Here is a 72,089-nt window from a genome sequence, read left to right as displayed (position 1 = left end):
TACCAATGTAACAGTGTCATCAGTAAGCCATAGCAACAAAACATACTGGTAAGTGCAGAGTATAGGTTTTCTTGTAAGAGGGAAGCAGTCTTTTTCAATCCTCTTAAAGGATTCCTAGGCAACACTCTGATGCATTTTAGTAGTTTCATAGCAACAGGCCTGTATCATCAGAGTGACTACCTTAGTTCTCCTTTTCCCATATTCTTGTAGATGCAGTGGTGACATACCCTGTGATCATTACAGTATATGGTCCCTGTGATGCAGTTTGATAGCTGGTAGAGGTGAAAGCTGGTACTATAAATGTTGCTTTGGCTGGAGCCACTGAATGTTTGCACTTTTACATGCGTGGGCGTCCTGTGGCTCTGGTTTGCTTGCTTCCTGCAGTATGACTCATTTTGTCTGCTCATTAAGTATACAGTTAACCTAGAATAGTGTCCATCTGGACATTGCGGTTTACCACCGGCTAATTTCATGAAAGCAAACAGAAAGGAAGAGACCATGACTGAACTGCAGCTGGCAAATGTGTTTAATCAGAAAGAAAAGTCGGCTCTGGGTAGGACATCTCAGAGGAATACATACACCACACACAACCTGAAACTCTGCTCAGTTATATTCTCTGCATGTACATTAGTGAACCTAAATCCTGTAGTTTATCATTTTTAAGCCTTTCAGGACCAAGCCATTTTTCACCTTTCTGCCCAGGCCATTTTTAGAAAATCTGACATGTGTCACTTAAAACGCTTTTACTTATCCAGGCCGTTCTGAGAATGTTTTCTCGTCACATATTGTACTTCATGACAGTGGTAAAATTGAGTCAAAATATTTCATTTTTATTTATAAAAAAATAGCACATTTATAAAAAAAATTGAAATATTAGCAAATTTACAAATTTCAATTTCTCTACTCTTATAATAGATAGTAATAACGCCAAAAATTGTTATTACTTTACATTCCCCATATGTCTACTTTATGTTTGGATCATTTTGTGAACGCCATTTAATTTTTTGGGGACGTTAGAAGGCTTAGAAGTTTAGAAGCAAATCTTGAAATTTTTCAGAAAATTTCCAAAACCCACTTTTTAAAGAGGACCTTTCATCAGAATTAAACTTCTAAAGTAACTATACAGGCATGTAGAGCGGCGCCCAGGGACCCCCCTGCACTTACTGGTATACCTGGGCGCCGCTCCGTTCTCCGGTAATTGCCTCCGGTATCTTTACAGTTAGGCTCCACCCAGGGGAACCTGCCGGCGCCTCCTTCTCCCATGCTGCAGCGCTGGCCAATCACAGCGCTCAGCTCTCTCTCAGGCTATGAGCTGAGCGCTGTGATTGGCCAGCGCTGCAGCATTGGAGAATAAGCCAACGGCAGGTTCCCCTGGGTGGAGCCTAACTGTAAAGATACCGGAGGCAATTACCGAAGAACGGAGCGGTGCCCAGGTATTACCAGTAAGTGCAGGGGGGTCCCTGGGCGCCGCTCTACACGCCTGTATAGTTACTTTAGAAGTTTAATTCTGATGAAAGGTCCTCTTTAAGTTCAGGTCTGAAGTCACTTTGTGAGGCTTACATAATAGAAACCACCCAAAAATCACCTCATTTTTAAAAATTACATCCCTCAAGGTAGTCAAAACTGATTTTTTAAACTTTGTTAACCCTTTAGGTGTTCCACAAGAATTAATGGAAAATGGAGATGACATTTCAGAATTTCACGTTTTTGGCAGATTTTCAATTTTAATAAAAAAATTTAACAATGCAAGGGTTAACAGCCAAACAAAACTCAATATTTATTGCTCTGATTCTGTAGTTTACAGAAACACCCCATATGTGGTCGTAAACTGCTGTACGGGCACACGGCAGGGCGCAGAAGGAAAGGAAAGCCATATGGTTTTTGGAAGGCAGATTTCGTTGGTATCATTTTAAGCTGCCGTGTCCCATTTGAGACCCCCTGATGCACCGCTAGAGTAGAAACTCCAAAAAGCGACCCCATTTTAGAGACTACGCCCCTCAAGGTATTCAAAACTGATTTTACTAGCTTTGTTAACCCTTTAGGTGTTTCACAGGAATTAATGGAAAATTGAGATTACATTTCTGAATTTCACTTTTTTGGCAGATTTTCCATTTTAATCAATTTTTTCCACTAACAAAGCAAGGGTTAACAGCCAAACAAAACTCAATATTTATTGCCATGATTCTATAGTTTAGAGAAACACCGAACACCATATGGTTTTTAGAAGGCAGATTTCACTGGAATAATTTTAAGCTGCCATGTCACATTTGAAGACCCCCTGATGCACCCCTAGAGTAGAAACTCCAAAAAAAAGACCACATTCTGGAAACTATGGAATAAGGTGGCAGTTTTGTTGGTACTATTTTAGGGTACATATGATTTTTGGTTGCTCTATATTACACTTTTTGTGTATATAAAATAGCTGTTTTGCACAGTTTTTATTTTTTGTTATTTACAATGTTCATCTGACAGGTTAGATCATGTGGTATTTTTATAGAGCAGGTTGTTACAGAAGCGACAATACAAAATATGACTACTTCTTTTAGTTGTTTCTTTCAGTTTTACATAATAAAGTCAAAATTCATAAGTACTTAAGGAGGTCAGATCAAGCTGCATCTGCCTTCTTGATTATCCAGAAAACAATTATCACTCAGGAGGAATAATCTTAAAACATAACATTTAATGTCTATTTTTCTAAAATCCTTGATACAATGTGCGAAAAAATATTTAAATATAGTGAGATGAACACGGTGCTGGGCCGTCAATGGCTATGGCCCATGGTCATCTCAGTATATTGATAAAGTAAATTTAAAGTGCACGGCGGCACTTAAAGGGTGAACCAGTGTGTCCTACCGGTACCCAGGATTGGTTGTCAGTTGCTTCAACACACGATGATCCAGTAGACGTTCTTCCTGTATGGATGGTCGGATGAACCAAAAGGGGGATAATAACGGGCTGACAGTTTACCACATGTGTGTAGGGTCCCTGAGGAAATCCTATAACTGTCTAGCCAGTACCCTAGTAACTAGAAATGTGATAGCAACCTGACCACAGGGCACTCGTCCTTGAAAGGACGACCCTGTCCGGAACCTTTCCCTAATTCTATAAACTATATGTCCCTAATTAATGCATGAGCATTGTCCCTACACGCATGTTTCACTGCCAGGACATTAGGCAGTTCATCAGGAGAGATGATATAATAGTGAAAATAGGTCAATCACAGATGAAGTGAGAAAGACCTGATGACCAGAGATGACACAATCAGTCAAAAGTGGTCAGTAGGTGCACAAAGATAATCGGCTCCTCTGTGGGCAACCCCATAGATGGAGGGGTTTAGGAATATGCAGTAAACCGATATGTGTAGCTGCATATGGGACGCCAACTAACCTGGCGTTCATTCCTGGTTTAAATAGCCCAGTTCCCGCTGCTGGTGACGTCAGTGAGACACGTCAGGTGACGCAGCGCTCGCCCGCACGTAAGCGTCGCGCATGCGCACAACTCAGAGTTGAAAACGAGGCTTGGTGCGCAGAACAAGTGCCTGATGCGAAACGCACTTTTGCGCATGCGCGAACTCGCATCAGATGTCGCGAGATCGCGGAAGCAAATACCAAAAACAGGAGAAGTTAGAGGCGACTCAGGTCCTTGATATTTCGTAGTCTGCATATGATGTACCTACAATCGGACAAGTGTAGGTACAGCCAAGCATGTTAAGCCACAATCGGCTCTGATTTTTGATATTTGGGGCTATTCTTCCCATATGAGGTCGGAACTGCTGACGGATAGTGAAAGAACACACCACGATAAATTAGATAAGATAGTCACAAGAGGTAAGATATTATCCCATGTGGGCTCTTGGTCAATATAAGTAAATTATCTATAGCCTAACGTTGCAATATTATGGTGCCGTTGATTTATCAAATGGGTATTCAGACCACACATATGTGTTAGAAAGTATCTGTGTCAGGTGTTTTTAAAGATAGCAGCAATTGGCAGGAATAGATGGATGATCACTTATATGTTCGAGTTATTTGCAGAGAGGTGGTGATAGCGGTGGTATAGATCCTCTAGGGCTGTCAGTCTACAAAAAACAACTGTAATTTAACTGTTCATTGAGACCGTTAGGTGTGACAGTCTTTAAAAGAAATATCCACCTTGTCTCACGCTGTAGCAGAATCCTATCCCAATCCCCACCTCTTTTGGGGGGGCTCACAGTCTCTATACCCATAGCCTTAATGACCTTGGGATTGCCTTGGTGTAATTCACACACGTGTCGTGCCACTGGGGTATCGCGATGTTTTTCGATATCTAGGAGATGCTCTCCAATGCGTCTACGCAACTCGCGCTTTGTTTTCCCAATGTACTCCATGTGGCAAACACAAGTGATTTTGTATATCACCCCAACAGTTCTGCAAGAGATGAAATTTCTAATCTCAAAGTTTCGTTTAAGGTTTGTACTATAAAAAGTTTTTCCTGGGCTTATGTTACTGCAGGCCACGCACCCACTGCATCTAAAACAACCCACAGGCTGTCGTCCAAGCCACATACTTGGCTTCACTGGTGGTGCAAGATGGCTATGCACCAAAAGATCTTTAAGACTTTGTCCCTTCCTAAAGGTCACCTGTGGATGTTCGTGCAGGACTTCCCGGATATCAGGGTCCATGAGTAAAATGGGCCAATGTCGTTTTAGAATCTCTTTTGATTCCTTTGCGGAACCATCAAAAGTTGTGATAAATCTCACCTTCCTGTCACTTTCCTGTTTAATTTTAGGGATAAGTAGTGTCTCTCTTGGAGTATTCTTTGCCCTCCAGAAGGCTCCTCTCAAAACCAAATCGGGGTAACCCCTGGCCCTGAATCTTTGCCGGAGGTCTGCTGCTTGCCGTAGGAATTCTTGTTCCTCAGAACAGTTTCTGCGTAAACGCAGATACTGTCCATAAGGTATTCCCCTCTTTAGTGGCAGAGGGTGGCTACTCTGCCAGTGTAAGACAGAGTTTGTAGCAGTGGTCTTGCGGAAAACAGTTGTGGAGAGCTCACCACCAGGGTTCTTGGAAATGCGGACATCTAGAAAAGGCAGTGAACTCTCGCCAATCTCGTAGGTAAAACGGAGACCGATACTATTATTGTTAAGAGAGTCCACAAACCTTTTGAAATCCAGAGTGCCCGCATTCCAGACAATCAGGATGTCATCGATGTACCGGGCCCATAATGTGATGGGCCCGGTCATCGATTCACCTTCCCCAAAAACCACGGTCGCCTCCCACCAGCCCAGGAGCAGATTGGCATAAGACGGCGCACAGGAACAACCCATGGCCGTGCCCCTGAGCTGGTGGTAAACGCGACCGTCGAAGGTGAAGAAATTATGCGTCAACAGGAATTGAAGTAACCGCAAAACAAAAGCATTGTGCGCCAAATATTGTTGTCCTCGCATACTCAGGTAGTGACTAACGGCCCTAAGGCCCGCCTCATGAGGTATGGAGGAATACAATGCCTCCACATCTATACTCATCAGTAAGGAATGATCTTCAATATAGATCCCCTCCACCCGCTTCAGAAGATCCATCGTGTCGCGGCACCCGCGGCACCCGCGACACGATGGATCTTCTGAAGCGGGTGGAGGGGATCTATATTGAAGATCATTCCTTACTGATGAGTATAGATGTGGAGGCATTGTATTCCTCCATACCTCATGAGGCGGGCCTTAGGGCCGTTAGTCACTACCTGAGTATGCGAGGACAACAATATTTGGCGCACAATGCTTTTGTTTTGCGGTTACTTCAATTCCTGTTGACGCATAATTTCTTCACCTTCGACGGTCGCGTTTACCACCAGCTCAGGGGCACGGCCATGGGTTGTTCCTGTGCGCCGTCTTATGCCAATCTGCTCCTGGGCTGGTGGGAGGCGACCGTGGTTTTTGGGGAAGGTGAATCGATGACCGGGCCCATCACATTATGGGCCCGGTACATCGATGACATCCTGATTGTCTGGAATGCGGGCACTCTGGATTTCAAAAGGTTTGTGGACTCTCTTAACAATAATAGTATCGGTCTCCGTTTTACCTACGAGATTGGCGAGAGTTCACTGCCTTTTCTAGATGTCCGCATTTCCAAGAACCCTGGTGGTGAGCTCTCCACAACTGTTTTCCGCAAGACCACTGCTACAAACTCTGTCTTACACTGGCAGAGTAGCCACCCTCTGCCACTAAAGAGGGGAATACCTTATGGACAGTATCTGCGTTTACGCAGAAACTGTTCTGAGGAACAAGAATTCCTACGGCAAGCAGCAGACCTCCGGCAAAGATTCAGGGCCAGGGGTTACCCCGATTTGGTTTTGAGAGGAGCCTTCTGGAGGGCAAAGAATACTCCAAGAGAGACACTACTTATCCCTAAAATTAAACAGGAAAGTGACAGGAAGGTGAGATTTATCACAACTTTTGATGGTTCCGCAAAGGAATCAAAAGAGATTCTAAAACGACATTGGCCCATTTTACTCATGGACCCTGATATCCGGGAAGTCCTGCACGAACATCCACAGGTGACCTTTAGGAAGGGACAAAGTCTTAAAGATCTTTTGGTGCATAGCCATCTTGCACCACCAGTGAAGCCAAGTATGTGGCTTGGACGACAGCCTGTGGGTTGTTTTAGATGCAGTGGGTGCGTGGCCTGCAGTAACATAAGCCCAGGAAAAACTTTTTATAGTACAAACCTTAAACGAAACTTTGAGATTAGAAATTTCATCTCTTGCAGAACTGTTGGGGTGATATACAAAATCACTTGTGTTTGCCACATGGAGTACATTGGGAAAACAAAGCGCGAGTTGCGTAGACGCATTGGAGAGCATCTCCTAGATATCGAAAAACATCGCGATACCCCAGTGGCACGACACGTGTGTGAATTACACCAAGGCAATCCCAAGGTCATTAAGGCTATGGGTATAGAGACTGTGAGCCCCCCCAAAAGAGGTGGGGATTGGGATAGGATTCTGCTACAGCGTGAGACAAGGTGGATATTTCTTTTAAAGACTGTCACACCTAACGGTCTCAATGAACAGTTAAATTACAGTTGTTTTTTGTAGACTGACAGCCCTAGAGGATCTATACCACCGCTATCACCACCTCTCTGCAAATAACTCGAACATATAAGTGATCATCCATCTATTCCTGCCAATTGCTGCTATCTTTAAAAACACCTGACACAGATACTTTCTAACACATATGTGTGGTCTGAATACCCATTTGATAAATCAACGGCACCATAATATTGCAACGTTAGGCTATAGATAATTTACTTATATTGACCAAGAGCCCACATGGGATAATATCTTACCTCTTGTGACTATCTTATCTAATTTATCGTGGTGTGTTCTTTCACTATCCGTCAGCAGTTCCGACCTCATATGGGAAGAATAGCCCCAAATATCAAAAATCAGAGCCGATTGTGGCTTAACATGCTTGGCTGTACCTACACTTGTCCGATTGTAGGTACATCATATGCAGACTACGAAATATCAAGGACCTGAGTCGCCTCTAACTTCTCCTGTTTTTGGTATTTGCTTCCGCGATCTCGCGACATCTGATGCGAGTTCGCGCATGCGCAAAAGTGCGTTTCGCATCAGGCACTTGTTCTGCGCACCAAGCCTCGTTTTCAACTCTGAGTTGTGCGCATGCGCGACGCTTACGTGCGGGCGAGCGCTGCGTCACCTGACGTGTCTCACTGACGTCACCAGCAGCGGGAACTGGGCTATTTAAACCAGGAATGAACGCCAGGTTAGTTGGCGTCCCATATGCAGCTACACATATCGGTTTACTGCATATTCCTAAACCCCTCCATCTATGGGGTTGCCCACAGAGGAGCCGATTATCTTTGTGCACCTACTGACCACTTTTGACTGATTGTGTCATCTCTGGTCATCAGGTCTTTCTCACTTCATCTGTGATTGACCTATTTTCACTATTATATCATCTCTCCTGATGAACTGCCTAATGTCCTGGCAGTGAAACATGCGTGTAGGGACAATGCTCATGCATTAATTAGGGACATATAGTTTATAGAATTAGGGAAAGGTTCCGGACAGGGTCGTCCTTTCAAGGACGAGTGCCCTGTGGTCAGGTTGCTATCACATTTCTAGTTACTAGGGTACTGGCTAGACAGTTATAGGATTTCCTCAGGGACCCTACACACATGTGGTAAACTGTCAGCCCGTTATTATCCCCCTTTTGGTTCATCCGACCATCCATACAGGAAGAACGTCTACTGGATCATCGTGTGTTGAAGCAACTGACAACCAATCCTGGGTACCGGTAGGACACACTGGTTCACCCTTTAAGTGCCGCCGTGCACTTTAAATTTACTTTATCAATATACTGAGATGACCATGGGCCATAGCCATTGACGGCCCAGCACCGTGTTCATCTCACTATATTTAAATATTTTTTCGCACATTGTATCAAGGATTTTAGAAAAATAGACATTAAATGTTATGTTTTAAGTTTACATAATAAAGCATTTAAAAAAAAAAAAGTTTTTTTCGTGTCTCCATATTCTGAAAGCCATATTTTTTTTATTTTTTGGGCGACTGTCTTATGTAGGGGCTCAATTTTTTCGGTATGAGATGACAGTTTGATTGGTACTATTTATGGTGGTATAACTTTGATCGCTTGCTATTACACTTTTTGTGACGTAAGGTGACATAAAATGGCTTTTTTGACACCGTTTTTATTTTATATTTTTTACGGTGTTCACCTGAGGGGTTAGGTCATGTGGTATTTTTATAGAGTAGGTTGTTGCAGATGCGGCAATACCTAATATGTCTACTTCTTTTATTTATTTACGTTTTACACCGGTGGTGTTGTGGAGTGGGCCTGCTGTGTAACCTGCACTCCCTGAAGTGTATGGTAGCCGTCATGGCACCTAACAGGTAGTATTCAATGCAGGAACGTGGAACCTACACTCCCTGAAGTATATGGTAGCCATCATGGCACCTAACAGGTAGAATTTAGCGTAGGAACCCGTCTAACAGAGATCGCCTTGACGCTCGGCAGACGGGCTCAAATAATTTTGTACAAACGATTTGCCAAGTATCTCGCACTTATAGTGTAGCACTTGTTGTTATTATTATGCAATTTTGTACTCTATATTGCAGTTTATTGTCGCATTGCATGTTTTCTGTCTTTTAATGTTGTTCCCTGCCATAGCAATGCGCTACTGCGGATTGGTATGTGCTGACTGACCCCCTTTTTTGCCTTTTCTTTGCAGTTTGTACTGGAGGTGTGGCTGCCTCCTCAGTCATGCACTCCTGACCATCCTGTCTCCCCTATAGGCTGATTTTAATTAATGTTAGTACATAGTCAGGCCTGCTCCCCCTCACTCACTGAAGCCATGGCACCAGGAGTGAGATAGTTTGTGGACTCTCACTGCAATCCTTCGTAGCCATTTGGTGCCGGTGGTGTTGTGGAGTGGGCCTGCTGTGTAACCTGCACTCCCTGAAGTGTATGGTAGCCGTCATGGCACCTAACAGGTACTATTCAATGCAGGAACGTGGAACCTACACTCCCTGAAGTGTATGGTAGCCGTCATGCCACCTAACAGGTAGAATTTAGCGTAGGAGCCCGTCTAACAGAGATCGCCTTGACGCTCGGCAGACGGGCTCGAATTATTTTGTACAAAACGATTTGCCAAGTATCTCGCACTTATAGTGTAGCACTTGTTATTAATTAGCAATTTTGTACTCTATATTGCAGTTTATTGTCGCATTGCATGTTTTCTGTCTTTTAATGTTGTTCCCTGCCATAGCAATGCGCTACTGCGGATTGGTATGTGCTGACTGACCCCCTTTTTTGGCTTTTCTTTACGTTTTACACAATAATATCATTTTTGAAACCAAAATAAAAATCATGTTTTAGTGTCTCCATATTTTGAGAGCCATAGTTTTTTCAGTTTTGGGGAGATTGTCTTAGGTAGGCTATCATTTTTGCGTGATGAGATGACGGTTTGATTTACACTATTTTGGGGTGCATATAAATTTTTGATCACTTGCTATTACACTTTTTGTGATGTAAGGTGACAGAAAATGGCTTTTTCGACACCGTTTTTATTTTATCTTTTTTACGGTGTTCACCTGAAGGGTTAGGTCATGTAATATTTTTTAGATCAGGCTGTTATGGGCGCGGCGATACCTAATATGTCTACTTTTTTTATTTTTTGTTTATTTAAACAAAAAAAGGTGACGGTTATATTGGTACTATTTCGGGGGCATACATCTTTTTGAGCGCTTGATGTTGCACTCTAAGTGATGTAAGGTGATAAAAAAATGTTTTTTTTAAGCACCTTTTAAAATATGAGATATTTTTATAAAGCCGGTTGATACGGACGCGGTGATACCTAATATATCTACTTTTCTTTTCTTTTTTCCCTATTTATTACAATTTTTTTTACTTTATTTGGGGAAAAGGACGCATTTTTTTTTTTACTTTAAACTTTTAATTTTTTTGTCAAATTTTATATTTCTTTACCTTTTTTTTTCACTTAACTTTTTTGTCCCACTCTGGGACTTCAACTTTTGGGGGTCTGATCCCCTTTACAATGCATGACAATACTTCTGTAATGTAATGCATTAGCTGTAAGTGTATTATACACTGTAATACACTTACAGCTTTCCTGCCTGTGAGATCCAGGGGTCTGGATCTCACAGGCTGTCACGGAAGGCAGCCACGATACTTAAGGAAGCCATTGGGCCGCCTTCCCTGCCATCGGGTCCCCATCACAGCAGCACGGGAACGATGGCTGCTTCCTCCCTGCACGGACATCGCATGTGCTGTGGTCAGTGCTGACCGCGGCTGTGCAGGGGTTAATGCGCCGCTATCGGTGATTTCACCGATGCCAGCGCATACGGCAGTTGTCCGGCTATCAGTGACTGCCTGACCCCTGCCGCTGATCGGGTCGGCGCAGCTCCTGCACCCTCCTGATCAGCGCGCCGTACATGTATGGTGCTGGGCGTGAAGGGGTTAAACATATGACCGTCCCTTTAATACATAGGCCGCACCCCAAACACCCTCAAGTGGTCATGAGCAATCCTCGTAAACTGTACTGAAAGACCTGATGAGATCCTTGACCTGTAAGAAGCTTACTAAAAATTGAAAGATGTTTTGAAGAAGGAAATTGGACAACACATACCCCTAAATATTCCATTCTCCTCCTTGATTTCAGCCCCCAGCAGCAAGATTGTACCACTTGGTCTCCAGCACCCAGAAATCAAAATCTGGAGCTCACAATCCAGGTCTCTTTGCCCAGAAAATTTGTCAGACCCAAGGGCTTTGATGTGACCCTGTAAAAATTTTATCTTCTGGGAGTCCAGGAGGTCTCTTATATTTCATTAGAGTAGATAATACTGCAGTTATCCCATTGAAAAACTACAATCAGCCGCCCTCAGCATGACTTTTTATAGAGCAGGAAGAGCTGAGCAGATTGATATATTTCAACCCCAGCCTCACCATCTTCTGGTCCCCATCTGTTTACCTCCAGATGGATGGGTTCAAATGGACCACTGTAACCCAATGACTGGCCTCACCAGTGATGTGTTCCCAAGCAGCACGTCACTTCTGACCTGTCCCTTTTTCTGCACAGCGCGAATGCGACTATATGCCGCCGCTTAGCGATTCTCAAACAAAAAACGTATGGCAGCACACCATTACACATGCAAACAATAGACCTAGGGATTAGGGATTATTCTGGATTACAGTGGTACTACACCTACTATACATGAAAAATGGAAGCTCTTTGCGCACCTTTTTGATCAAACGTGTGTCGGGCCCATCTACCAGCGTCAAGGTGGCTTCTGCAGATGGGTACCTAACACTACCAGAACTGCCTCTCCTGGGCCTGACCTAAGCCTGCAATGTTCAGAGCAGTGTAGGAACCAGCTATATTATACTCTGCTCAGAAGCCCTGGGCAGATTGGTGGGAAGTGCTCAATCTAAAGTAGGGCGCTATCCTCCAAACAAACGACAAGAAAATTTTGACTAGCACATCCATAGTCACAGGTGCACATCCATAAAGCTAGCATGTAGACAGCAAACAAAAATGTATGGCAGCACACCATTACACATGGAAACAATAGAACTAGGGATTCGGGATTATTCTGGATTGCAGTGGCACTATACCTATTATGCATGAAAAATTTAAGCTCTTTGTGCACATTTTTTATCAAACCTGTTGGGCCCATCTACCAGTGTTAAGGTGGCTTCTGCAGATGGGTACCTAACACTAACAGAACTGCCTCTCCTGGGCCTAACCTAAACCTACAATGTTTAGTCTAAATTTTCTTGATGTATGGGGAGGCATAAAGGACACAGACGCCAGCTGGTTTTCGGCGAAATTTTGGTGAGGCCGTCCATGCCAAAATTCCACTGTGTGCCCTAAGCATAGATAGAATAAGGCTATAATGGAATAAAATTCATGTTATACTGGATGTTTTCGCATAAAGTTTTATATCAATCTGCTCAGCTTTTCCTGCTCTATAACATGCTGCCTGCAGATCAGACACAACACAAATGGTGATACTATGGTCTTAGGTTATGCATCCCTTTAAGACTTCTACTATATTGCAAAGACTCCATTCTCTTCTCATATTATACTTCAGTATGGCCTTGATGATCTCATTATTACGTGGATTTACTAATTCTTGAAATACTTCAGAAATATGAACTTCCGCTTTCAACATTTCCTGCTCCCTTATGTGACAGTAGATGCAGTTCCCCATGTAAAATAATTTATGAAAGCTATGATACATACAATGTCTTGAAGAAGTGATAAAATTGTTATTTCATAGCTTTAGCTGCTTTTGAAAAGCTGGGGCACATCCAGCATGACAACAGTTATAGCTCAAATAGGGGTAATACTAGAAAACTAGGAATTGGGGAAACTAAGTGACAGCCCCTGGGGGCCGCCTAATGGCAGTCATATACTGTAATTTGACCAGCATTGAATAAAGAGCACAGTGGTGGTTTTGTAGTGTACTGCCACAGTGGTTATTTCTAAGTGGGCCCAAAAGCTCTGCCACACAGGGGCATTCATAAGAGGGTTGGGTAAAGGGGTTAAAACTCCCCTCTCACTATATCTCTTTGCAGAATGCTCTACTGGCCTGGCACTGTTGTAAATGAGTGGCACTTAGCTGCCACTGTTAATATGAAGGGACTATTATTTATTGGGTAATCACTTTAACATGCTTATAGTGGGCCCTCTGTTGGATATAATGTGGCTGTTAATAAGTTCTGATGGTGTTGTCATCACTGGCACTGTGGTCATATAGTTGTGTACTGTATAGCAATGTTGTTTATTTTGTAGGAAGGAACAAGGGGCCGTCATTGATGGTCGGTACGTGTCACCAATGTTCCTGGCCTCCGTGAGGTAAGAGCCGTTTTTTTTCAAGTGTCATTATTGCAGATTGCAGTCTGACACTTCAGCTGTTTAATATGGCTGTAAAGCTGATCCAGGATAGCTTTTACTGGGAGTAGTCAAAAGTTCTGGGTGGATGGCTACTCCCCACATTCCAGGCCGGGTCTTGTCAGGCTTATAAAGTAGTCAGCACTATCAGGTGGTGTGGATTTTACCTCCATCTGACAGTGAAGCTGTGGAGTCCTCTGTGCTGAAGGCTGCAAACAGGCATGCAGGCCGCCTGGAAGCCTGCCACTGAACTTTTCTGTGGCCGAGTATTCAGCCGGGTGTGACACCTAGGATTTCAGGTCAACATTGTTTGTTTTGCTGTGTATGAACAAACACCAAGACTGCTTTGTTTTGCTGTGTATGAACAAGCACCAAGACTGTTATGTGTGAATAAAACACTAAAGTTTAAATTTATAACCTGTTTCCTTCCCTCTATTCTGAGTCCGCTAACCTGTCTACCAGAGAAAATCGCCACAATTTGTACAGCATGGCTAAATTATTTATATGTATTGTATGCTGGCATGATTTCTGCAGTATGACAGCATTATTTATGTACATTGTATGGTGGCATTAGTTACAAGCACAGTATGTTAATGCTATTTACTGTATGTACATTATATGGTAGCATTATGTATATGTTATATATTAGTGCAGTATAACAGTGTTATTTATTAGTATTTTTGGTGGTATTAGTTACATAAACTGGATGACAGTATTATATATTAGTGCAGTATAACAGTGTTATTTATTTGTATTATTTGGTGGTATTGGTTACATGTACTGTATGACAGTATTATATATTAGTGCACTATAACAATGTTATTTTTTGTATTGTTTGGGGGTGTTAGTTATATGTACTGTATGGCATTATTATATATTAGTGCAGTATAACAGTTTTATTTTTTCGTATTGTATGGCAGTGTTATTTACATGTATTATATATTAGTACAGTATAACAGTGTTATTTATTTGTATTGTATGGTGGTGTTAGTTATATGTATTGTATGGTAGCATTATCTGTGCACATTGTGTAGTGGACATTTGCAAACAAATCCAGTTTTGTTGGAATCCAAAATAACTTCATTTTAGCACTCTTCCAGGAAAGCCAGAACTGCATACCCTCAGATTCTATATAAAACATGTTTGCCCTCAATAAACCCCTGCTGATGTTTCGTAATAAGTGGAAAGGTCTCCACATGTTCTGCTTGTGCTTCTTTGGCAGGATTAGTAAATCTAAATGGGCACCGCTTAAGTGCATTTGGCGCCAGGACAGTATGAATGAGTCACCAAGAGCCCGCAGCTAGAAATAAAAATCTGTGTAAAGCTGTGTATAGTTAATTAAAATGACAAATAAGAATTCCATGTTTTGTCTGACTAGAAATAGCACAAATATCACGTTGCATAGGTTCACGTATCTGATTTATTCACATGTACACTGGAAGAAAGCTGAATGACGCGCAATACGGGAGCTATTAGGACACGAGTTGTTGTGGTCACTTTTGAACAGCTTTCAGAGATTGTCACCCAGCTCCCTGGGAAGTCTGCTGAGATATGCACTCTTGTATCCTTCACTTCCAGATAGCTATATGACTAAGGGCTCATGCACAGGACATTATGGCTTTTTCAGTGTTTTGTGGTCGGTTTTTTACTGATCCGTTGTTCCGCTTTTTGTTTCCGTTGTGTTTCTGTTTCTTTTTCGTTTTTCCGTATGCTATATACATTATACAGTAATTACATTAAAAAAAATTGGGCTGGGCATAACATTTTCAATAGATGGTTCCACAAAAACGGAATGGATATGGAAGACATACAGATGCATTTCCGTATGTGTTCCATTTTTTTTGTGGACCCATTGACTTCAATGGAGCCAAGAACAAGAATAGGACATGTTTTATCTTTTCACGGTACGGAAATACTGAAACGGAATGCACACGTAGACACTTCAGCTTTTTTTGGCTGAACCGTTGAAATGAATGGTTCAGTATATGTACCGCATACTGAACTAAAAAAACGGCCAGTATACTGAACGCAAAATACTGTCGTGTGCATGAGCCCTAACTTAAAGGTGTTTTCCAAGTCCTCAGGATAGGCCATCAGTACCAGATTGATGGGGGTCCGACTCTCAACACCACCTCCGCAGTCTCCTTGTAGCTTACCAAGCACAGCGCTGTACTTTGTATAGTGGCCATGCTTATTATCACAGCTCAGCCCTATTCACATGACTGGCTCTGAGCAGTGCCTAGGCCACATGCAGAGACAGATTAATAATGATGCACTTGGAGCAAGTGCTCCAGGCCCCACTGTGCACCAATACTGAGTCACCAGTCACCAGGCCAATTCACCTGGTTACTGGGGCCCCTGCACCAAATTCCGGTGCTTTTCTGTGATGTAGGTGGTGTGATTAAGTCATCACGCCACCTGCGACGTTCCAAAGCCGCAGATCCACCAGAGGCGGCCAGGCCCGACGCATCGCTGCGTTGTGGGACCGAGGGCAGGTGAGTATATGTAGTATGTGTGCACTGTATTCAGGGAGTTCCCAGTCACACAAAAGAGGCCCTGTATATCTCATATATATACAGACGTGGACAAAATTGTTGGTACCCTTTGGTCAATGAAAGAAAAAGTCACAATGGTCACAGAAATAACTTTAATCTGACAAAAGTAATAATAAATTAAAATTCTATAAATGTTAACCAATGAAAGTCAGACATTGTTTTTCAACCATGCTTCAACAGAATTATGTAAAAAAATAAACTCATGAAACAGGCATGGACAAAAATGATGGTACCCCTAACTTAATATTTTGTTGCGCAACCTTTTGAGGCAATCACTGCAATCAAACGCTTCCTGTAACTGTCAATGAGACATCTGCACCTCTCAGCAGGTATTTTGGCCCACTCCTCATGAGCAAACTGCTCCAGTTGTGTCCGGTTTGAAGGGTGCCTTTTCCAGACTGCATGTTTCAGCTCCTTCCAAAGATGCTCAATAGGATTGAGGTCAGGGCTCATAGAAGGCCACTTTAGAATAGTCCAATTTTTTCCTCTTAGCCATTCTTGGGTGTTTTTAGCGGTGTGTTTTGGGTCATTGTCCTGTTGCAAGACCCATGACCTGCGACTGAGACCAAGCTTTCTGACACTGGCTAGTACATTTCTCTCTAGAATTCCTTGATAGTCTTGAGATTTCATTGTACCCTGCACAGATTCAAGACACCCTGTGCCAGACGCAGCAAAGCAGCCCCAGAACATAACAGAGCCTCCTCCATGTTTCACAGTAGGGACAGTGTTCTTTTCTTGATATGCTTCATTTTTTCGTCTGTGAACATACAGCTGATGTGCCTTGGCAAAAACTTCGATTTTTGTCTCATCTGTCCACAGGACATTCTCCCAGAAGCTTTGTGGCTTGTCAACATGTAGTTTGGCATATTCCAGTCTTGCTTTTTTATGATTCGTTTTCAACAATGGTGTCCTCCTTGGTCGTCTCCCATGTAGTCCACTTTGGCTCAAACAACGACGGATGGTGCGATCTGACACTGATGTTCCTTGAGCATGAAGTTCACCTTGAATCTCTTTAGAAGTCTTTCTAGGCTCTTTTGTTACCATTCGGATTATCCGTCTCTTAGATTTGTCATCAATTTTCCTCCTGCGGCCACGTCCAGGGAGGTTGGCTACAGTCCCATGGATCTTAAACTTATGAATAATATGTGCAACTGTACTCACAGGAACATCTAGTTGCTTGGAGATGGTCTTATAGCCTTTACCTTTAACATGCTTGTCTATAATTTTCTTTCTGATCTCTTGAGACAGCTCTTTCCTTTGCTTCCTCTGGTCCATGTCGAGTGTGGTACACACCATATCACCAAACAACACAGTGATTACCTGGAGCCATATATATAGGCCCAATGGCTGATTACAAGGTTGTAGACACCTGTGATGCTAATTAGTGGACACACCTTGAATTAACATGTCCTTTTGGTCACATTATGTTCTGTGTTTTCTAGGGGTACCATCATTTTTGTCCATGCCTGTTTCATGAGTTTATTTTTTTACATAATTCTGTTGAAGCATGGTTGAAAAACAATGTCTGACTTTCATTGGTTAACATTTATAGAATTTTAATTTATTATTACTTTTGTCAGATTAAAGTTATTTCTGTGACCATTGTGACTTTTTCTTTCATTGACCAAAGGGTACCAACAATTTTGTCCACGTCTGTATATATATATATGAGAGTCTGTCTGTACATCTGTCTGTCAGTTCTTTATGTGCGACCAAACAACTGGACCGATCTTCACCAAATTTGGCACACAGGTACATCAGGTGTCCGGGAAGGTTTAAGACCGGGTCTCAGGTCTCTAGGATATTCCCAAAAAATAACCTGTATTAGCCAATAGAAGCCTGCAAGTCTTTGTCTTCATATCCCAACTACCATACACACGGTCACATTTCCCTTATCAGCCAATAGAAGCTCGCAGGCCGTTTTACTCCAGGTTTCCATAACAACCCAGCCATTTTTCTTCACTGCTGTAGGTCAGCTTTAGGCTAGGGCTACACAACGATATGTGTCGCGCGACAATAAGTCTCATGACACATAGGCCAATGTATCAATTCAGATGTAGCTGTTGGATATTTATAGTTCCTTTTGCATATTACAATAGAGGCAATGATGTGGCCAAAACATATCCTTATACAATTCTCTGTTACAAAGTAAATCGTTACCGCATTATTTCATCAGCGTTCTTCTTCTCTGAGCAGTATCACTCTCCGGGAATCGGCCTCCAGACACTCCACGCTACATCTGAACTGATACATTGGGCATTACTGAGACTGTTTTATGAATTTGAACATTCTAATAAACAATCATGTGCTCAAACTATTTACCTAATCATGCATGCTAATTATATTGATCCAGGAATGAATGTTCAGTTATACTAATACAAATCTATACGGTTTATCTTTGCAGTCAGGGTTTTTTTTCATTTATTTTAGGGATTTTATGTTATATGTACTCAGCTAGGATCCTTTGGGATGTTTTTATTGAAGAATCATATTTCATGCGATTTGTCTATATATGTGGATGAAATAAAATTCCCCTTTATTTTTGACATTTTCCTTGGTACATTCTTGGATGAAAGAGTGCCTGTTTATTATCATGTATTATTATTTACCGATATCTTTTAATGACACACACAAACATTAAATGAAATAGATTAAATATACCCGTGCAAAGCCGGGTCCTTCTGCTAGTATATATATATATATATATATATATATATAAAGGGGAGCATGGAAAAGGCACTATATATAAAGTGGGGCACAGAAGAGGCACTGTATATAAAAGGGGCACAAGAGAATCACTAATTGGGGCACAGAAAAGGCACTATATAAAAGGGGGAACAAAAGAGACACTATATATATATAGGGGGAACAGACAAGAGGCACTATATATATAAAGGTGGCACAGAAGAGGCACTATACACAAGTTGCACCAAAAAGAGGCACTGTACAAAGGGTGCCCCGAGAAGAGGCACTGTACACAGGGTGCCCCGAGAAGAAGCACTGTACACAGGGGGCACAGAGCTTGTAGAACTATGTATTCGTTTCAGAGTGTGTGACAATATACACTGATGTTCAAAAGGCATTCAGGCTCCATATCTCACCATCTAGTACAGCTTTGAACATGAAGCTACCATCATTTTATAGACAATCATCTTGGCTATCTCATACATAAATTGGACTTGCAAAATTTAGCATATGATTAGTTATGCAGATTCTTGTCATATAACTGCATTGTTACTGTTTTGCTCCTGGTGGTGGAACAATCTCTTTCTTATTGGATACTACAGTGTACAACCTGTTCTCACAGTCCCTAATAGCTAAGAGTGTTATTAAGTTAATTCCCAAGTGAAAGGTCACTAGTTTGAATCCAAGAGCAGCCATGAAGTTGATTTCCCAAGAAAAAAGAAACGGCAACATCCAGCTCATCGATAGCAGTATCTCAGCCAAGAAAATTGCCAAACTGAATCATGTGAGTGCCATGACAGTTGGAAGAATACAAAATGAAGTCTGTCCATCCACTCCAAAGCTCAGGGGTGGATGTCCAGACAAAATATCGAAGTCAGCTTATCACAGGGTCTATCCGTTCTGGAGTGACAAACACAGCAGTGGAGGTGGCTCGTATGCTTCGTAATAGTGAGATCATAGACATCCATGCAAGCACCGCCGACACGCATTACACAAGTCTGGAATGGTTGCCCAAAAAAGCTGAAGCAACCCCAACTTCAATATCGTCAGAAGAAGAGTTGGCTCAAGTTTGCAAAAAATTACAGACAGTGGAGAGTAGAAGATTGGAAATGGGTGATTTGAAGCAATGAGACAAAAGTCAGTAGACTGGGCTCTGATAAGTGTGCAAATGGAAAAGATGGAAACAAGAGAAAAGGGGGCTAACGGATTGAGAAATTGAAGGAAATGTCATGTTCAGTGGAGGAAGCCTGATGATATGTGGTTGTTTCACAGCCAAAGGCGTTGGATACTTGACCAGGATTGATGGTGGTCTCAATGTTGAGCTATATGTGAGTATCTTACAAGACAAGTTACTTCGTACATTCGAGTACTATGGGTATGAAAAGGACAACGTAGTGTTCCAGCAGGACAATGACTCGAAGCATACGTTGAAATTGGTGAAGAAATGGTTCAATGACAATGAAGTAGGGGAGCTGGATTGGTCCCCACAGTCCTCAGAGCTTAACCCAATCGAACACTTGTGGATAGAGTTGAAGAAAAAGCTGTATTCGTACCCAAATAAGTTTACCAGTATGCACCAGCATTGGGAACGTGTAGAAAAGACCCAGGAACAGATTTCGGTCAAGACATGCTTGAATCTGATCGAGAGCATGCCCAGAAGGATTCAGACAGTGTTGAAAGTCAAAGATGATGTACTAACAAAATAATAAAAATACAAATTTAGAATTTTAGGTGAAAAACAGTAACAATGCAGTTAAATGACAAGAATCTGCATAACTAGTCATATGCTAAATAGTTAAAAGTCCAATTTATGTATGAGATAGCCAAGATGATTGTCTATAAAATGATGGTAGTCTCATGTTCGAAGCTGTAGTGGATGGTGAAATATGGAGCCTGAAAGTCAAAAGTTCAAAACATTGTTACACCTTTGCTCGTTAGTATAGTATATACAGAGGGCACAGAGTGTGTGGCTCCACCATTTGGAGCAGTTTGTATGTGACACTTTATTTTTAGGGTTCGCAGTATGTAATATTCAGTGTACGCTGTGGCACTAATAGGAGTTTTTCTTAGCATACAGGGTGCAAATGTGTTGGCAAAGTGAGAAGCTAATCTGGAATGCAAAATCTGCAGAAAAAAGTCATGGCTGGGAAAAGTTATGATGGTGGTCTGAACTGGATGGAGAAGAACTCTGGAGGAGAACGGATAAGGCTAGTTTCACCCTAGCTGTATTTTTTTCTGATAGGCTGTCCTGGCAGAGGAAAATCCTGCCAGAAGACATTGTATTTGTCATAAACAGATAGTACCTGACCCGTCCGTAGCCCATTGACTTGTTGGGGATCCAGACTGTTTCCGCCATTAGTGCCAGGTTTTGGCCGGACAAAAAATGCTGCATTCAGCAGTATTTGTCCAGCAAATCCCGCCATTAATGCCGGATCCCCGCCAAGATGCATCACAGTCAATGGGGCCTGGCGGTGTTCGGGCCTTTTCCAGCTATGTCAAGTAGGATGTCTTCCAACAGGCTGTTCTGGCAGAGGAATGTATCACTAGTGTGAAACTAGCCTAAGGAGGGATGATTCACACTTCTAGAAAGGCAGGAGGCTCCTGTGATGTTCAGAAGTAGTTCAGAAGCAGTTCTTTTATCAGGATCAGGATCTTAGCTAGCTGTGACACACCTTCAATTCGTCTCAGCCATCTTCTAAGTTTTTGTTACCAGGGACGGATCTTGCCTTACAACTGTCAGTGGGACTGGAAGTGAGACCCTTAGTGGCCATGACTTTACAGCCTTTTTTTAGGTGGATGCAGGCATATTTTTTAAAATGAAGTGACTTAGAAATTTGCTAGTTTCACCATTCTGTATTAAATGAAATTGTGTAGAGCGACTCTTTAAACTTTGATCTTATGCTATACTTTGATCTGATACTATCCATTCACATCTTCAATGGAGGCTCCATTCAGTGCCTCCATTATAGATTCTGTCAAAAAGACCGGACAAAAAAGTCCTGCATGCAGGACTTTTTTGTCTGGTAAAAAAGCAGCTTCCCAAACGGAAACTGAAAGGACCTGATTGTAGTCAATGGAGTCTGTTCAGCGTTGTTAGCTTTGGTTTTGTGCTAAATCGGGCACTTCCGTTATTTTCATTGTTCTGTTTCTGTAACGGAGCAGTACACTACGTGCAGAATTATTAGGCAAATGAGTATTTTGACCACATCATCCTCTTTATGCATGTTGTCTTACTCCAAGCTGTATAGGCTCGAAAGCCTACTACCAATTAAGCATATTAGGTGATGTGCATCTCTGTAATGAGAAGGGGTGTGGTCTAATGACATCAACACCCTATATCAGGTGTGCATAATTATTAGGCAACTTCCTTTCCTTTGGCAAAATGGGTCAAAAGAAGGACTTGACAGGCTCAGAAAAGTCAAAAATAGTGAGATATCTTGCAGAGGGATGCAGCACTCTTAAAATTGCAAAGCTTCTGAAGCGTGATCATCGAACAATCAAGCGTTTCATTCAAAATAGTCAACAGGTTCGCAAGAAGCGTGTGGAAAAACCAAGGCGCAAAATAACTGCCCATGAACTGAGAAAAGTCAAGCATGCAGCTGCCAAGATGCCACTTGCCACCAGTTTGGCCATATTTCAGAGCTGCAACATCACTGGAGTGCCCAAAAGTACAAGGTGTGCAATACTCAGAGACATGGCCAAGGTAAGAAAGGCTGAAAGACGACCACCACTGAACAAGACACACAAGCTGAAACGTCAAGACTGGGCCAAGAAATATCTCAAGACTGATTTTTCTAAGGTTTTATGGACTGATGAAATGAGAGTGAGTCTTGATGGGCCAGATGGATGGGCCCGTGGCTGGATTGGTAAAGGGCAGAGAGCTCCAGTCCGACTCAGACGCCAGCAAGGTGGAGGTGGAGTACTGGTTTGGGCTGGTATCATCAAAGATGAGCTTGTGGGGCCTTTTTGGGTTGAGGATGGAGTCAAGCTCAACTCCCAGTCCTACTGCCAGTTTCTGGAAGACACCTTCTTCAAGCAGTGGTACAGGAAGAAGTCTGCAAGGTAAGAAAAACATGATTTTCATGCAGGACAATGCTCCATCACACGCGTCCAAGTACTCCACAGCGTGGCTGGCAAGAAAGGGTATAAAAGAAGAAAATCTAATGACATGGCCTCCTTGTTCACCTGATCTGAACCCCATTGAGAACCTGTGGTCCATCATCAAATGTGAGATTTACAAGGAGGGAAAACAGTACACCTCTCTGAACAGTGTCTGGGAGGCTGTGGTTGCTGCTGCACGCAATGTTGATGGTGAACAGATAAAAACACTGACAGAATCCATGGATGGCAGGCTTTTGAGTGTCCTTGCAAAGAAAGGTGGCTATATTGGTCACTGATTTGTTTTTGTTTTGTTTTTGAATGTCAGAAATGTATATTTGTGAATGTTGAGATGTTATATTGGTTTCACTGGTAAAAATAAATAATTGAAATGGGTATATATTTGTTTTTTGTTAAGTTGCCTAATAATTATGTACAGTAATAGTCACCTGCACACACAGATATCCCCCTAAAATAGCTAAAACTAAAAACAAACTAAAAACTACTTCCAAAAATATTCAGCTTTGATATTAATGAGTTTTTTGGGTTCATTGAGAACATGGCTGTTGTTCAATAATAAAATTAATCCTCAAAAATACAACTTGCCTAATAATTCTGCACTCCCTGTATAATGGAATATGATAGCGCTCTAGTGAATACAGCCTAACAGAAACCTGTATTTAGGGGATGTAAAAATAGCGCTTTGTGCACTGTACATCTTTCCCCTTCTCTCTGCATAGTAAACAGGCTGTCCATGTGTATGATGCACATATAGATCTAATGCGTTTGTGAGTAGGTATGTATGTAGAAGTTATTATATCTGTAGTATAAACTTGTCAGCTATCCTGGAACATCTGGGAGGCTCCCAGAAAACTTGGTAAATTCTCCACATGGGGCATAGAGGACACATCATGAAAACAATGTCCAAGTCTTACTGATTGTCCTCCAGTATGTGGTGGAGGAGGTCATGACATTAGTTGGGGTCCCCCAATGAATGGAGTGCTCCATATTCCTGGAACCCTTAATCTTGCCCTAGCCATGTAACCAATGAATTACTTGTACCTCGAAGCTAAAGTTCGGTTCCAAGTTTTAAACTGGTTTTCCACTTTAAAAATCAACAACCAAAGTTATTAAATGAAGTCATGCGCGACTTTGTGAATAACTGACTTTGAGAGGGATCTCTGTACAGTATTATTCTGAAGTTTTGAACTAAGCGACTTCGGATCTAGCATCTGAAGATCTCTTCACTCATCACTATTTATGACCTTTTAGTAATTTAGAGATATGGTTTATTAGATGACCAGCACAAAGTGAAATTGAAAAGTACTATTCACACAGCTAGAAAAAACGGTTAACCCTTTGTGACAGAACAGCTCAATATTTTTAATAAAGACCAATTGAAAACATTATTTTTAGCCCAAAATGAGTAAAATGCAATCTTAAAAAAAAGTGTCCCAACCAGACTGACAGAAGGTGGGACAAGTAGGCAGGGCCAACACTATAGGGGGGTCAGCTATACCATTTGCAGTTCAGGCCAGCCTGAGGCCTTAGAAGTCTGAATCCCTATATCATCTGTATACTGCATCATAGCCTTCAAGGCTAGTGATCAATGAGGGTGAATGGCAGAGCAGGAAGCCATAGGCTCCTGTACCCGCCACAGTATTCAACTGTATCACCATCCTGATGATAGGGGTGGAGCTGAATTGAGGAGGGCACCTGTGGTACCCAGCTGGGTACATAAGTACCTGATGCTTCAATTGTTAATTAATGCTGGGAGCGTCAAATCCTTATGTACCTGGCGGCTTAGCTTGGGAAGGGCTCAGGTGGCCCCCTGGGCATAGGCCCACTGAGAAATTCCCCAGTAGGGTCTATGGCCCCCTAGCAAAGCAATTGGAGCATTGAATGGGGAGATCTCTGGACCCATGAGAGGTACAGGACTGGTTCTAGCTTTGGTAGACATGAATTGTCATATACTATATGATGTCTGATTTTCAATTTTTACATTAATCATAGGATAATTAAAAAAATTCTCTCTCTTATGGTCTAAAGCCCTCTACAGATCTATGCATTTCCAAGGTAACAGACAACAAACAAACTCTGTGTCTAAGGCCTTATGCACATGAACTTATTTTCTTTCCGTGTCCGTTCAGTTTTTTTTTTTTTCGGACTGTATGCAGAACCATTTATTTTAATGGGTCCGCAAAAAAAAAACAGAAGTAACTCCGTGTGCATTTCGTATGTCCGTATTTCCTTTCTGCAAAAAATAGAACATGTCCTATTATTGTCTGCATTATAGACAAGGACAGTACTGTTCTATTAGGGGCCAGCTGTTCCGTTCCGCAAAATACGGAACGCACAGGGACGTCATCTGTATTTTTGGTGAACCGCAAAATACATACAGTCATGTGCATAAGCCCTAATCCTGCAGTCATACTTTTATTTATTAATTGTCATCTTTATGTAGGTTACCAAGAAGTAGGAGATAGCTGGTAGAGAGTACGACTGGAGGATCAGACTACAAATGTTTTGTTGTCTGTTACCATGGAAACACATAAGTTTGCATAGATACTGTATAAACATTTTTAATCAAATAAGAAAAATTGGATGTGAAGGTATACCTAGCCTGTAAGAGAACAAGTAGACGCCATTTGAATAGAGTTTTTGATATTTTATTGTTAGCCTCTTTTATGTTGAACATGTGCTCAAGTTGCTGCATGAATGCTCAAGTGGCGATCGACTTAAAATGATCCAAAAAGATCTCCAAAAAATATGAAATGTCTCTTCTTCTGTTCTTCTGAAAAACATAAAATTGTACACATCATTCCTTGTCTTTTAAAGGAAATATACATATACTGTCTATAGCTATCCAATAATCCAGGATATTTCATTATCTGTCACTTTTCCAGGATATAACATTGATAATCTACTTGGAGGATGAGGCGTAATCGTTAGCGGGCCAGTAGCTGTCATAACTCCATGTTCATCCATGTGGATGTGTCTGGTACTGCAGCTAACGCTAGCTGATCTCTATTTACGGTACTTGAATGAGGCACAGCAGATACAGCCACATGGATGGCGTTTGGTTCTGCGTCTTCAGCACTCACAGCAAACCGTTCTGCTCATTAGTGGGGATCCCCATTCATTCCTATCTCTAGTTCACTGCAATGTCTTACGTTGGATGGTGTCCTGTGTGGTACCGTGCTATGGTGTACTAACATGCCATACATGGCCTAAATAACAGTACTGCCATCAATATACACTGCCAAAATAATACACAGTACAATATCTGAATAACGGTACCACACAGTACCGCCATGCAATGACCAAATAACTATTTAATACATAAAGCAATCTAGTAATAGTGCTATATAGCGTCATTACTCCCACACAATGTGGGCACTGCATTGCTGTATGTGGGCACACCCAGCAGCTGTGAAGGTGACTGGAGTATAATAGATGATATAACTCCAAATCCGTACAAGACAAGTTACATAGCATACGGTTTAATATTAAGCACTGTGTTGCTCAATGTGGATATCATTCAGAACTATATGGGAAATGTATGGCTCTTCATGGGAATAGCATAGCACTATATAACTTTGTCTGCATAACATGACACAATATGGCCATGCGAGCACTATTTGGCTATTTGGGCACAGTATGGCAGTATGTTAGATCTGCATTGTTCCATGTGTGCGTATCCATCAGCTTTGGGTGTGACTGGACTACAAGGGTGCATTAACATGCGGAGAATCATTTGATAATTGTACATAATTGTGGCACTCGTTTAAAGTGGCTTTCACGTGGCATGATGTAAACAGAATTGGGGACGAATGATCGTTACTAAGATCATTCATTCAACATTAAGTTTGCATATTGTTGGCAGGGCATCCCCTGCTTACATGGGGGGATGTGCCTCCGAATAAGGTCAGTTTTTTATCTAGGTGATTGGCAGCATGTTTACTGTGCACTGGCAGGTGTAAAATGGTTCTAAGAGGTTATGTAAAGGTTCATTTACAGTACATGGGCCAATACACTGAGCCAGGGTGGGACTGGCCATAGACCCTACAACGTATTTTCTCAGAGTGCCGATGCCCATAGGGCCACCCAAGCCCTCCTCAATGCCGCTGGCTAGGTACATGCTACTAGGGGAACTATAGGGGTCATTATTACAGGAAGTCTAGGCAGCATGCTGAAGGTAAGGCTGGCTTGGTGTTATGGCCCACATCTCACCTCCTAAGCCCCCTGCTCTATATCCATATTAGAGACAATTGAAGGAGGAGGACAGAACTAGAGTTGTTGCGATACCAAATTTTTGATTCGGTTTCGATACCATGAAAAAGTATTGCGATACTCGATACCATTCGATACCACGCGAAAAAAATAAACAAAAAAAGCCACGTGCATCCCTCATTTTTAAAAATGGCGAATCGCGCAGTTTTTATTTTATTTTTTTCTGTTCCGGCATTCACCACCTAGATTTTTTTTTATATTTTAATAGTTTGGACTTTTCTGACGTGGCGATGTAATATGTTTATTATTTATATATTTTATATGTGAAATTGGGAAAAGGGGGTGATTTATACTTCATATTTTAGTGTTTTGTTTTTTTTTGTTTTTTTTTTACACTTTTTATTTAATAACTATTTCCCCCCTTAGGGGCTAGAACCTGGGATCTTTCATCCCTTTTCCTATTCAGCCTGATAGATCTCTATCAGGGTGAATAGGACTTCACACTGTCCCTGCTGCTCTGTGCTTTGTGCACACAGCATCAGGGATGTTACCATGGCAACCAGGGCTTCTGTAGCACACTGGCTGCCATGGTAACCGATCGGAGCCCCAGGCTTACACAGCTGGGGCTCCGATCAGAAGCTGCCACTGCACCACCAATGAGGGGGAGGGGAGACGTCCCTGTGGCCACTGCCACCAATGATTTTAATACTGGGGGGTTGAGAGGGGCCGGCGCACTGTGCCACCAGTGATTTTAATGGGATGGGGGGGGGTTGAGGGGGGGGGGGCACACTGCACCACCAATGATAATTACCCCTTTATACAGGAGGCGGGTACTGGCAGATCAGCGGCAGTTAACTGCCGCTGATCGCAGCTCCCTGTCAGGGGCAGGGTGCCGGCAATGCGATTCTGCTGCCGGCACCCGCCTCCTGTATGTGTTAAAGACTGACTACTGTATATGAGTCCAGACTTTCACTATTAGGCTACACACAGCGGCGCCCAGCGATGTCTCAGCACTCACCATTAGTCCTGGGCGCCGCTCCGTTCGCCCGCAGTGCCCCATTACTGTCTCCTCTCCTGCTCCACATGCTGCTGATTACTATCGGAGCGATGGGAGGAGACATCAGCTTCACTAGTGGGCGTTCCTTCTCCCTGCGCTGCGATTGGACAGCGCTACAGCCAGGAAGAAGGAACGCCCACTAGTGAAGCTGATGTCTCCTCCCATCGTTCCAATAGTAATCAGCAGCATGTGGAGCAGGAGAGGAGACAGTAATGGGGCACTGCGGGCGAACGGAGCGGCGCCCAGGACTAATGGTGAGTGCTGAGACATTGCTGGGCGCCGCTCTGTGTGGAAATAATCCTATCATTGGTGGCGCAATGCGCCCGCCCCTCCTCCGCCCCTCTCTTCTCATTGCCGCCCCTCCTCCGCCCCTCTCTTCTCATTGCCGCCCCTCCTCCGCCCCTCTCTTCTCATTGCCGCCCCTCCTCCGCCCCTCTCTTCTCATTGGTGGCAGCGGCAGCAGCACAGGGGGGAGGGAGGACAGCTTCCTTCTCCCCGTGCTGCTGAGAGAACATGAGCGCGCCGATAGCAGCACGCTCATGTTCAGAGATACTAGACTGCGCAGAAGCGCAGCCCAGTATCAAAAAAACAGAAATCCCGGTATCGTATCGATACCGGGACAAAAGTATCGATTGGGTATCGAAATTTCGATACCCGCAACAACCCTAGACAGAACGTGGCAGCTATTGAAGGCCACCACAGAGAGACAAGCTTCTGGGGAGGTTTTTGTGTCCCACAGTGGTACTTGGTTCTGTTGGATGGTATTCTGTGCTGCACTGTGGTATTACTGACCCTGCCTACTTATTTTGGCCCCATCTACTTGTGTTGCCCCACCTTCTGTCAATTTGGACCTACCTACAACACTGGAGCCACTTTTAGTTTTTTTTTTTCCAGGACCACTTTAAGTTCCCAGTCCGCCCCTGCAATGAGCAGTGAAAAGGGAAAAATATTCATAGGAACCCTCATTCCCGATCATTGCCCATTTACATGAAGCAATCATCACTGTTGTATGGGGATGAATGATCGCTACTACGATCGTTCATCCCCTTACAGTTTCATTGTTTCTTGGAAGCACATCTCTGCTTGCATAGGCCAATGTGCTGGCATAAGTGATAAGATCGGCCAGTTGTTGGCTAAGCGTGGACACATTTTCCAGCGCATTTACACAGGCCGATTACCAGGAACGTACAGACGTTTGATTCCAATGCCATCTTCCTGTGTCAATAGGCCCACGTCAAGATCAGTAAACAAAAGTAACACAAAGAATGTACACAGTTACTCAGCAGCATTAAGTACAGAGAACAAAACGGTGCATTGATAACAGAGCGAAGGATTATCACCTTGCTGAAAGACTGTCTCGCCCTGTCTGCATAGACCTTACACCTCTTCCAGAGTATACTGCATATTTCTAGTAGATGTTTCTTACTTTTATAATATTTATGGGTGTAACTCAACTTTCTAAATAATACAATGGTTGGCAGAGATTCAACTGTTTCATCTTCAGGCCAAATACAAGCACCAAATTGTGACAAGTTAGAAGAGATTTTGACGCCCCTATTTTCACATGTCACAAAATAACTGCTTCCTCTGGCCCATTAGATACCATGGCAGCTGATGAGTTGCTCTCATGATATTTCACTTGCTCACTATAGTCATAGCCTGGATAGAACAGTTTTTTCACACTGGAATTAGGGTACGTTTTATGTCATTAGCCATTATCAGGTAATAGGATCTGGTAGTATCGGATGAACGAGGAGGCCATGATATCTGTCATGGCTCCTGTCATGAAAGGCATGACACTAATGTGAGCAGAGCCTAATCCTAAGGAAATGACCTGTCATCACCACATATAACTTTTATTATTTTATAATTTGATAGTACTGAGGCTACTTTCACATTTGCGTTGTTAATTCCGGTATTGAGATCTGGCAGACAGATCCATTTTGATTTTGCATATCAGGATGCATCCATTCTGTTAGGATGCGGTTGTGTGAAATCAAAACGGGAAAAAAAACGTATCCGTCAGTAAATACATTGAAAGTCAGTGGGTGACGGATCCAGTTTTTAAAAGGGATCCGCTGAATTCCGGTATTGAGATCCTCTGCCGGATCTCAATACCAGAATTAACAACGCAAGTGTGAAAGTAGCCTCAGTGCTGTCGTACTGTCACTTGCAGCGGTTTTGCGTTCGGTCACAAAACAGAATGCTGACGAAACGGTAGGCACCCTGAACGGATCTCTTAACATCCAGAATGAATCCAGAGGACTAAACGGAAACGTTTATTTATTTTTTTAGGTATTGAGATCCCTTTTCCGGATCACACGCAAGTGTGAAAGTAGCCTGAATCTGTCAATAAAGTACCATATTTTTTCAGATTTGTCCACCAAATTTACTCGTATTGATTTTTATAATTCTTTTTTAAAATCCATAAAAAAAGTTTTAATAATTAAAAAAAAAATGTCAATGGGAAAAACACCTGATCTGTGGTAGATCCTTAAAGGGATTCTCTTGGTATAATAATATTTTTTTTTTCGCAATTGCCCCTAGATTGTCTCTGGTCCTCCATGCCGCCTCCCTGCGCGGTGTTTACATCCAGTTGTGCATGGGCATGTTCACATGCTCGCCGTCGCCAATGACTGGCTTCAGCTGTGACGTGGCCACAAGCAGCATGTCACTGTTAAAGCCAGTCATTGGCTGGAATGGTGCATGTGACCATGTCTATGCTGCAGCAGAACACAGCGCAGAGACCGAAACATGGACATGTGGGAGCCGGCGTGGAGGGCTGGAGCGGCAGGAAGCAGGTAAGTATGAATCTTCCATTTATGGAGGCAGGCTGGAAGAACTTGCAAAAAAATAATTATTCCCGGAAAACCCCTTTAAATAGGCATTTTGACATTTATTGTATATGAATACAGTATATGAATGTCTGATAGGTGAGGGCACCTATTTCTAGATTGTGGGTTCCTCAACCCCTATCCCACCTGCTGAGGTACTGTAGTCACTGGACACCACATCAAGGGGGAGAATGAATGTAGAGGTCGCATTGCACTCTGCATTTACTTGTATGGGAGCCAAGGAGCACTGGCTTGGCTATTTCTGTCAGGCCCATAGAAGTGAATGGAGTAGCAGCCGCGCTTGCGTGGTACACTTCCCATTCCTTTCAATGGGACAGCCAAAAATAACCAAGGGTGCTGCTCGGCTATTTTCAGCACTCCCATAGGAATGAATGGAGGCCGGCCGAAAATGCACGGTGCGCCCTCCTTCACTTTATGGGCTCTATTCTGGGACCCGCACCTATCAGACATTGGAGGCATATCCTAGCGTTATGTCCCCAATGTATGAGGTGGGACAACCCCTTTAAGGGGTTACTTGTGGCAGCAGGGCCGGTGCTACCATAAGGCAGACCAAGCGGCTGCCTTAGGGCGCACACTGGGGGAGGGTGGAAAAATTTGACATGGAGGGCGAGAAATGTGACATGGAGGGCTGATGTGACATAGGGGGGTGATTTGACATGGAGGGGGAGAAATGTGACATGGGGGCTGATGGCTTACAGGGGGCATGATGGCTGACATGGGGGGCTAATGGCTGACATGGCGGCATGATGGCTGACATGGGGGGCTGATGTCTGACATGGGGGTCTGATTAACCTTGGGGGTCTGATTGTGGCTGTGAGCTGAGATCTGATGAACATTGGGGGTCTGATTGCTGGTCTGACCTGAGGTGTAATGGAAAATATTAATTTTTTTGTTATTATCCTCCTCTAAAACCTAGGTGTGTCTCAGAGGGCGAAAAATACGGTCCTCAAACCAGCGATTGTCTAAAGCAGAGAGAAGATACCAGGACCACACAGAGGAGAAGCCAGCTGCTGCAGACGGGACCAGGGCCAGGTGAGCTGCGTGAGCTGCGCCAAAATGTAGCTTCGCTTGTGTTGGCAAAAATCCTTGCACCGGCCCTGTGTGGCAGGCATAGTAAAGGAAACAGCTAGGGAAAAGGAACCAAAGAGGGTCAACCTGGAGCAAAGACACTAAGGGAGAACTTTGGGCAGAGGCACTAATGGAGACAATAAGCAGATGCTGTTGGGACCTTCAGTGATCAGCTGGGATCATTGGGGGTATACAACAGTAAGTGTTTAATTCTGTTGCAGCACCTCCTCAGTATTACACAGTGGTTATTGCAATCTGTTTGTGGACAACAAGCGGTTGGTTTCGTAACATAGATATAGGCCATGTATAATGCTGAGTCATTTTTGCTCTGCTTTATCATGAGTTACACTATATATATCGCATTCAGAGTACCATTCAGAAATATTCTGCATGCTGCTCAATATCAGCAGGGTGCTGACAAACTATATCACATAGTTATATTTCATTATGCAACTAGTAGGCTTTATCTTACAGTGGACTATGCTATAATACATTGTGGAGATATAGATCATCTAGATCACTTCAATGTATGGAGTCTCTGTGCAAACACTATACTATATCTCCCAATATTCAATCCTACCCTTTTCCTCTGGTGGACTGATGGAAGATCCAAGAAGCTGACATCACAGAAAACGTTATTACGTTTCTTTGTTAAAATTGGGGGCCGCGAGGAAGATACTGATGCAAAAGATGATGCTATCACCTTGTTATTTAAGAGTGAACTCACACATTTTGTTCTTACCAGGGATGGATTAGCTCACCAGAGTACCAGAAGATCCTCCATGGGGCCAGGCTCTGATACCATAGTGGGCCTCCAAGACACAGGAGAAAAAAACCTATTGGGCTGCCTTTTCAGACAATCACCTGCCACTAGGGTCTATTTCTTTGATTGAAAACCTATTAAACTTGATGATATTGATATTGATGATTTGGGCCTCAAGAATAATTTATTTGGTGAGCCCAAGGAATCCCATTCTGACACTGGTTCTTACAATGGATTTTCTATGATATTTAGAGGAACTGAAGCAAATCTCCCTGAATCAGATGAATCCAGTTACTAAGTATTCTTTTCTCTGCCTTCTCTGCCCTGGTTCTGGGCTAATCTTGCAATTAAGTCCTGGAAATAAGTGCTGAATTATTAGAATCTCTGGATTATTGGATGCCAAATTAAAGGAATGAAATACTTCTTTCAAAAACCTACTTTTTATTTTTTTCTTGGGTTACTTTTGGTTGTCAGCTGCACAGGGCGTATTTCGATGTGACCTTAACTGTCAATGTCAATGTCACAGTTAGGTGGCCCTGTGGTAACCTGATAAGCCTTAGCCTTCTGGTGTGGTGTCCTTCAAGCCATTAATGAAGGAAATACACTGGCATGGTAGCATAACCGTATATAGCAGACCAATTCAAGCCCATGTCATGCAGATAACACAAGGAGGGTGTAACGGAGATTATACAGCATAAATAATTGGCTTTAGAAGGTTTCCCTTTTTCACCATTGTCCTATTTTGTCAAGTAGTTTTAAATTCTGTTCAGCTGTTCCTCTCATATCTGATTCTAAGAAAGCTGGGTGACGCCCAGTATGTCTGCCAATACCGGTTTCATCCAGTGTTCATAGTATCCTAAATAGCAAATCTGCCTGGTCATGCTGCAATAAAGAAGCATTGGTTGTATCTATATTTAATTAGGCAGATATCAGAGGCCAATGCATACGGCGCGATGATGTCATCGCGCCGCCTGAGCCGTACAGCGTGGGACACAGGCCGGAAGAGGCCTGCATCGCATCGCTGACATTGAGGTAAGTATAACAGTTTTTTTTTATGTACAATACTTTTACTGGCACATGATTAGGGGGGTGTTCTTGTTACTGGCACATGATTGGGGGGGTGCTCTTGTTCCTGGTACATGATTGGGGGATGCTCTTGTTACTGGCACATAATTGGGGGGTCTCTTGTTACTGGCACATGATTGGGGACCTCTATGGGGGCACATCTTACTGGCACATGATTGGAGGACATCTATGGGGGCACATTTTACTGGCACATTATTGGGGGGCATCTATGGGGGCACTTATTACTGGCACATTATTGGGGGCACTTATTACTGGCACATTATTGGGGGCACTTATTACTGGCACATTATTGGGTGGCACTATGGGGGCACTTCTTACTGACACATTATTGGTGGGCACTATAGGGGCATCTACTGAGGCCACAAAGAAGGGGTATTTTATATTGGGGGCTCTGTACAGTAGCATTTTATACTGGGACACATTATGGTGGGTACTATGGGGAATGGGGGGTGCTATGGGGTCATCTACGGGGGCCACTAAGAAGGGGTATTTTATACTTGCAAATCATGGGGGACACTGAGGACATCTACTGGGGCACTGTATATCGGGGTATTTTATACTGGCACATTATGGGGACATTAGCTCAACTGGGGGCCTTACAAGGGGGTATTTTTTGCACTGTCACATTATAAGGAGAATTATTTCTACTGGGGGGCATTATGGTGGACTTTATTACTCCCCATGGTATGACCCCCTAGTAGCAGCACCAGCCTCTCCCTGCTCGGCTATCCCTCTGCCCCTTCTCCAAATCCTTATTATGAAATCTTTCTCATTAGGATAAAACACAACATCAGCTCCGCCGAGCCCCCGGCCAAAGTGTTGAAGTGGTGTCCGAAATCCCAAGGGCCAAGCCAAGTAACTGTAAGTGTTCATGTGAAATATGTTTATGTTATACACATATAGCCTACACTGTGCCACACAATATACAGTATACCGCTACACTGTGCCGCACATTATACAGTATACCTCTACACTGTGCCACACAATATACAGTATACCGCTACACTGTGCCCCACAATATACAGTATACCTCTACACTGTGTAGTCTGTTCTATAAGCACCATTGTTTTGTGGCGGCAGACAGAAAATAATCTGGAAATGCCTGGTTGTCACTTGTCAGCTAATACAGGGTGGCCAACGGTAGCCCGCCTCAAATATTTCCAAATCAGACTGCCTAATAGTAAATCTGTCTTAGTTGCCCATAGTAACCAATCAGAGCTCAGCTTTCAGTTCCTACAGGGCTCTGCAAAAATGAAAGCTGAGCTCTGAATGGTTGCCATGGACAACTAATACTAATTTACTATTAGAAAGATTGATTAGGAGATATTGGAGACGGGATACTTTTTCGTGGACCACCCTGTATAACTAAAAAAAACTAATGGGTGAACAGGGTATGAAGTCAAGTGATGGGAAGTGTGCAAGACCAAGTGAAATAATCAGTGGAATTACCAGCTACAGGAGGCCATATGTATTACATGGAATGAGTGACTAAAACAATGGGACTGGTGATGGTGGTAGTGGGATTAGTGACTGTGGCAATGGGATTAGTTAATACGACATATTGACCTACAGTGGGCATTTGGACCAGTGACTGACATTTTCTTTCTGACACGTATTCCACCACGTTCAGGCTGATGAAGAGGAAGATTGTTACCTGTAGAGTTAGTTACATTCTTATGCATTACTGGTGTCAAACTTCTTCTTTCTGCCCTCCATACCGGACATGGCTTCAATATTTTTACGCCAGTCAGTAACCTCGACACCTTTCTCCTGTAACAGAACAAACAATAAACAATGAACCACATTCAGAATTCAAGGGGTCTAATGCTACCGAATGAAAATAAATGGGCATTGGTCTCAGGTGGCCATCATCATCTGCCACCCAATATCAATACTTGCAGTTCTAGAGGGCCTGTGTGTCACCTACAGTACACCACAACATCACCTTAGTTAGTACCCCATGACAACCCTATATAATTTATGCCACTTGAGTTGGGGTGACTCAGTAATATAGTGCGCTACATGAGCAGCAACACTAATCTATTGCATCCCCAGAGCAAGGGTACAACATGACTGTGTAAGCTGGCCTAGAGTAAAATACCACTGGGAATTGGGCACTATGTAAACCACTGTGAATTGGGCACTATGTAAAGGGACACAATGCCAGTGCACTACACTACTGGGCTCTATATGACGGTGTTGTCTTGGCACTGCAAAGCTGTGACAGCAGGGACGGGATAGCTCAGGGTACCACTTTATACCATTGAGAACACTATGCCCCCGGTTTACCATAGTGAGATTTATCAAACTGGTGTTAAGTAGAACCAATCAGATTCCACCTTTCATTTTTACAGCTCCTTTGGAAAATGAAAAGTGCAATTTGATTTGTTGCTATGGGCAACTAGGCCAGTTCTAATTTACACCAGTTTGATAAATCTCCACCTAAGTGATGCATGTTCCACTGATTAGGAAGCTACTGGTTTAAATTCCAGTAGGTAGAAGCAGAGCTCTTGATCATCAATATACAGCATAAGACTCCTGAGGCCAGTTATTGGCTTCTGTGGCATACAGGACGTCACAGCTGCAGCCAAAACAATACGTCACTAGCTGAAACCCGGGGTAGAAGACAGGGCAGCAGTGCTGGATGGCAATGGTGCAGGAAGATATGGCTTTTATTATTTTACCGGGCTTCTAGCACTATGGTAAATAAAACAAACTCTGCCATTCCCTTTAACACTGGGACGGGGCACAGTATATATAGTTGAGTACAGTAAATACCAGTGAGTAATAAAACAGAAGCACACAAGGTACCACTGGGTCACCAAGCACAGTGCGATGCTACGTTTGAGAGTTGCAGTGCTTTTAAAAGGTGTAAGTTTGCCGGCCGTGAGGACTATTTCCATGTTACCACATTTGCCCTTGGCATCAATATAGCTTGTCTAGCCATGACACATGAATGGTATACTGCTGAGGAAACTGGCTGCAGCAGTCACGTGCCGTATACCAGTACATCACCACTGCAGTCTGTAGAAAAGCAGCGGCACGAGGACCAGATTGGTACACCATTTGGGGGTCCAAGACTTTTAATTATCTTGGACAACCCTCTTAAATCTGAATCCATTTATGAATCCTGATAGGCATCAAATGCAGCAGCAAGCTAAACAGCCTGAGGCTGACAGTACAATTATTACTGCTGCTGATCTATGAGACTCATAGAACTTGCTGCACCCAAACATCAGGTTTATGGGATTAGTAGCAGAAGCAAGCGACAGATCCTTACTATAAATTTCTGAGGCTACAGCAACAAATTTTCAAAAACCTACAATGATGATTACGGCTCGGCTTCTGGGGGTAAGGGATACAGACAGAGAGAGAGACCACCATAAGGAGACCAGATCTCAAGGAAGCAAAAATCCCTCCTTGTAATGCACTGCTGAACCCAGGGGCACATACCCCCCCAGGAGAAAAAAAGTGACATGAACCCTACAAACACTTTCTGAATACGTACAATTCTGGAGCATCATTTCTTAAGGTACTTTCACACTAGCAGTTTTCTTTTCCGGTATAGAGTTCTGTCCTAGGAGCTCAATACCGGAAAAGAACTGATCAGTTTTATCCTAATGCATTCTGAATGGAGAGCAATCCGTTGAGTATGCATCAGGATGTCTTCAGTTCAGTCACTCTTACATCATCCAGTGTACTGGCCGATATCCCGCCCGCGCATGCGCACTGCATGGAACGATGCTGCCGCCCACAATGGTCATCACAGCGCGCTTGCGCCGGCGGGATATCGGCCAGTACACTGGATGACGTAAGAGGCTTACAGGGCGGGCCAAGCAACAAGCTGGGGAGGGGTTATGTGAGAAGAAGGAAAAGCGGCCTGGGCACTTACAGCCCGAACACCGCCCCTGGTCACTTGCGAACCCTCATTTACATATGAATAAAACTCAGTTTTTGCCCCTGGTGAACATCCAAACATAAAGACAAAGGTACCATTTGACTGATCTATAGTTATTCTACCGTGCTATGTAAGTGGGCAAATTGTGGTGACAGACTCCCTTTAACATGTACCATCAATCAGTACTACAGGTGCATATGTGAAACCGAGTAGACTATCTTATTAGGAGAAATGACATCTTCCTTACCTTCCAGCATGGTTTCCCTTTCCCTACCTGCAGAAGCTACCTTTATCAACCAAAAAATCCATCTAGTGTAAAACATTACATAGAAGAGAAGGAGGAGGGGGATGCAGCTGCAGTAACATGAGGAGGAGATTGGAGGAGGAGCAGCAAGGAGGAGACATTTGATTGGTTCAAAGCCCACAGCACAGTTCTTAAGCCACGCTTTGTCCATACATGATACAATTATTGAATGTCAAAAAGTTCAGTAAGCCCAATGCTTCAGTGGACTTAACCTAATATCTTCATGTCAGGCGACTTACCTTCTCGTCCTCCTTTTTCACTGATTTCAGGTTGGCCCTCAGATCTAAAGAGACCTTCTGTGCGGAACCCAGGAGGGCTTTAAGCATAGCATCTGCAGAAATACGGACTCTGCGCAGGTTTGGACGCTTGAATTTTCCCTTGAGGTCAAAAATCTTCTGATTTAAGGCATCAATCTATGAGAGGAAAATGTCAAAATTCAAAAAGCTGTAGACGGATACCCAGCAGCAGGTGCAGGACAGCAAGGAAAATGAGACATCAATCGAGGTCTACTAATGGCACCTGTAGGGCAGTGACGTGGGGGACTGCCGCCCTTCTCAGCAGCGGCACGGCACTGGCAGATGATGTGTATGAGAGAATTGCTCATATTGTCATTTACTAGGATGAAATTAAAGGGGCCGGACACTTTCTGGCTAGTGTAGAGCAGTGAGTATGTAAGATGCCATGAAATATGGCTGTCCACATAGCAGTCCTGTCCATAAGATGGCCGCTGACGGCCACAGACACATCACTCAGTCTCCTCCATTCTACACACTGCGCCTGCACTAAACTCCCAACAGTACAAGTGCAGATGACAGGTGCAGTGTATTTGAATGAAAAAGGCTGAATAATGTGTCTGGTCACATGACCTTTTATCGGCGGCCATTTTATGGAAAATGACCCTACGTGGACATCACAAAAGACTTAACCACCAAGGGGGCATACTTTATGAAATATAGAATATGGCACTCAAAAAATCAACAAATAACAGCAAGAAGCTGCAGATGCTGTGATACGTGTGGAGCTTTGGACCTTCCACCATACTTGATATGTCAGACTAGTATTTTACTTTAAGTACCATTTTGGACATATTTGTCTTATCTTTTGCATCACTAATTATCGCAAATGTTTCAATGGACATCATTGAAGTCATTTACAGTTGTTAAACTCATTTTCACTTGTGCTTTATATGCACTGGTCAAATTTGGTATTTTTTGTATGAATTTGGTACCTTTTCTCAGTTTTTTAGGGGCGGATTGTGGGAGGTGTAGGTTTATTCATTATTTTTGCTGTACACCTCCTACTGTATGTAACATTGGGGTTAATGATTTTTAATGTTTTCTGTGTTCATGTTTTGGATATTAATATAATTTCGGTTTTAATCATGTGATTTTTGGTGTGCACCTTTCTGTCCTTTTTCATGTGCTTCTTGCCCTATTTTGAATAGATACTTCGTTGCTTGATTTTTGAGATATATCTACATATTAACAAAGGCTTTGATATTAGTAACAGCCTCGCTTACAGGAAAACTGTCTCATACACAGGGCCAGCCTCAGGGATGTGTGACCTGTACAGTTGTACAGGATGTATCAGAGGCCTGGGCTGAGGGGGTACCTCAAATGCCCTGGCGAGTCACGCATGAGACCACCACATATTGATTTTATAACCCTATCATTTAGACCTTGCAGGGCACTACTATTAGATTACTTTAGGTACTGCATGTATGTGGAGTTTGTTGGTCACTGTATGTTAGTATTATTTGAGCACTATATGGCGGTGTTTAAAGGGGTTATACAATTTCAGAAATATCCTCCCCATGTGCTGGGCCCCTCACAGGTAATATACTTATCCCGCTCTCCTCGCCTCTCCTGGTCCCCGCACCGCTGCTTCTCCCTGCACACCAATAAAAACATCCGGTGTTGGAGAGGGAGCAGCCAATGGCATGCAGGGATGGGGACGAGCCTCTCTAGCCTCACCAGCGATGCTAGGGAGGCTCGTCACCGTCTGCCATTGGCTGCTCCCCCCCCAACACCGGATGATTTCACCCTTGTGCAGGAAGAAGCAGCGGTGCAGGGACCAGGAGCGGCGCCAAGAGCGGGGACCCAGGTAAGTATATTTCCCGTGAGGGGCCCAGCACATGGGAGGAATGTTTCTGAAATTGGATAACCCCTTTAAATAGTAATTAGTGACACTGTAAAGTATATTACGCTTACAGTATGTACTGTTGGATTAGTTACCAATCTTATCATTAGACACTGTATTGCATGGTTAGCTGTACAATGTCATATGGGAGGGCGCTGAAAGAAGGTACCACACAGGGCATCGTAGAGTATAAAGTTGGTCCTATTCATACTCTAATATTTCATTGTAAAAAAAACTATTAAAATCAGGCAAGGGCGGACTGGGAACTCAAAGTTGCCCCATGTTGTAGGTGGGTCCAAATTGACAGAAGGCAGGGCCAATATATGTAGGAGGAGCCAGTAAACTGTAGTGCAGCATAAAGTACTGCCCCAGCAGACACAAATATACTGCACAGCACAAACACTGCCGGACCCCCCCCCCCCCCCCTCAACCCCCCAAAGCACCCCTTCCCCGCTGGCCTAAACATTCAACTTTAACTCCTTCCTGAGAACAGCCATACAGTTGAACGCAGAAGAAAGTTTCTTCAGCCAGCCAGGTGCATCAGTAATTTCCCTGTAGGGTCTATGGCCAGTCCACCCCTGCTCCATCAGTAACATGATAACCAGGAGAGGCAGGCTTTTAGCTGTGATCAACAGAAGCACTAAAAAACTGTACAATGTCTACATGTGCTTGTAGGGTCATGAGTGCAGACAGTAGCAGGCCCAGAAGCATTTAGTAATATAGAATTGGAGAAATCTTACTTCCAGACCATTCTTTTTGACTTTTACTTCAATATTGTAACGTTCTTCATCAACAACGTCAATCTGTCTGTGAAGTTTTGCGCATAATTGCTAAAAAGAAAAAGTTATGTACACATCATTAGCATCCTCATTTTAATGTATACACAATGTTTAATGTATAATATATAACTATATGTAACAGGGGGGATGCAAGTCGTTAACCTGTTGGAAAAGATTGCAGCAAATGTTGATTTTCCCTGCAGCACCACCACAGGCGAAATAATGAATTACACATCTCTCATAGCTATCAGTGGGCTGTCGGTATAATACATGGGCGTGCCAGCATTCAGCAAGAGATTGTCTTTGTAGCTGTTCTCTGCTCTGGCTAAAAGATGTGGGTCCTGAACTTGGGACTCCATCCAGTAAATGTGAATTTCCTAAGAGGGTATCTGAAAAAGAGTTTTCTAAACATGTGTTCCTCAACTCCAGTCCTCAAGGCCCACCTACCGGTCCCGATTTGAGAATATCCCTCAGAATGAATACCTGTGGTAAGTCCTGATGCACGGACACTAATTATATCACCTGCTCTATACTAAGGAAATCCTGAAAACATGATCGGCAGGTGGGCCCTGAGGACCGGAGTTGAGGAACCCTGTTCTAAACCAGGCATCCCCTTTTATATGTTTAATATGGCAGTAATACTTCCAAGCCTCATTGTAATGTCCCAGACTACATGCCACGCATCATCCTTAGATTCACAAATGACAACTCTCCAAATCTAGATTGTGATTATTACCTGTAACTCCTGGATACTCAGCCCATGACACTGTAAAGGAGGAACATTCTCACTGAGATTTCTTGCTTTTTCTTCTTCGGTTTCTTTGATCTCTCTTTCTAAATCTTCACTTGCTTTTGCAAGCATAAGAGTCTATGACAGAAAGAGCTCAATATAAAAACCAGCGAATTAGGTCTAAAAAATGCAATGTTAGATGGTCGAAAGCCAGAATCTGATCTGTCTAGAATCTGATATCCATAGAGTCAATCTTAAAGGCATCCCGTTACACTGTAACAAATTATCACAAATGTTTCTTCGATAAGAGACTAAATAATTGAACATGGCAGAAGAAGCCTTGAAGAACTGAAGCCTCTAAACCAGGGATCGGTAACCTTTGCACTCTATCTGTGGTTAAACTACAACTCCCAGCATGCACACCCAATCCACTACCACTATTAGACAGGCAGAACCTTTACTTGCTCTTTTAAATGATAACAAATACAGGTGTGGCCCGCCAATAGCAGTAATCAGCATTGGCGTCCTGTGGCTGGACCACACCATGTACGAGCACCTTAAAGAATCATAGATGATTTCTCCAAGTTAAAACTTGGGCAGCCTTTGTAAATGGTATAAAATAACCAAAGAATCCATACTCTACCCCTGGTTACTCCAATGCTGTGCTCTGGTCCTCACTGCTACTGTTTATTTGACTGGCTTCACCGTTGAAGTTCTGTGCAAATGGTTCACCACTAAAGCCATTCACTGACCTCAGAAGTAATGTCCTATGTACTGCTGAGGCCATCAATTGGCTGCACGGTGACTTGTGTGCATGAACTGTCACCGGTGGAGGCAGGAAAAAGCTGTAGTGAGGACCAAAATGCAACCTGGAGGTTTCAGCACAGTAGGCAGGAAACACACAAACAGTGAGCCCTGGAACCCAGCCTGCTTTCGCTGCCTACTTGCAGTGCAAGCCCTAAGTGGCAAGTCCGCAACTGGTCAGCGTTCCCTGTTCTGCTGAGATGAGAAAACACAAAAACGTGGTTGTACAGGAATTGTTCAGAACCTGACGGGGGTCACAGTACCAAATCACAAGGCAGAGAGTGGTCAAAGGCAAGCTGAGGTCAAAGCAAGGGAGCACAGCAAGGGAGTAAAACCTTTAACTGGCAAGGGTGTATTGGCAGCAGGGGATTTAAATAGAGCGCTGAGTGCCTGGATCAGAACCTGGTAGGTCCAGGGACCCCGGCGCCCCATTGGACCAGAACACAATAACCTAGACATAGGCAGGCTGAGCAATCACCCAGCCTGCATCATAGCAACACACCTATGCCAAATAAAGCATGAAAAATCTCCGCCAGCGTGTATGCACTCCATTTCTATGGATGCGCTCGCATTACCAGGGGGTGTGGCTGGGTAGTGCATCATGAGGGTGTGGTCCGGCATCACGTAGTGCTAGTTTTTCTACCATAATGAAGAACTAGACTGATCTCTGTGGCCATTTATGTGAACTAATATATGGTTATACAGGGTTGCAAAAACATGCCGTACCAACCTATCTGGTATTGCAGCTCAGCTGAGGTAAAGTAGCACGACCACATGTGACCAGAATACAAAGAAAGTAAACCAATTTTTTTATCCTGTACATAGCAATCAATATGAGTTCCATAGCAATTACTAGATTTTTTTTATAACTACTGCAGTATTATATAAAATAGTGTTTTTCTTTTTGCTGTGTCACACAGAAGTATGAGTCGTATATCAAAAGTGTTTCCATCTAAGAAAGCTATATGAGATGTAAAACCAGCCCGGAGGTGAGAGTGCTGATAATGTACTGTGTGTGTGATGTTTGCATGGATTATGTCTTTGCGCTGTTTGTTTGTCACTTGCTGATTCATAGAGACACTTTGTGGCCTTTCTGGGCAGGGAGATAAGGCAGAATTGGCTGTATAAGATATCTACAGAGTACATGGCATAAACTATACAAAACATATTTGCATCTCAGGCGCTTTACAAACCCCTTAAAGGACATGTTCACCAAAAATTATTACAATTTCCAGAAAAGTTGCAAAACTTCTTTCCAGTTGAAAACCCATGTGGGATCTTTAATGGCCACTATATCAGTTGTCACCCCACTTTCTCAGGGGCAGCTATTTTCCAGCCCACTTTATTATTCTGTTTTGTGGTTGTAATAGTATCCTCTAGTTCAGACTTTTTCATAGTTGATGGGGATGAGCGAATCGACTTCGGATGAAACATCCAAAGTCCTTTCGCTCATTCCTATTGATAACTTTTAAGTAATATTTTTGTTAGGAAGATTAATGTAATGCATATTACAGACCTTCAGTAATGACCATACCCCAATAATGATAAGAAGGAGCCCACTGGAGTGGCACCATGAATTGACAGCTGAAGAAACCCCATTAAAAAAGTATCAACCAGAATATCTTCATGAATAGTGCCAAAGTCTCCCCCCTTACCCCTCTCAAAAAAAAATAATGCTAGCTGGAGCGCCCCTATTAAAATAATTGCCGGAAATTCTTCATGAATACTGCAAGCTAAAGTGCCCCTAACTATTGCGCCATTAACAAAGTCTGCAACATAAACCGTGCCAAAAATGATGCCCCAAATAATTTTGACAACCAGGATGTTTATTAAAAAATTAAAAACAGAGCAAAATCGGTACCATAGAGCGAAGGAGCGAAGAAGAGATCAATGACTGACCTGTGTGTTGGCCACACTCCTGGCTTTATAAATGATGTGTCTGATTTTATGGGGCCACAGAGTGCTCCCAGGGAGTCTGTCAGCATTTTTGACCATTCAAAACTACTAAAAGCACCAAGTAGGGACTGGGGACAGAAGGATAAACATAGATTTTGTGGAGTTTTTATTATCAGGAGTAGTGTGGCTATGAAGTTTTATTCTGCTACACACGGCTCTTGCAAGTGCCTTGGAGGAGGGGCTTTACTGTGATGTGTTTTCTTCATTGCGCTGCTTCACAAACTTTCCCCTCTGAGCCACCAGGAGACCAATCAAGAGACCTTTACAGCTGTCAGGGCCGAGGGGAAGAGCCGTGAAGCACCACACCCCGGGCACTCTACAAAAGTTATATTTGTCCTGCTCTCCCTGATCTAGTACCGCCAGTAGTTTAGTATGGTCAAACTGCTGACAGACTTCCTTTAAAGTAAATTTTCATCCTTGAATGCTATTTTTTATCGAAAAATAGTTGCAACATTCTGAATTGATTTTTTTTATATACATGTCCCAAATTTACCTGTCCGGCCTCCAGCAGCGAGATCTCCAGCTTCGTCGAGACCACACCTGAACAGACGCTTTGCTAAGCCATGCCCCCTGGTGATGCAACAGCATCCTTAGCAATAGGATGCAATGCTTTATTTTTCCCCACAGCGGGTGTGTGCTGGAGGAGACGAGCAGTGAGATGATTGCTCAGCTGATCTATTCCTGTGTGCTAGTGTTCTGACTAATGATCCAGGGACTCACTGCTTTATTTAAACTCCTTCCATATACCAGTGCCATATACCAGTATTTGATCTCGGCATGTCTTTTGATTACTCTCTGTCTCTCGTTTTTGTACTGCTTTGTCCACCTGGTTCTTACCCATTTTTGTACGACTATCCCTTTGTGTTGTTTTCATCTCTTGGTGTTTGTCTGTCTCTGCACCTTAGTAGCATAGGGACTGTCGACCATTTACGGTCTTGCTACCTAGGGCTTGACCTGCAAGTAGGTAGGAAAAGTGGGCTGGGTTCCAGGTCAGGGCTCACTGTCCATGTCTGTCCCTATCTACAAGTGTTACAATATATTGATAGCATCTGACACAGAACCAAATTCTCTGCATAGACACAGATATAAGCAGTAACATTCTGGCTGTCCGCGGCTACCACTAGGGGGAGCTTAAAGGGGTTGCCTGACATCAGAAAATATCTCCAGACCCTTACATTTTATAAAGTATTAAAACATTGGACAGTTACCACTTAGGCTACTTTCACACTAGCGTTCTGCTGTCCGCTCGTGAGCTCCGTTTGAAGGAGCTCACGAGCGGAGCAGAACGCTTCCGTCCAGCCCTGATGCAGTCTGAATGGATGCGGATCCGCTCAGACTGCATCAGTCTGGCGGCGTTCAGCCTCCGCTCCGCTCGCCTCCGCATGGCCAGGCGGACAGCTGAACGCTGCTTGCAGCGTTCAGCTGTCCGCCTGGCCGTGCAGAGGCGTGCGGATCCGTCCAGACTTACAATGTAAGTCAATGGGAACGGATCCGCTTGAAGAAGACACCATATGGCTCAATCTTCAAGCGGATCCGTCCCCCATTGACTTTACATTGAAAGTCTGAACGGATCCGCTCAGGCTACTTTCGCACTTTGAAATTTTTCTAAGTTATTAATGCAGACGGATCCGTACTGAACGGAGCCTCCGTCTGCATTAATATGATCGGATCCGTTCAGAACGGATCCGATCAAGCGCAAGTGTGAAAGTAGCCTTAATTCCCCACCATTTCCACTGCTATCGTTCTGGTCTGTGATTACAGGCTGCAGGGGTGATGTATCAGTATACAACACGTGACCGGTGCAGCCAATTGTGGTGTATAGGTTGAGACTGCCAAAGCCAGTGATTAGCTGCAATGGTCATGTGCCATATAGGACTACATCACTGCTGCAGCCTGTAAACGGAAACAAGAAGGATTGGTGCAACATTTGTGAGTCCAATCTTTTATCATTTTATCACACATAAGGGCTATGGTGAGATTTTCGAATAAGTTGGACAACAGCCATTTTACAAGATAGGGGACAACTAACTGATCATAGGGGTCCCACCACTGGAACCCTCATCAATCCTGAGAATAGGAATACCGTTGTGCTGTTCTGATGAAGTTGCAGGTTGAGCCAAGTAAAGCACTCGTCTATTTCCGGTGGTCCCATAGAGAATGAATGGAGCAGCATGGCACATACTCAACCTGCCGCTCAATTACTTTAGAGGAACAGGACCCCCATTCTAGGGATTAGTGGAGGTTTCAGCAGTCAGTTAGTTATCCCCTAACTGTGGATAGGGGTAACATCTAAACTTGGCACAGCCCATTTAAGAGCTTTCTGCATATTGTTCATATATATTGAAATCAATACTATAACCGTACACAGCTACCTCCTGAGCTCCTTCTAGTGGTGGATGCAGATTGCAGATCTACACAGGGGATTTGGAGCTCTCTAAAAAAAAATCTCTGATCATAAACATAAATTTAAAAAATACGAACCAACTGAGAATTCTGAATCTACAAATGATATGAAGATAAAAGTAGAAGATTCACTTTAAGGACTGTTACTAAAGGGCTTATCCAGTTATTTTTTTTTATCTCACAAAGGATGACAAGTCTTACAAGAATTGCATTGTGATTAATTATTTTTATCTTACCGGGTGAGGACTGTGCTACCCTGTCTAATTATGTTGCAGGCACTTCTGGGATCACGTGTTAGGGCATGTAATTCTAGCCTGGTTTAAACCCATAAAGTTTGCAGGTTCTGCATGTGCAGTCAGGCAGCCTCAGGCGCAGACAGCTCATAGCGCCTGAGGCGGTCTGTGCAGACGAAACTCCCGTACACTGTGGGTTAAAAGCAGACTAGGAGCACCTGCCCTATCTACAGCACTTGATCCCAGACGTGTCCGCAACATAATTATATATATATATATTTTAAATAAGCAGATAACCCCTTTAATTCTGTTTAGAATAAAGCATTGTTTTATGTGCACCTGGTAGAAAATATTATCTCTCTTATTATCCGGACAGAGCAAGAAGTAGTGAAGGAGTGTTGTAAGTGTAGTACTTTGATATTTGGACATTTGCCTACTTCCCCTATGCAAAGTTAAAACGTCTTACTTTTTTTCTCTGGAAAGGGTTAACTAAGGCTACTTTCACACTAGCGTTCGGCTGTCCGCTCGTGAGCTCCGTTTGAAGGAGCTCACAAGCGGACCCGAACGCTTCCGTCCAGCCCTGATGCAGTCTGAATGGATGCGGATCCGCTCAGACTGCATCAGTCTGGCGGCGTTCAGCCTCCGCTCCGCTCAGCAGGCGGACACCTGAACGCTGCTTGCAGCGTTCGGGTGTCCGCCTGGCCGTGCGGAGGCGTGCGGATCCGTCCAGACTTACAATGTAAGTCAATGGGGACGGATCCGTTTGAAGATGCCACAATATGGCTCAATCTTCAAGCGGATCCGTCCCCCATTGACTTTCAATGTAAAAGTCTGGACGGATCCGCTCAGGCTAATTTCACACTTAGCTTTTTTTTTGCTAATATAATGCAGACGGATCCGTTCTGAATGGAGCCTCCGTCTGCATTATTATGATCGGATCCGTTCAGAACGGATCCGATCGAACGCTAGTGTGAAAGTAGCCTTATACGGTTTATAACTGTGTTACTGCATTATATATACATATATATATATCCTGTTCATTATCACTGTATTTACATGGCTCTGTGGAAAGGGTTAATGAATACTGAGAGACTGTTAGGGCTATGATTGAAAAGCTGGTAATTTTCCACAGCTGCCATAGGGTAAAGAACAGGGGTCGAGTGGAGGGGGAACGCGTGGGAACGGCGTTCCTGCACTTTTTTCATGGCAGGAACGCCGTTCCCTTCCTTTCAAGCCTCAAGTCAGGAGAACGCGGCTGAAATCAGGGGGTGAAGCGCACTGTGCAGGGCAGGCTAAGCGGCTTCACAGCTGTCTGTGCGGTGCTGCTGCTGTCTGTGACTCCTCTCATGGCGCCCCGCCCCCTACTGACATCATCTCCTTCACTTCTTCTGTCGGCCTAATACGCTGCGAGTATGTTCAGTCAGCTGAGATCATTTAGAATGTCTTTAAGAAAAGTTTGTCCCTGGGATTCGAACTCACGACCTCTACACATCAGAGGCAAGGCATTTACCCTCACAGCCATGAATGCTGTCTAGGTAGTTGCTTAAAAAAAAAAAAAAAAAATAAGACTTCTACTTATACCTAGTGTACTGATACCTAGTGTACAACCATACACATGACAGCTGCCCACTGTGTATGGATGTAGCAGAGCTGGGTGTGTTGGGGCAGCTGTCATGTGTATGGTTGTACACTAGGTATCAGTACACTAGGTATAAGGATAAGTCTTATATTTTTTTTTTAAGCAACTACCTACACAGCTTTCATGGCTGTGAGGGTAAATGCCTTTCCTCTGATGTGTAGAGGTCATGAGTTCGAATCCCAGGACAAACTTTTCTAAAAGTGTTTTTTTTTTTAAGACTCCTACTGATACCTAGTGTACTGATACCTAGTGTACAACCATACACATGACAGCTGCCCCAACACACCCAGCTCTGCTACATCCATACACAGTGGGCAAAGTTACCTACAGTAGAAGTCTTATATATTTTTTTTTAAGTTATTAGCTAGACAGCTTTCATAGCTGTGAGGGCATATGCCTTGCCTCTGATGTATAGGGGTCATGAGTTCGAATCCCATGACAAACTTTTCTAAAAGTGTTTTTTTTTTTTAAATACCGGACTGTTACTTTACTGCCACGGGGGAGGCGGGCTATTGGCGCCATGATACTGGCACATGAAGGGGGTAGGAGAGAGGAACTTGATACTGGCACATTAGGGGAAAGGGGGAGAGGATGGCACTATGATATTGTGTTTTGATCACAATGTGTATATTTGGCTCAGTCCGCAGCTACACAAATTACAGCGTGCTAGATTTTCTGTGCTTTTTTTTTTTTTTTTGGAGGGGGGGGGGGGGGGGGTTGCAGTGGATCTTGGGTGAGTTCCCACACTTTTTTTCCCAGGACTTGACCCCTGGTAAAGAAGACCATGTTTTGGAGAGAAAAACCCAGACTTGTTTACCACCAAAAAGCAGACAGAGTGACCTTTTAAATGTCTGGTTTTAGCTCTGTTATCTCTGGAAACTAGTTTTTGTCTGGAAAATCTGCTGCATCATTGCCATTGAGTGTCATTGAAGCTCTAATTAAAGTCTATACCAGACGGTAGCTGAAACAATGTATCTGTTTGTGCTGAGTTTCTCCACTCCACCCCTCCCACTAGAAGGTTCTAGTCTAGAAAAAACTGTATATAAGGAGAGCAGTCAAAGCCCCTAGTGTGCTGCAGTTAGGGAAGAGTGTTTGGAAGAGGAGACTCTGCCAGGCTACTGAGTGACCAGAAGAAGACGCTGAGACGGGGATACACTGCCACAGAACCTGAATCACCAGCCTTGGACCAGGGTACCAGCCTTCTGAAGAGAAAGAGGGACAGCTAGCTCAGTCCTTTCCTCCTTATCAAACCCTTCTTCTGCCAGGGAGGAGACTGGAGAAGCCAGCCTAATGCCTCGTAAAGAAGCACGCTGGTTTACTGCAGACCCTGACTCTCTGGATTTATTTCCCATTCAGGTGTACCACGCCTTACCACCCCTTCCAGAGAGCAGCAACACGTGGTGACACCTTGACGGTGTCCGGAGGACCCAGCGTAGCGTTGTGGCCACACCAAACCCGGCTACTGCATAAGCTGCCCTCAGGCTGATGACAATCAAATCTGTCACTATATGCTAAAATTCCTTTCTCTGTCAGGCGCTGAGCACATTCTGGAATGATCTGTGTGTGACAACCACATCCATCGACAAAGGTATTTCTTCTCAATCATAGATTTTTTTTATTTTTTATGAATGAGCCTTTTTGGTAATGCTGCTCATCAAAAAATGGCCTTAATAATGTGGCACAGTAAGATTAAAATAAAGATTTGATAACTCTAAGAAGACCATGGTTACAGAAAAGAGGACAATGGGTGTCTGTATTGGCATCAAATTGCATGAAACATATTACACTTTTTGGATTGGACAGCCCATCTTGGACCTCACAAAGTTCTTATCTAGCCCTGGACCAAAGCTGGTTATACATATTACATGCATGTCGGCCAAACCTGGTGTGTTTAGCCAACCATCTATTGTGTATTGGGGCCTCGCAACTATCATCTTATGGCATATAGGGGAGAGAAGACAAAAGAAGTACAATGGCCAGCTCACAGTCAACTTGCATACACTTTGCTAAATCAATACATATACATTTATCAAAAAATTATATAAATAATATCCCCATTGTAAAATTATTAAAAACACATTCACGGTCCCTTTAGGTATTAAAATTCGAAGCTCTCGCATAAAACCTCAAAATATGTGATCCATATAGTTTCTTATATCAATATATCTAATGAGCACTTAATTCTATATTATTTATTTAAATGTCTTGATATCCACAGTCTAGCGCTTATGCTGGGGCTCATAGTACTATTGAATTATGCAATGTCCCGTTGTAAATAATTGTTCAATAGTTTAGCGCTCCTGCGCACGGACTGGGACTTATAGTCCTCACGAGCTATGCCTAAAATGTCCTGCTATGTCTCACTTATCATATATTAGCTCGTTCTATATTGATGGTGGTTTGTACTCACGAGACCCACAGCGCAGTGTTCTTATTGCTGGCGGTATGGTTTTCTGTATGCCGGCTTCGACTATCTTCTCGCGCATGCGTCCTTGTGTTACAGGAACGCCGAAACCACCTTAGGTCTCCTCGTGTGGATTATTTTAAGTTATTGCTGTGCAACTTGTATTGCTTACAGGCCGTATAAACATCAGTGCTAATGGTAAAATCTGGACCCGAATGTGTCCGTATTTATCAACACTGTTTCTCAGCAAGATCATACATTGTTGCATTTCAATCTATGCTGTTACTATGTATATCATTATACATGCTAGTATACCATACATATTAAATAATCCTTAATACATGGATATAAATAAGGATACAAAAATGACAAATACAAGAATGAATAAACCATAAAATATCAAAAAATAAAAGTTAAAAATAATAATAATAATAGGTTCGGTGGGATGGATATCTACATGCCCCATCCTTTTGTTCTTGGGCAGATAAGCCACTTGAAAAGGTGTTTGGCAGCGAGCTACTAACTTTCTTGTCCATTACACACTGATGAATGGTGGAAGGTCTCCCTCAGAAAGGGCAACATTTTAGCTTTGACTGGTCCCCTTTAGGTACCAAGTTTTTTGCTTAATAAATAATCTCTTACTGTATTGCCTCTACAGCTCCTTTGCAAAGCTATATGTTGCCATAGTAACAGACTACAAACAAACGATATGCAGTCCTGCAATCACACTTCCTTCTATCTACATTTAGCAGGTTGGCAAGCAGTAGGGGACAACTGATTGTAGGATCAGACATCAAAGGATTTGTGTATTGTCTGTTACCAAGGAGACACATAGACCTGCATGGGAGCTGTATAAACAGCAGATTGTAAGTAAAACGATTTACAAAGTAGCTTAATTTTTTTTTATTGTTGATACATTGGAACAATTTAAAACATGTATTGCAAAAGTGGACAGAGTTTTGAAATCTGCATCTGTTGCAATTTAGGAAAGCCACATAATACCTTTTTATAGTCTTACCTTGAGAAGTAGCTTCCTGGAAGCTGGGATTTTAGATTTCCTCTGCTATAGATATAAAAATGAAATTTTAGATATTTTTAGGCCGTGGGGGTTTGTCAATTATTAAGCAAAAAAATAATGAATATTTAACTTACCTCTTTGCTGTAGAAAACACATGAAAATGCCCAAAGGGGAAAAAAAACAAAGGTTCATTTAGTATATAGGTGATGCATAGAAATATGTCATAATTTTTAATGAGCGCTTTAATATTTAGGATTGTTTTTATAATGTGACCTCCGACATGCCTCCACGTCCCATTTACTCTAGTTTGGGGGGTGTTTGAGAACCAACAGGTTCTCTTTAAACATCTAAACAGCCAGTGGTGGATTCTAGGAGGAGCAGATCCTATTTCCCTCCTGTTGGGACATATTTTAGTAGCCCCTAATGATTGAGTACTAGTGTTTATCGCAAATATTCTAATCGTGAATTTTTATCGCGAATATCGCCACTTCGAGAGTTCGCGAAGATGTAGAATATAGTGCTATATATTCGTAATCGCAAATATTCTAGATTTAGTTTTTATCAGTAACCTTTTTTTTTTTTGCTTGTGGGCCAATGAGAAGGCTGCAATTTCTTTGTCTGAGCTTAGCAACATCCCTAGCAACCAATAGCAAAGTTGCCTACCCCTTACTATATAAGAACCTCCCCAGAAGCCATTTTTTGCAGTTCTGAGAGAGACAGCGTGTCATCGCTGTGCTCTGTGCTTTAATCTGGATCCTACTCCTTATTCAATTACATTATATAGTTAGTTAGCTCATATATAATACAGATAGTTAGTGGGAGATAGTCAGTGTAGGTTAGTGATATAGTGTAGCTGATAGGTTCCAGTGCAGGGTGTTAGGTAGTGTGATAGGAATTACTGTTTCTCTGCTGTCCATACATACATGCTACAGACATAGTGCTGTGATGTCACAACAATACTTAGTGCACCAATCAGTAATATGTAGTCAGACCTGATAAAATGTGAATTTGCATCTATTGCACGATTTGCGCAATCGTGAAAATAATGACTGGAGAGATCACAAATTCTAGAATTCGCAAATTTATTGCGAATATTATGTGATTATATTATGTTATTAATATCGCGAAAATGAATATTGCCTATGCCGCTCATCACTATTGAGTACCATATATAAAACTAGCTGCTAAGGATGGATCATAACTTTCCACTGGAAACAGACAATGACCATATCATTGATGACCAGGGACTTTCGAGGACAGGTCACTGACTATACCACCCACCACCAAGTTTCTGAATCGAACATCACTAAATGTACCATTAAACAGCTGGAAAGTAGCTGAATCTGCCATCTACCATTGACCACCAGGAAACATTCTTGAATATACCTCTAGCCACCAGGGAACAGTAATTAGGGGGATTTACGGAGACTAGTGTTTCTTACTATGAGCTGGCATACATGTCATTTTTCTGGCACAACATGTGAAATCTGTAGGACCACTTAGGCTACACCCTCTCCATTGCAGTTTTGAGAAAATTAGTGAGCGTGACATAAGTTCCCCCTATTGACTTTACCACTGACCACCAAGTAAAACCCACTAGAAAACAGTTATTAAATATACTATTATCCACATGAAAAGAATGATTGAACCTAACACTTTTCACCATGGAACAAGTATTAAATGTACCTCTAACCACCAGGGATCGGCAACTGAATTTACATTCAATCACCGAAGATCAGTAACTGAATGTACCATTAAAAGGGCTTTCCAAGACTTAAGAATTGAGGACTTATCCTCTGGATAGGTAATCAGTTTCTGATCGGTTGGCGTCTGACACCCGGGACCCCCACCAATCAGCTATTTGAGAAGGTACAAGAGCTACTGTTAGCACCGCGGCCTTCTCCTTGATCACCAAGGTAGATAGTATAGCGGCTGTGCTTGGTATCCTAGCTCAGCCCCATTCACTTGTATGGAGCTGAGCTGCACCTAGGCCACGTGACTGATGTACGTGTCGTCACTCAGTCTAGGGGAAGCTCTGAGAAGGTTGCGGCGCCACTGCCAGCGCCACTACCTTCTCGAACAGCTGATCAGCAGAATATAGCACCAATCACCAAAGAATAATCTCTGAATATACCTCTGACAGCCATGGATCAATCTTTAAATGTACCATGACCACCAGGACCAGTCTCTAAATGTACCTCTAACCACCAGGAACAAAGTCACAGAAATAAAGTGTTGATAGTATTCATGGAATGTAGCACACAAATGCTGAGGATATAAATTTGGCTTACCCTTCAGACATGATTGAAATTTCACAGCTGTTGAAAGAAATAAAAAAAATGTAAATTACTGGCATTTCAGAGACATAAATTAGCCTGAGGAAACAGCTAAATATAGGTTCTGAGATCAATGACCATGATCGTAACTGCAGGGAGCACAGAGGTAGCAGTTGCTTTGACACATAATACGACACCAGTATAGCAGGTATATGGGGTCCTTGACAGCTGCCATATGCAAGCCACCTTCATATAATAAGGTTTCTGCACATTCGGACCTCTACAAAGACTGCAAGCCTTCAATCAACTCCCGTCTTCATGCCTGAGGAAGGGTGCTAACCTGAAACGCTGCAACTTATAGTATAATGCAAAAATGGTGTTTATTGGATCTTAACTACAAGGGTGAAATAAACTAATTTGAAGAAAAACTTGATGCTACAGTATATCATACCTCCCATCTTTTAGAACGATTAAACAGGGACACTTATGGTTCATTGTGTGAAAGATCCATTTTCCTATACACAGATCTATACACTTTAAAGGGATTCTGTCATGAGATTTTACCCCTATAAGCTAAACATATGCCCATGTCCGTACTAATAACATTAATCCTAAGCTGGTCTTATTAAACCTGCTTGTGGCTCTATTAGCCCCAAAAACAGGTTTTTATAACATGTCAATCACCTACCTAAGGTGCCCAAGGGGACGTCCGTTAATACAGGGTGCCCGACCGCACCCATCGCCGCCTGGTGCCCAGCGCCGCACTCCCTGTCTACAGTGCTGCCTTTCTTAACTCAGCGCCGCCTACGCAAACCTCCCGTCCCTCTGCCAGATCCCGCGCATGCACATTAGGCTCAGCCTGATGCGCCCGTGCAGACTCCTTGCAGCAGCTTCGTTGAGCAAAGTGCGCATGCGCATCAGGCCAGCGCATGCGCACTTTGCTCAACGAAGCCGCTGCAGGGAGTCTGCACGGGCGCATCAGGCTGAGCCTAGTGCGCATGCGCGGGATCTGGCAGAGGGACGGGAGGTTTGCGGAGGCGGCGCTGAGGTGAGGAAGGCAGCACTGAAGACAGGGAGGGCGGCGATTAAGACAGGGAAAGCGGCGCTGGGCACCAGACGGCAATGGGTGCGGCCGGGCACCCTGTATTAACGGAAGTCCCCTTGGGCACCTTAGGTAAGTAATTGACATTGCTATAAAAACCTGTTTTTTGGGCTAATAGAGCCACAAGCAGGTTTAATAAGGCCAGCTTAGGATTCATGTTATTAGTACGGACATGGGCATATGTTTAGGTTATAGGGGTAAAATCTCATGACAGAATCCCTTAATAGTTTCCTCTTACGAAATGGCGCAAAAATAATATGAATATAGACATTTCTCAAATCCACCATCGAGTAATTGAAAAATATACAAAATAGGCTCAAATATACAGAGAGGAACCAGAGAAACACTTTATAGGTCAATAGTGTGAAGTTAATAATGCAAATTTATACCTCAGATGAAAAAAATGGACACTTGGGATGTCTGTTATAAGGTGGATAGGGAAGAGGCCAGCCCTCCCAGAACCTGCATCTTCATCGCTGAGAGTTGTACTGGCTGGCCACTGACTATACTCTCTCATTAGTCTTGCTTTTGCCTTTGACAAGGCTAAAGAGCAACCAGTCCTTTGTATAATGCTGCATCTGCATGGAGCTAATAAGATGATCCGGCCATAACCGCCACTGATGATGCCTCTTCTACCTATCTCAAGAACAGGTCACCATCTTGTGGTCTCAGTGAATGGAGAGGTGGACATGCATATGTATCTCTAGTCACTTCTATAGGAGTTCTGAAAAAAAGCTGAGCACACTGCGTGACTCACTTCTCCATTCACTGTGGCCGCAAGATGGGGCCCACTTCTTGAAATAGGTGCAGGCCCCAGGAAGTAGGACCCACACTTATTGGATATTTATGGCATATCCTGTGGACAGATAGGTGATAGACAGACATAGATAGATCGGAAATAGATGTTAGTTAGATAGATAGATAGATAGATTTGATTATACATAACTACAGTGTTCATTAGTACTGCAACCAAATGACTTTCTGTAATGGTGTCAAGCGCCACCTAGAGGGGAAATTTTACAGTACAATTTTCAACTGGAACTTGAAAAATTTAGTCAAGTTTATGACTAACACATCATGGAACTAATTTTACGTTACGTTTTTACGTTTACTAAGTTGTCGTCCATAGGTAGATTTAGAGACAGACAGACACAGATAGATAGATAGACAGATAGATAGATAATAGATAGCTAGAGATACAATATATAGATGGAAAAATAGGATATAGAGATAGATACAGTAGATAAACATGAGATAGATATAGATGGATAGATAGATACTGTAGAAAGATAGATAAACATGAGATAGATATAGATAGATACTGTAGAAAGACAGACATTCTCCAAACCATAAACTTTTGAAATCCAGCACCTTAAATAATTAAACGTAACTTTAAATAAACTACAGTAAAAAGCATCATGGCGCTCTGCTGGCTACGTGTTTCGCTCATATTGCGCTTCATCTAAGCCCATGGGAGGACACACGTGGGGAATCATTTAAAATCGTGAAGAACCAATGGAGCGATAAATAAATGAAACGTAAGCAAGAAAAAGGAAACACCTGCCTCATCACGTATTGTGACAGCGTCATAATGGAAAGTATATACACACAATAGGGGAGATTTATCATGAGGAGAATATTTGAAGTCAGTTTTGCTTGAGTCTGCGTTGGAAGACTTTATGCCACATTTATGAAATGTCTCATGTTACTTGATAAATTTGTCTTATCCTTAGACCTAACACTTTTGTCTAGAGAAGCTCCTCCGGTTTTCCTAGCTCCACCTGGAGTGAGATTTCCACTTTTTGTGACTTAAAAAAAAAAAGTCTCCTTGATAAATCTGGAGTGAGACTCATTAACATAGATAACCACATACACTTTCCCACCCACATTACATAACTGGAGTGAGTGGTGTAAAAATGCAGAAAGGTTGCAAAATTTTGCGAAAGCGAGTGCAAAGAAGTCATAAAATTTTGCGCAATTGCTTACATTTTGTGCAAGTGAGTGCAAAAAAGGACCCTATTTTTGCCACTTTTTGACGCCAGAATTCTGAAGTAAAGGTATGATAAAATTGGGCCAATGTGTTTCATTACACATCATTATATTGGTTATAAGTTGCAGTGTGTAGGAGAAAACAAAAAGAGAAACTGAACAAAACCATTCAAAGGATACATTTTTGCTCCGTGTGTCCGCAGCAGCAAGAATTATGAGTCTGTCCAAGGGCTCGTTCACACTTAAAGGGAACCTGTCATCTCCAAGAACCATCCCAAGCCGCCAGCAGTACCTGCGTGTAGCCAGCAGCGTGTTTCTGATGATGCCTTTCTTCCTGAAGGCAGATGCGGCTAAAGCTCAGAAAACCTTGTTTTATCCCCTGCCCGGCGCGCTTCTCCACACCTGCTTGATGTCAAAGGGGCAGCGGCCTCTTTGCTTCAAGTCACGGTAACCTCACCCCCTTCCCTGCCCCTTCGCTGTGACTGACAGCGCTTATGCACGAGAGTTCGGCTGCCTTTTTCGAACAGCCGGCTGACAATCACAGCGAATGGGCAGGGAAGGGGGTGAGGTTACCGTGACTTGAAGCAAGGAGGCCGCTGCCCATTGACATCAAGCAGGTGTGGAGAAGCACGCCGGCAGGGGATAAAACAACCTTTTCAGTACTTTTGCTGCATCTGCAAAAGAAAACACACTGCGGGCTACACACAGGTACTGCTGGCGGCTTGGGATGGTTTTGGGAGGTGACAGGTCCCCTTTAAGTGATTTGATCAGTAATTTCCGTCAGTGATTGTGAACCAAAAGCAGGTGTTGGTCTAGAACACAGACTAGATGTAAACCTTTCCCTTACACCTTATGTCTGTGGAGGCTCCACTTCTGGTTTTGGCTCACAATCACTGACCAAAACATTGACCGAGTGTGAACTAGGCCTAAGAAATACTCCCGTGCACACAGCCGGGTTTATGTCAGGGAAGACAAAGGGTTTGTTAGGATGTGAGCCAATACATACCAGCTAGCATTATCGCTGTCAGTCAAGGTTATCACAAAGAAGGGGGAAAGACAAATCAAATGGGGTCATTTATCAAACTGGTGTATAGCAAAAGTGATCTAGTTGCCCATAGCAACCAATCAGATGCCACCTCTCATTTTCCAAATGAGCTGTCAAAAATGAAAGGTGGAATCTGATTGGTTAATATGGGCAACTAAGCCAGTTCTACTTTACACCAGTTTGATAATATACAAGAACTAACTCTTGGAAATTAACTAAATGTTGCATAACCACGGGAATAATAATAACACTGGGCTGACAGAGGATGTATATATGTGGCTTGCTGTACTTACAGCCAAAACCATATGTAGATAGTATAATGGCAGGATATAGATACCATTAATAAACAGTATGGAAAAAAATTGATAGTGAATAAAATTAAAATAATAATAATGATATAAGTACACACAGATCTAACGTGAATGCTGTGCTTACATATGTAGATGGATACATAGATAGATTTGTAGATTTGATTATCCATAACTACAGTGCTTAAAAGTACCACAGTTAATGACATTCTGTAATGGTGTCAAGCGCCACCTAGAGGGGAACATTTATATTACAATTTTCAACTGGACCTTGAATAATTCAGTCAAGTTTATGACTGACACATCATGGAACTAATTTTACCAGTTGTTGTCCATAGGTAGATTGAGAGACAGACAGATTAATAGATAGATATTGGATAAATAGATAGATATGATATAGATAGATATATACAGTAGATAGATATAGATATGAGATAGATAGAGAGATAGATAGATAGACAGAGAGATTTGATAATATATAACTATGTTCATTAGTACTGCAGCCAATGACATTCTGTAATGGTGTCAAGCGCCACCTAGAGGGGAAAATTTACAACTGGAACTTGGAGAATTCAGTCCTGTTTAGGACTGACACATCATTGAACTAATTTAACCAGTTGTCATCCATTCATTGAACTCTTTGTTTTGTGAAAATCACCGATCTGTGGTTATTTTGATCTTCCAGAAGTGTTAATGGTACAACTGGACATGATACATAATGTCACATATAACGTTCCCCCCTGTAAATGATCACAGTGGGATGTAACGCTGAAGCTGAATGCACTGAAACAGATCACAGAACTGTGAATTGACCCTATATTATTATGATTGCTTATAATACACCCAGCTGCTGCAGCACCTCTTTGTGAATAGTAAAGGTGAGCTTCATATCCAGCATCAATTGATATTAAATGCCATGATACTTTTTCATAAAGAAGTTCTATAACATCTGATGTGTGTAGTGTGATGCTGTGCGGCAGCTGAGATTTGTATTATGAGGTTCTGCAGCAGCCTGGCCATAGAATTGCATAATATGCAGTGCAGCCTCTGAAGAACCTATTTTGTAAGATAAAAGGTAGCCTACTTGCCAGTCAATTAGCGGTTGCCACTGGAGAAGGAGCTTCCTAAATAAGTGACAGATCGCTTCTGCCGATAAGCAGCGCCTATGTAGCCGCTCATCTCAGGTTCAGGTTTTCTATGCATACATACAGACTATAGCATTAGAATTAATGGTGGATATTGGACTTAATAAGGGTATTCCGGGCTTACCTTGCTGGTCAGTGAAGAGAGAATGGGCAGAGTAACCGAGCTGCTGGAGATCCCTTTCCTTTCTATTGCCTCCCCCTTGTAAATAGTTTGTTAAAATAGCCCTCCTTCCTGACCATGGCCTTGTTTGCTGGAAATTTGATCTTGGCTGCATTGTGGGCAGATCTGCTGCCTGCTGTCCTATCCTATAGCCTATATGGAGCTTGATTACAAGGTGCCCTTTGTAATGGAAGCAGGCTCAGCCGTTTTACACATTCATTGTACCTAAAATATCCTGCATCAGGCACTTGTGTAGGGGTGAGGTTACAGCCTCATTCCTTAAGCCCAGTTTGCGGCTCACGTATCGGCCTGGTTGTCAATCAGCCCCTGACTAATTACCTTCTAAACCTTTGCTTATCTACGTCTGAAGTAAAAGAATAACATCAATTACAAGTAAGCCAGGGGGTATTTATCGCATAATGTGTGAAGGTGCCAATGTAAGCCTGACTGCCAGTCCATCCAGTGCCAACTGCCGCATGAATGGAATCCAGGTACATAGGCAGAATAGAAAAAGCTGTTGCGGAAGATGGGAGTGGTAGTGGCCCTGATGAAGTGTTGTGTCACCGTGTACTTCCTCAGGCTGTTGCTCCTTGGGGATCGGTGCAGTGGAAATGTAGTACTGAAGAATGAGGCCAGAATTAAACATATAAAAGTATTTTACAAAGTGCAACATAAAACTTCAGGTACATTCAATAGCAGCAGATTTGGAAAGCAATCTTCTGGCACCAGTAAGCATGATGGAGGCAGGTTGGATGGCTGCTGTTTGGCACTAGTGTTGTACTGGACTGGTAGTAGTCTGGGTGATGGGTGTCTTAGCCATAGTCCCTCACCTCACAGCAGTGTCTTTGATGCAGGTGTTAGCTGGTCACTCAGCTGTTTGACTTCTTAAAGGGGTATTCCCATCTGAGACAATGTGGGCATGTTGCTAGGATATGCCCCCATTGTCTGATAGGTGCGGGTCCCACACCTACACCAAGAACGGAGCAGGGAAGGTTGTGGCCCAGGTCCGGCCACCCCCAACCGCTCTCCCCATAGTAGTGAATGGGAGCGCACTGCGCTTGCACAGTCACCGATCCCATTCATTGGCTATTTTTGCCGGCCCCTCAGAAATGAATGGAGGGCAGCTGCGCATGTGCAGTTCGCCCTCCACAACTTTTGGGGCTTCGTTCTTACTGTAGGTGTGGGCCCAGAGGTGGAAAAAGATGGGAAAACCCCTTTAAGGACTTATTGCTGTTCTCTCTGGAATGCTTCTTAGGAGCAGGAGCTCAGCAGAGTGTGTCCTCTCCCTTCTGTGGTTACACAGGAACTTTCTGTGTAACAGGGGAACAGCCCACTCCTACCAAGAGGGGAGGTACAGTGTGGTTAGCCCTGTTCCTTGCCAATCATTTGCCATCCATTCCTTACTGGTACAAACAGAATTATAAATACATATAAACACATAAAATGCATAACAATATAAAGTATAACTATACACAACTGTAGTACCCCCGGGCCTAGGGTGCTGCAAAATGTTCTCAGTCAATGGCTTGATCCACTTTATATGCACTCCATCTCGCAAGTCCGGCATAACTGCCTGCTGTCTCCAATTATTGACTCTTTAAAGGGGTATTCCACCTTTAAGTCAATTTCACAGTCATGTGTTTGGTCTGAGAAACATGCTCGGTGTGACGGCCACATTTCCTGAATAGAACACTGCCCTTCTGATCCAAGCTCACAACATCATAATGATTAATGATGCTGTGAGTTCCTGCCTGACCGTGAGTTGACCCTACTGTACAGATCACATTATGTGGGTACGGTATACAGGTCCTTCTAAAAAAATTAGCATATTGTGATAAAGTTCATTATTCTCTGTAATGTACTGATAAACATTAGACTTTCATATATTTTAGATTCATTACACACCAACTGAAGTAGTTCAAGCCTTTTATTGTTTTAATATTGATGATTTTGGCATACAGCTCATGAAAACCCAAATTTCCCATCTAAAAAAATTAGCATATTTCATCCGACCAATAAAAGAAAAGTGTTTTTAATACAAAAATAGTCAACCTTCAAATAATTCTGTTCAGTTATGCACTCAATACTTGGTCCGGAATCCTTTTGCAGAAATGACTGCTTCAATGCGGCGTGGCATGGAGGCAATCAGCCTGTGGCACTGCTGAGGTGTTATGGAGGCCCAGGATGCTTCGATAGCGGCCTTAAGCTCATCCAGAGTGTTGGGTCTTGTGTCTCTCAACTTTCTCTTCCCAATATCCCACAGATTCTCTATGGGGTTCAGGTCAGGAGAGTTGGCAGGCCAATTGAGCACAGTAATACCATGGTCAGTAAACCATTTACCAGTGGTTTTGGCACTGTGAGCAGGTGCCAGGTCGTGCTGAAAAATGAAATCTTCATCTCCATAAAGCTTTTCAGCAGATGGAAGCATGAAGTGCTCCAAAATCTCCTGATAGCTAGCTGCATTGACCCTGCCCTTGATAAAACACAGTGGACCAACACCAGCAGCTGACATGGCACCCCAGACCATCACTGACTGAGGGTACTTGACACTGGACTTCAGGCATTTTGGCATTTCCCTCTCCCCAGTCTTCCTCCAGACTCTGGCACCTTGATTTCCGAATGACATGCAAAATTTGCTTTCATCCGAAAAAAGTACTTTGGACCACTGAGCAACAGTCCAGTGCTGCTTCTCTGTAGCCCAGGTCAGGCGCTTCTGCCGCTGTTTCTGGTTCAAAAGTGGCATTGACCTGGGGAATGCGGCACCTGTAGCCCATTTCCTGCACACGCCTGTACACGGTGGCTCTGGATGTTTCTACTCCAGACTCAGTCCACTGCTTCCGCAGGTCCCCCAAGGTCTGGAATCGGTCCTTCTCCACAATCTTCCTCAGGGACCGGTCACCTCTTCTCTTTGTGCAGCGTTTTCTGCCATACCTTTTCCTTCCCACAGACTTCCCACTGAGGTGCCTTGATACAGCACTCTGGGAACAGCCTATTCGTTCAGAAATTTCTTTCTGTGTCTTACCCTCTTGCTTGAGGGTGTCAATGATGGCCTTCTGGACAGCAGTCAGGTCGGCAGTCTTACCCATGATTGCGGTTTTGAGTAATGAACCAGGCTGGGAGTTTTTAAAAGCCTCAGGAATCTTTTTCAGGTGTTTAGAGTTAATTAGTTGATTCAGATGATTAGGTTAATAGCTTGTTTAGAGAACCTTTTCATGATATGCTAATTTTTTTAGATAGGAATTTGGGGTTTTCATGAGCTGTATGCCAAAATCATCAATATTAAAACAATAAAAGGCTTGAACTACTTCAGTTGGTGTGTAATGAATCTAAAATATATGAAAGTCTAATGTTTATCAGTACATTACAGAAAATAATGAACTTTATCACAATATGCTAATTTTTTTAGAAGGACCTGTAGTAGACCCGCAGTCAGGTAGGGACTCACAGCATCGGAAATCATTATGATGCTGTGAGTTTGGATCAGAGGAGCAGGAATTGAGGCCATCACATGGAACGTGTTTCTAGACTGAACACGCTCGTGTGAAACTAGCCCAAGGGAACTTTTTACATCTGGCCAGTGCTGTGACTTACCTTAACAAAGAAATCCACTCACCTGGTCCCTGCTCCAGCACAAAGGGTCCTCTCAGTGATGATTCTAGTCTGTACGCATCTGGGCGGGGTCACATGCACCTCAGCGGCCAATCACCGCATCTACTATTATGCAGCTGAACAGGAGTAGGAAGGCACACATCCAGTTGGGACCCAGGCGGAAGAGCCCACAGACTGAGTGAGTCCAGTGGAGATGGCGGCATCGGCAGAGCGAGGAATGGGTAAGAACCAACTAAATCAGGGGTCAGCCACTTCCGGCACTCCAGCTGTTGTAAAACTACAATTCCCAGCATGCCCTATTAATTTCTATGGGAGTTATGAAAAGAGCAGATCAAGTGTGCATGCTGAGAGTTGTAGTTTCACAACACCTGGAGTGCCAGAGGTTGCCTACCCCTGAACTAAATGATCTTTCTTTCACAGGATAGTACAAATGACAAATTGCCTAAAATGTCTTTAAATTAACACAATATCTAAAGGGGTTATGATGACCTCTATGATTCCCAGCTGTTTCACTGGTGAGTGCAGCTGGCTCCTAGCAGCTTTGTAAGCACATCGCCTTACATTGTATAGTGATGGTGCTTGGTATTGCAACTCAGCCCCATTCACCACAAAGGGGGTGAGCTGTAACTAGGTCATGTGACCGATGTGTGGTGGAGTCACATGGCCTAGGAAGAGGCCGCTGTGCTTACCGAGCTCCAGCCTCTTCTAACAGCTGATTGGCAGGGGTGACGGTAGTCAGATCCCCGCTGATCTGATATTAATGAGCTATCCAGAAGAAAGGAAAGATAGGGTCAATAGAAAAGGTGGTGGTGTGTGCCTGTATGTGAGGAGTGATCTGAAGACAAGTGTGAAAGAGGCAAGTGTGGGTGAGGATGGTGAAGATGTGGAAACCTTATGGGTGGAAGTTCAAAGGGATATAAACACTGAAAAAATACTTGGTGTAATCTATAGACCCCCTAACATCACAGAAGAGATAGAAACGCAACTGTATAACCAAATAGAGGGGGCAGCACAGGCTGGTACAGTGGTCATAATGGGAGATTTTAACTTCCCAGATATTGACTGGGGTCATGATTCTGCCTCAACCGCAAAGGGGAGAAAATTCCTCAACTTGCTGCAGGACCACTTTATGGGCCAGTTTGTAGAAGCTCCCACTAGGGGCGATGCTCTGTTGGATCTGGTAATTTCTAATGATGCAGAGCTTATTGGTAATGCTCCTGTTCGAGAAACACTAGGCAAGGGTCTATTCACACGTCCGTATGGGTTTTGCGGATCCGCAAAACACGGACACCGTAAATGTGCGTTTCGCATTTTGCAGACCGCACATCGCTGGCACTCTCATAGAAAATGCCTTTTCTAGTCTGCAATTGCGGACAAGAATAGGACATGTTCTATTTTTTTGCAGAACGGAAGTGCGGATCCGCAAATGCGGATGTGGACAGCACATTCTAGCCCTATTGAAAATGAATGGGTCTGCACCTGTTTAGCAAAATTGCAGAATGGATGCGGACGTGTGAATGGACCTTAATAGTGACAACAATATAATTATACTCCCCCTAAATTATAAGAAGCAAACTCTGTCAGGCAGAGCAAAAACACTGAATTTTAAAAAGGCTAATTTCCCAGGGTTGAGAGCAGCATTTCAGGGCATAGACTGGGAGCAGCTACTATCACATTTAGGCCTCATGCACACGACTGTTGTTTTGGTCTGCATCTGAGCCGCAGTTTTTGCGGCTTGGATGCGGAGCCATTCACTTAAATAGGGCCGCAAAAGATGCTATCCGCATCCGTTCCTCCGTTCCGTGGTCCGCAAAAAAAATATAACCTGTCCCATTCTTGTCCATTTTGCGGACAAGAATAGGCAATTATATCAATGGCTGTCTGTGCAGTTCCGCAAACTGCGGAACGCACACGGACGCCATCCGTGTTTTGCGGATCCACGGTGGTGTGCATGTAGCCTTATACTGAGGATAAATGGGAGAACTTTAAATCCACATTCAGTAATTGCACAAAATGTTTTATTCCTCTAAGTAACAAATATAAACGGCTAAAATTACCCTCCCACCCCACCCCCCATGGCTTACAGCTACTGTAAAAAGGGCAATAAATGACCAAAAAAGGGCATTTAAAAAATACAAATCTGAGGAGTCAGCTGTAGCCTTTTAAGTTTACCCAGGGTTAAATAAAATCTGTAAAAAGGAGATAACATTTGCAAAAATACAAAATGGTGGCAAAAGAGAACAAAACAAATCCCCAAAAATTCTTTAGGTCCCCTTAATAATGGTAAAGGGGGTTAGTCACTGAAGGTAAGCAAAAGTCAGAGTTACTAAGAGTTTTTTAGCTGTGTACATACAAAAGAAGAGAAAGGAGCTGATATCTGTGGCGCCGTAGCTGTTAGTATATCCAGTGATATACTCACTTGGCTAACTGTAGATATGGTCCAAGAGAAGTTAAATAGGGTAAATGTGGACAAGGCTCCGGGTCCAGATGGATTACACCCGAGAGTGCTTAAAGAGCTCAGTTCAGTCATTGCGGTGCCCCTGTTTATAATTTGTAAAGATTCTCTAGGTAGTGGTACAGTGCTAAGTGATTGGCGCAAGGCAAATGTGGTGCCCATATTCAAAAAAGGATCAAGGTCCTCCACAGGTAATTATAGACCAGTTAGTTTAACTTCTGTTGTGGGAAAAATGTTTGAAGGACTCTCACGGGACTATATACAGGAGTATGTGACTATAAATAATATTATAAGTGATAACCAGCATGGGTTTACCAAGGACAGAAGTTGTCAGACTAATTTGTTTTTATGAGGAGGTGAGTAGTAGCCTGGACAGAGGGGCGGCTGTGGATGTAGTGTTTCAGGATTTTGCAAAGGCTTTTGATACTGTCCGTCATAGACACTTAATAGGTAAAGTAAGGTCTATAGGCTTGGAAAGTGTAGTTTGTGATTGGATGGAAAACTGGTTGAAGGACCGTGTCCAGAGAGTTGTGGTCAATGATTCCTATTCAGAATGGGCCCAGGTTATAAGTGGTGTACCCCAAGGTTCAGTGCTGGGCCCTTATTATTTAATGTATTCATTATTGATATTGAGGATGGGATTAATAGCACCATATCTATTTTTGCAGATGACACTAAGCTATGTAGAACTGTACAGTCTATGGAAGATGTCCATAAACTACAAGCTGTGCAGTTTCTAGGTAAAATTTCTCTCAGGGCGAATGTAAACCTCCCCCCCCCCCCCCCCCCATCAAAACTGCTCGCTGAAATCATATCAGAAGAGTACTTGCAACCGTCTCACCATATATTTATTTTATTTTTTATGCTTAACACAAGATTTATTGAGAGCAAAAGAAAATCATAAATTACTGCTTAAACTGCTAAAAGTGGCAGGCAGAGTGCTACAGGAGAACTGCAGTATAAAGGAAGGCAATACCCTTAGAAGAGTAGTCATGGAATACAATCATCAATAATGTGCAAAACCAAAAAACTGTTGTGTTAGCATTTAATAACTAACTAAAACCCAATCACAGCAGGTCTCAACTAGTACATGCAAGTAAATGTACAAAAACCAAGTAACATATAAAACCAGATTCAAAGCATAGATGGCAAGGCGGATTACTGTATACTGTACATAAAATGTATGGAGGTTACACCATGCCGGACAATATAACCTCTGTGCCATGCTGTGCAATAAACAGTATAACCCCTACACAGTGTAGAGGTATACTGTATATTGTGTGGCACAGTGTAGAGGTATACTGTATATTGTGTGGCACAGTGTAGAGGTATACTGTATATTGTGTGGCACAGTGTAGAGGTATACTGTACATTGTGTGGCACAGTGTAGAGGTATACTGTACATTGTGTGGCACAGTGTAGAGGTATACTGTATATTGTGTGGCACAGTGTAGCGGTATACTGTATATTGTGTGGCACAGTGTAGAGGTATACTGTATATTGTGTGGCACAGTGTAGAGGTATACTGTATATTGTGGGGCGCAGTGTAGAGGTATACTGTATATTGTGGGGCGCAGTGTAGAGGTATACTGTATATTGTGTGGCACAGTGTAGAGGTATACTGTATATTGTGTGGCACAGTGTAGCGGTATACTGTATATTGTGTGGCACAGTGTAGAGGTATACTGTATATTGTGTGGCACAGTGTAGCGGTATACTGTATATTGTGTGGCACAGTGCAGAGGTATACTGTATATTGTGTGGCACAGTGTAGCGGTATATTGTGTGGCACAGTGTAGAGGTATACTGTATATTGTGTGGCACAGTGTAGCGGTATACTGTATATTGTGTGGCAAAGTGTAGAGGTATACTGTATATTGTGTGGCACAGTGTAGAGGTATACTGTATATTGTGTGGCACAGTGTAGAGGTATACTGTATATTGTGTGGCACAGTGTAGGCTATATGTGTATAACATAAACATACTCCACATGAAAACTTACAATTACTTGGCTTGGCCCTTGGGGATCTCGGATGCCACTTCAACACTTTGGCTTGTAATGCCCCTAGTTGAGCTAATCTAATGCCCCTAGTTGAGCTAATGTTCCCATAATGTGCCAATATAAAATACCCCTTCTCCGTGCCCCCATAGATGACCCCATAGTGCTCCTCTCCCCCCTTCCCCATAGTACCCACCATAATGTGTCCCAGTATAAAATGCCCCTATATAGAGCCCCCCATATAAAATACCCGTTCTTTTTAGCCTCAGTAGATGCCTCTATAGTGCCACCCAATAATGTGCCAGTAATAATTGCCCCAATAGATGCCCCCCAATCATGTGCCAGTGAGATGTGCCCCCATAGATGCCCCCTAATCATGTGCCAGTAAGATGTGCCCTCATAGATGCCCCCAATCATGTGCCAGTAATAAGAGCCCCCATAGATGTCCCCAATCATGTGTCAGTAATAAGAGCCCCTCCACCATCATGTGCCAGTAGCCCCCCCTTATGTGCCAGTAGCCCCCCCTTATGTGCCAGTAGCCCCCCTTATGTGCCAGTAGCCCCCTCGTATGTGCCAGTAGCCCCCCTTATGTGCCAGTAGCCTCCTATCATGTGCCAGCAGACCCCCTTATGTCTGTACCAGCAGCCCCCCTTATGTCTGTGCCAGCAGCCCCCCTTATGTCTGTGCCAGCAGCCCCTCTTAGATTATTAATTAATTGCGTATACAGTGACTGAAGCCCAAAAACTTGGGTGCGGGAGTTCAGGGATCAGCCCCAAACCTAACATAAATTAGAAAAAAGGGGGTCAGTCAGCACATCCCAAAGCGCAGGGGCACGTTGCTATGGCTGAGAACAAGACTGTTAAACAAAACAAGGAATGCAACAGCTCACTGCAAACCAAATAAAGTACAAAATTGCATCATAATATCAAATGCTGAACTAATAAGTTAGAGATATTTGGCAAATCGTTTTGTACAAAATTATTTGAGCCCGTCTGCCGACCGTCAAGGCAATCTCTAGTTAGACGGGTTCCTAACACTAAATATATCTGTTATGTGCCATAGCAGCTATCATACAATTCAGAAAGTGCAGGTTCCACTTACATGCTGGATCCGCCTGAATTTCCGTCATTTTCGGTGCCATGGCACATAACAGATATATTTAGTGTTAGGAACCCGTCTAACTAGAGATTGCCTTGACGGTCGGCAGACGGGCTCAAATAATTTTGTACAAAACGATTTGCCAAATATCTCTAACTTATTAGTTCAGCATTTGATATTATGATGCAATTTTGTACTTTATTTGGTTTGCAGTGAGCTGTTGCATTCCTTGTTTTGTTTAACATAAATTAGAGGCTGAGAATGCACATTATGAACTGCGAACTATGGTCATGCAGAGGGTTCAATAAAGAATGGTTCTGTATATGGGGGACATGTGGCTGCACTGTAAATGGGGGACATGTGTCTGCACTGTATATGGAAAATATGTGACTGCACTGTATACGGGGACATGTAGCTGCACTGTATACGGGGACATATAGCTGCACTGTATATGTGGGGCATGTGGCTGCACTGTATTTGGGGGACATGTGGCTGCACTATATTTGGGGGACATGTGGCTGCACTATATTTGGGGGACATGTGGCTGCACTATATTTGGGGGACATGTGGCTGCACTGTATATGGGGGACATGTGGCTGCACTGTATATGGGGGAACATGTGGCTGCACTGTATATGGGGGAACATGTGGCTGCACTGTATATGGGGGAACATGTGGCTGCACTGTATATGGGGGACATGGGGCTGAACTCTATATGGGGGACATGGGGCTGAACTCTATATGGGGGACATGGGGCTGCACTCTATATGGGGGACATGGGGCTGCACTCTATATGGGGGCCAGTGACTGCACTGTATATATTGGACATGTGTCTGCACTGTATATGAGGGACATGTGAGTGTACTGTATATGGGGAAATATGACTGCACTGTATATTGGGAACATGGGTCTGCACTGTTTATCGGAGACATATGACTGCACTGTATATGGGGGACATGTGGCTGCATGGTAAATAGGGGACATATGACTGCACTGTATATGGGGGACATATGACTGCACTGTATATGGGGGACTTGTGGCTGCACTGTATATGAGATACTTGTGGCTGCACTGTATATGGGGGACATGTGACTGCACTGTATATGGGGGACATGTGACTGCACTGTGTATGGAGGACAATTGACTGCACTGTATACTGTATGGTGGACATATTACTATGTAAATATATATATACATATATATATGTGACTGCAATGTATATGGGGAATGTGGGACTGTGCTGTATATGATTACACTATATAGGGAGGACTTGTCACTGCACTGTTATGAAGCACACACCACTGCACTGTATATGGTGGTCATGTGACTGCACTATACTGTATATAGGAGACTTGTGGCTGCACTGAGTATGAGGGTCATGGAGGACATGTAACTGCACTGCATATGGGGAATGTGTGACTGCACTGTATACAGGGGATGTATAACTGGATTGTATACGGGGGAATGTTATTGCATTGTATAAGGGGGGACAGTGACTGCACTATATTTGGGGAAAATGCATCTGATTTTGGACCTAGACGTTCTCTTGCGGCTGAGGTGGATACAGAAGTATCGTCCTCTGAATGTGACACGGATGCCGAACAGAATAGTGGATCTACAAGAGGACGAGGTAGTTATAGACGAGGAAATCGTAGAGCACGTGGCTCTCAGCAAGGAGGTAGATCAGGGAGAGGTTCCCGTGGAGGTTTTTTAGATTTTCCTCCGGTGTCCGACTACCTATTGCGCCACAAGAAACTACCTTAGTTCCCCAAGTAGATGAACTACAAGTTGTCAACTTGTCCAAACGTACACTTTCCACCACAGAGATGAGTCTTTTGAAGAAAGGACTCTCGTTTGTACCCCTGCAGAAGTTTAACTTATTTAATTGGGTTAAAGATTTACAGTTGTTTGCACGCAGATTAAAATGGAAAAAGTTTTTTAAAATCCATGACAGGAGAAGATGTCATGAACTGGGTATTGAGGTGGAGGATTTGCAAGACGTTCTGCTATTGGCAGGTCTATCGGAAGAGGGTCTTAATAACCACAGGCGAGTCTAGAGTACCCCTCGGTCACGAGGGGAACGAAAAGACAAAAGAAGGGGTATGGGGAGCGCACAATAGGGTAATACGTTCAATGAAAACTTAATTTTTAAAAACAAGTTTTAAGGTGCTCACCTTTTTGGGTTGTGCAATAATAGACACAACTCTATTGTAGATATATAAGTGAATGAGGGATTTTTCGGATCCGTGGATGCAGCCGCAGAAAAGGTGTCTTTGGGATCGGAGGCCCAATCCCCCAAAGGATGCTTGTAGAGAAGAAGGTTTCTGGTCAGGCGCAAGACACATAGGATCCAATCCGTCTTTTATCGGTGAAACTTTTTTTTATTTCATAAGAGATGTAAAACAACGCGTTTCGGGGCTCAAAATGTCCCCTTCATCAGGTTAGCAATAATCACAATAGATAATGTTGATACAGGTATATAAAGGTGCAAAAAAAACCGCCAAAAAACGGATTACCTGAGAGCTGCCCACAAATGGGAGGGGCTAAGCTACAGGCAGTCTGTCAAAGGTGGACATAAGATCGGTCAAATCATATATATAGTTACAAGATATAGTTACAGGCCATCATTATAGATAATCCAGGCGGATTTATTTCGAATAATCTATAGTTATCTCCTAATTTTACTATGAAAAAAACGGAGTGTCAGAGTCACATGACCGCAGTGATGTGGTCATGTGATCGGAGCGGAGCGGCTCCTGTTTAA

The 72,089-nt window shown here is 43.1% G+C and overlaps 1 protein-coding gene across 2 annotated transcripts; it reads right to left on the bottom strand.

Annotated features, from left to right (window-relative positions):
* Window positions 1-25,430: 25,430 nt before the first annotated feature.
* Window positions 25,431-68,249, bottom strand: LOC122926458 (troponin I, slow skeletal muscle-like). 2 transcript variants are annotated; one of them, XM_044277838.1, is made up of 9 exons: window positions 68,232-68,249; window positions 54,432-54,458; window positions 52,275-52,281; window positions 52,141-52,185; window positions 41,690-41,821; window positions 40,915-41,004; window positions 38,275-38,448; window positions 35,488-35,603; window positions 25,431-25,565 (listed from the first exon to the last, which is right to left on the bottom strand). In XM_044277838.1, the coding sequence occupies exons 2-8, from the start codon at window positions 54,440-54,442 to the stop codon at window positions 35,508-35,510; spliced, it is 555 nt and encodes a 184-aa protein (XP_044133773.1). In that variant the 5' UTR covers window positions 54,443-54,458; window positions 68,232-68,249; the 3' UTR covers window positions 25,431-25,565; window positions 35,488-35,507. The 2 variants fall into 2 exon arrangements, with proteins under 2 accessions (XP_044133773.1, XP_044133774.1); XM_044277839.1 differs by lacking the exon at window positions 68,232-68,249 and adding an exon at window positions 60,130-60,168.
* Between the last annotated feature and the right edge of the window lie 3,840 nt (window positions 68,250-72,089).

The sequence above is a fragment of the Bufo gargarizans genome, chromosome 2, assembly GCF_014858855.1.
Source record: "Bufo gargarizans isolate SCDJY-AF-19 chromosome 2, ASM1485885v1, whole genome shotgun sequence".
NCBI lineage: Eukaryota > Metazoa > Chordata > Amphibia > Anura > Bufonidae > Bufo > Bufo gargarizans.
The sequence above is the reverse complement of the archived record's forward strand: the minus strand, read 5'-3'. Positions and strand labels throughout refer to the sequence as shown.

Coding starts and splice junctions, on each gene's coding strand:
- LOC122926458 (XM_044277838.1), bottom strand. Junction 41,822..52,140: donor CCAGGAAGCTACTTCTCAAG/GTAAGACTATAA, acceptor TTTCTGTCATAG/ACTCTTATGCTTGCAAAAGC. Junction 35,604..38,274: donor TGAAAAAGGAGGACGAGAAG/GTAAGTCGCCTG, acceptor GTTCTGTTACAG/GAGAAAGGTGTCGAGGTTAC.